This window comes from Trifolium pratense, linkage group LG1 (assembly GCF_020283565.1).
Source record: "Trifolium pratense cultivar HEN17-A07 linkage group LG1, ARS_RC_1.1, whole genome shotgun sequence".
Classification (NCBI taxonomy): Eukaryota; Viridiplantae; Streptophyta; class Magnoliopsida; order Fabales; family Fabaceae; genus Trifolium; species Trifolium pratense.
The window spans coordinates 8,110,311-8,182,399 of record NC_060059.1 but is presented as its reverse complement, the minus strand read 5'-3'; the positions used below and the strand labels follow the sequence as shown (position 1 = coordinate 8,182,399).

Below are 72,089 nucleotides of genomic sequence, written 5' to 3'. Positions count from 1 at the left end.
AGGGAAATATATAGCGTATGTGTGTTTTTGTTTCCCAAATATTTACTCATAGTTGAAGTGTAGAACTATAAATATCATAAATATATTTTAATAGTATTTCTTTCACATGATGATGAATGCTAAAAATTTCAAACTTCTTTTTCCTCAAATTGGAGACCTAGACATTAAATAATCTAACCAAGGTCTAGTCTTAATTAATATAAAAACATTGACACCAAATTAATTAGATTAGAGTTTAGACACAATAATTTGGTCTAATATTGTAACATTATTTTGCTAAGACTAGGTCAAAGTAAAATAACATTATATATGTCATATAACAATGATTAAACCGCTAAAAGAATCATATTATAAACGATAATTTCGGTGGCTCCTGTAATTTAAACTCCTATTCCTATTAGTATGAACATGTGCATACTTCAGCCAACAGCAAAATAAAATTATATTTTGAGAAAAACTAAAATACTATTGATTTTCACTTATAATGGTGTGTTTTGAATAGTTTAATATTTTGATTTTCACTTATAATGGTGTGTTTTGAATAGTTTAATACTTTGATTTTCGTATTAATAATTAAAGACTTTAATATATAAATTTTACTATACCAGTTAATTTCTGATAAAACAAAGTTAATTTCTGCTCTTTATCCAAAACAAAAAAAGAAGAAACTAATTTTTGCTTTTGTTGATGACTAATAAATAATGATTGCCATTTCATTATTGTGGTTAATTATATGATGGTAATTATTCTGTTATTGTAAATAGAATAATTTCTAACCCTTAATTTTCTTAAGAAAGTGCACAATTATAATCATAACTTTATAATAAAATAAATTATCTTTTCAAAATAAAATAAATAAATTATATTAAATTATAAATTATATTAAGGATATAAATCATAACATATGACATAGATATGACATTACACATAGCTGTGATTCCAAATAAATAGAGATTTAGTCTGTCAAAAAAATAAAAATAGAGATTTAATTTGATTCAACCCAAATTTTTAAGATGGTACGAGACTATCTACAATCTATTTCATTGAGCCACTTGCTATTATAAGCCATTACTATTAGTATCGGATCGCACTTCAAATTTTTATCTACGGTGTGAGAAGGTGTACTAAAATTTTCATAGAAGCGGTCATCATCTTACAAATAAACTTTGTAGGAATTAAGTATAACAAATTTTAAAAGTCTCAAACTTGCTCCAAGTACGAGTAATATCTGGGTTGTGGTACTTCCAAAACCTTGTCTTCAGCACTTAACAACAAGATCATGTTAAAACATATTTGGGCTATTACGAGACATGCTAAATCGATTTGGGATAGCTATATATTAACAAGTTTCCATTAGATTGATAAAAAAGATTGTACCAAAAAAAAGAAAAGAAAAGCAAAGAAATTTCCATACACCACTATAAATAAAATAAAAATTAAAAAAACATCACAGTAACCTACCATAATTTTGCAAAAGTACATTTTATACATTCAACAAATGCTAAATTACCATAATTCTACTGTGGCTGACGTCACTAGACACAAGAAATCATTGGTCCATTTATCTTAGTTTTAATTCAAAATAAGTCATTAAATTAACAAATTAAACAAGCTTAAAGCTTCTGGATATATATTTTAATATAAACAAAATATGTATATAGAGTGACGAGCAAAAAAAACAAAGTAGTACATGTAAGCAAGTGTTGGGAACAAAATGACGTCAGCCTCAGTATTAAAAACTACTCCCTCCCGCCTTCATATATATATAAGCAAAAGTAGTTATTTTGGATTTATTGAAAAAATAATGTATTTGATCTATATTTTAGACTAACTACATTCATTTTTCAATGAATCTAAAAAAGCTATTTTTGCTTACATATGAGGTTGGAGGGAGTATATTAGTAAGTGATAAGTTAATTGGTGGTTAAGTATTGTTGTTCTTTTATTTCAAAAAAGAAGAAAGAAAAAAAGGCCTTTGGAAGGTTGTATTCAGTGGCTGTAAAGGGTACTTTCGGAGTAAATAATATTGTTATGGTTATTTATATTTTTATATGTTATATACACACATATATATATATATATATATATAGAGAGAGAGAGAGAGAGAGAGAGTAAGCTTTTTATACAAGTTTTCTGCTTTTGATCACTACTCTTTATTTATTACTGTATAATAGTAAATAAAAGAGATTATATAGATGTATTTTCAGTGTAATTTTTTTTACACCGTCAATTACAACCCATAATTTGCATGACTTTTAAATGGATACATAAATCAATTAATTCTACATAAAAATATGATTTATACATGTAACTAGATTCGTAGTTATTGAATTTCAAGTGTGTGTGATTAAGTCTCACATCGATTATGAGTGGAAAATATGTTAGAATTATAAGAGAAGTGATGTATCTCTCTCGTATGGTCCTCATAATCAACTATAGGATGTGAGAACTCACACTTAGATAAGATTATTGGGTTTCCAACATCGACTACTCAAGGTTTTGGGTTGAGATATAATGTCTCACTCGCTTATGATCCTGGAGTATTTGACCCGATATTTCTCCTAAGTTTCTCCGAACTCCCTCAACAATAGCTCAATAGTAATAAAAAAAAAAAAAGACTTGTAGCTCATTTGCATTAAGTTAATGAACCCCAATCTTAATAAGACAACGAACCTTAAAAAAAATACAATTGTTGGTAATGTAACTTATCTATGCTTTATGTGACGCATATAAAAACAAATTAACTTATATATACCACACACTCACTTCACACAAATCTTAAAATGGCCTTTTTGATCCAAGTATTAATATACTCTATTTTACTATATATTTTGATTACTACTCTTCATAAATAGATAAAATAAGAGTTAGTATATGTAACTAGCTAGATTTGAAGCTAATTTTTGCATTAAGTTAATGAACCCAATCTGAATAAGACAACAAACCATTGAAAAGTTCAATAGTTGGTAATATAACATATCTAGGCTTTTTGTGACATATATAAAAACAAAATTAAAAAAAGAAGTACCAAAACATATGTAATAAACAAATAAAAAAGAAGTTAATTTCTGCTCTTTATCCAAAACAAAAAAAAGAAACTAATTTTTGCTTTTGTTGATGACTAATAAATAATGATTGCCATTTCATTATTGTGGTTAATTATATGATGGTAATTATTCTGTTATTGTAAATAGAATAATTTCTAACCCTTAATTTTCTTAAGAAAGTGCACAATTATAATCATAACTTTATAATAAAATAAATTATCTTTTCAAAATAAAATAAATAAATTATATTAAATTATAAATTATATTAAGGATATAAATCATAACATATGACATAGATATGACATTACACATAGCTGTGATTCCAAATAAATAGAGATTTAGTCTGTCAAAAAAATAAAAATAGAGATTTAATTTGATTCAACCCAAATTTTTAAGATGGTACGAGACTATCTACAATCTATTTCATTGAGCCACTTGCTATTATAAGCCATTACTATTAGTATCGGATCGCACTTCAAATTTTTATCTACGGTGTGAGAAGGTGTACTAAAATTTTCATAGAAGCGGTCATCATCTTACAAATAAACTTTGTAGGAATTAAGTATAACAAATTTTAAAAGTCTCAAACTTGCTCCAAGTACGAGTAATATCTGGGTTGTGGTACTTCCAAAACCTTGTCTTCAGCACTTAACAACAAGATCATGTTAAAACATATTTGGGCTATTACGAGACATGCTAAATCGATTTGGGATAGCTATATATTAACAAGTTTCCATTAGATTGATAAAAAAGATTGTACCAAAAAAAAGAAAAGAAAAGCAAAGAAATTTCCATACACCACTATAAATAAAATAAAAATTAAAAAAACATCACAGTAACCTACCATAATTTTGCAAAAGTACATTTTATACATTCAACAAATGCTAAATTACCATAATTCTACTGTGGCTGACGTCACTAGACACAAGAAATCATTGGTCCATTTATCTTAGTTTTAATTCAAAATAAGTCATTAAATTAACAAATTAAACAAGCTTAAAGCTTCTGGATATATATTTTAATATAAACAAAATATGTATATAGAGTGACGAGCAAAAAAAACAAAGTAGTACATGTAAGCAAGTGTTGGGAACAAAATGACGTCAGCCTCAGTATTAAAAACTACTCCCTCCCGCCTTCATATATATATAAGCAAAAGTAGTTATTTTGGATTTATTGAAAAAATAATGTATTTGATCTATATTTTAGACTAACTACATTCATTTTTCAATGAATCTAAAAAAGCTATTTTTGCTTACATATGAGGTTGGAGGGAGTATATTAGTAAGTGATAAGTTAATTGGTGGTTAAGTATTGTTGTTCTTTTATTTCAAAAAAGAAGAAAGAAAAAAAGGCCTTTGGAAGGTTGTATTCAGTGGCTGTAAAGGGTACTTTCGGAGTAAATAATATTGTTATGGTTATTTATATTTTTATATGTTATATACACACATATATATATATATATATATATAGAGAGAGAGAGAGAGAGAGAGAGTAAGCTTTTTATACAAGTTTTCTGCTTTTGATCACTACTCTTTATTTATTACTGTATAATAGTAAATAAAAGAGATTATATAGATGTATTTTCAGTGTAATTTTTTTTACACCGTCAATTACAACCCATAATTTGCATGACTTTTAAATGGATACATAAATCAATTAATTCTACATAAAAATATGATTTATACATGTAACTAGATTCGTAGTTATTGAATTTCAAGTGTGTGTGATTAAGTCTCACATCGATTATGAGTGGAAAATATGTTAGAATTATAAGAGAAGTGATGTATCTCTCTCGTATGGTCCTCATAATCAACTATAGGATGTGAGAACTCACACTTAGATAAGATTATTGGGTTTCCAACATCGACTACTCAAGGTTTTGGGTTGAGATATAATGTCTCACTCGCTTATGATCCTGGAGTATTTGACCCGATATTTCTCCTAAGTTTCTCCGAACTCCCTCAACAATAGCTCAATAGTAATAAAAAAAAAAAAAGACTTGTAGCTCATTTGCATTAAGTTAATGAACCCCAATCTTAATAAGACAACGAACCTTAAAAAAAATACAATTGTTGGTAATGTAACTTATCTATGCTTTATGTGACGCATATAAAAACAAATTAACTTATATATACCACACACTCACTTCACACAAATCTTAAAATGGCCTTTTTGATCCAAGTATTAATATACTCTATTTTACTATATATTTTGATTACTACTCTTCATAAATAGATAAAATAAGAGTTAGTATATGTAACTAGCTAGATTTGAAGCTAATTTTTGCATTAAGTTAATGAACCCAATCTGAATAAGACAACAAACCATTGAAAAGTTCAATAGTTGGTAATATAACATATCTAGGCTTTTTGTGACATATATAAAAACAAAATTAACTCAATCCTTTATGTATTTATATGACCACTTCACACAAATCCCAAAATGGCCTTTTTGTTCCAACTTCCAAGTATAATATACTATGCCTTTAGTTGTATTTTTTTTTTATAATATAGTACTGTATAATATAAGAAAATGGTGCATTGTTCTCAAAGAAACATGCATCAGTTATACTACTATTACTTTAACAAAGGGATAATATATGAAAATGTGTATTCTTTTTCATTAATCAAGTCATGTAGCTGGAACTTTGTTAACAGAAGCAGTTGGTCTAGTAACTTGAACTGTCCAATTTATAGACAGCAATGAATTCCATGATAGAAATTGAACACATTTATTTATTTTATTATAAGTTAATATATATAGGAGTTTCAACCGATCGTTAGTTGGTTTATTAATGATTGACGCTGGACTTGATATGGATGACTACGGTTCGATCCCCGTAACTGCGATCGGGAGAGGACTGGAACCACTTGATGCCAGAACTGATCTCGAACCAGATTAGGCGATCTATTCTAGTGTGTCGGATACTGTGGTGGAAAAAAAATATAGGAGTTTCAATACTACTTAAGATGCTAATAGTAAATTAATTACTTTATAAGGCTGGCCTGATTAAGGCTAAGTTTTGATAAGAACTGTATCAAAGCCTCACACATGCATTTGAATTTGATGGTTTGAGTCTGAAAGCAACTAATGATAAATTAAAAGATGCATTATAGTGGAGCTCTTGTGGTAGATCATTGCTTAATCACAACCTTAAGATAAATTAAGTATAGTGGTAAGCATATGAAAACAGTACTAATTAATACAAATAAAAATACAAATGATCATCATCATCATATAAACACATTGATGTGGACATAGATTGCCAAATGTAAAATAAGCAATGGTGCCAAATGGGACGGCGCACCAAACAGACAAATTATATTGTCAAATTAACCTCATCAATTCTGTGGTGAAACTGTTCAATACAGAAGAATGAATGTGACATAACATAACATAAAACATAATGCATGTTAGCAACAACCTATCAAGCATGGATACATGTTCACGCATCGGACATTCATTGATATCCGACATCAACACGACACTAACACTTATGATTACATTGAATTATATTATTTTCTCAAATTATCATCGTTATTGAAGTGTCAGTATCAATGTTGTGTTCAGTGTCTGTATCTGTGTCCGTGTTCGATAGTATATAAGCTATTTAGTTCATTAGTTCACATATAGTCTATATATATAGAATGTAATGCAAGTAATTAAAACTATATATTAAGGAAGTTGGTTAAAAATAAAGACAGAATGTACAGTAGTATATAGTAGGAAATTAAAGTGTAGATGTTTAGAGAGAGGGGTGAAAATGTGTGTAAGATGAGAGGGGGGGTGGCGTGAAAGCTTGGTGTCACGCCGTCCAATTTCAAAGAAACAAAAAAAACAACTTTTCATCTATCTATCTGCCACCCCACGCGCAATCATCTTATAACATTCTTTCTACATATTATATAAACCTCTGCTTCTTTTCTCTACTACAACACATTCTCATGCTTATTTGCTAATACACACATTCTTCACTTATATATATAAATATACCTCTCATCATCTTCTCTATATACAAACATTCACCACCTTATTATTATTATTACTCTCATAATCACATCTCTCTGTTCTCTTTCACTGCTTTTGTATTGTAGCAATCTCAAGGAAAGGAAATATGACATCAACTCAAATTTCTGTGAGTATTCATATTCATATTTATTTTTGTAAACATGTACTCCGTCCGTTTCAAAATATAAGCAAAAATTAATCAATAAAAGTTAGTGTATCTGGTGAGTTAGTGTATCTGGTATCATACCAGATACACTAACTTTTGTTGACCACTTTTTGCTTATATTTTGGAACAGAAGGAGATATAATCTTAGTGTAACTATTATTTTTCTTCTTCTCAAGAGAGTTTGTTAAGGGAAGTCTTAGTCTCATTTTATAGACACCAGTACTAAAAACCATTTGATAGATCATTTGGTTGATTTCATCAAGGAACTCAAAAGTTTCTGAAAATGTTATACATATAGCCTTATGACTCTTCACATTTCCTAGTTTTCTAAATAAAAATGGAGTCTGAAAAATGTTTTTGTTTTTGTCAACTGAGATGTAGAATTAGTATATATCATGATTGAAACGAGATCAATTTGAAAATCCATAAATCATCATTGAAATCAATATTTATAATTAGCTAGTGCTTGCTTGTTAATTTTTATAGATAATGGGTTAAAGAAATATATAAGAAACATGAGAGTAGTGATTATTTGTCCTTGAAAAATTAGTGTGAAAACTACATTATGCTTATGAGTGGAACTTTATCTAGCATGCTATGCTATGTTATGCTATGTGTTGTGTGATCAAGATTGTTTTCCACAGGCAAGTCTTTCTCCACCACCAACAATTACTATTAAGTTTGAGAGTGCACTGCACTCAAAGATACATTCTTTGTGACAACAACATGCTTTGTGACAGCAAAGTCAATCTTTTCGGCCAAACTTTTATGTTCAATTTACTTTTTTCATCTCATGCAACTAAAGCCATATATCAAAAACAAATTTTCTTAGGCTTAAATGCTTTAATCAATAATAATAGTCCTATATATGTATATAACTTGTTTGTTAGTACTAATTTGTTATTTTATATTATCATTAATGGTGGGATCCATACATGGTCTGCCAATGTTTGCATTGCACATGCTACACATTTGTTGGGTCCAAATACAAAGTTACATCATCATCATCAATATCATCATCATCATGATTATTATTACACCTATATATCTTATAAGCCCTAGCTATATAGCTAGAGACATTTTTTATAGAGCTATGAGGTAATTGTAATGTACTAAACTATCATTACAATTAACTACCAAAAAAAGTAGTAAAATTTTGGCCTAAGGCCTTGGTTAAAACAGAAATATATGTTTGATATTTTTATGGTTATTGAAACTATATAACCAATACATATATGGTAAGTTAATTGATTTTGGTTAATGTTTTTCAGGAGAGGTCATCAACATCAATGGATATGGAATCATGTGTACCTCCAGGATTTAGATTTCATCCAACAGAAGAGGAACTTGTAGGGTATTACCTTAACAGGAAGATTAACTCACTCAAAATTGATCTAGATGTTATTGTTGAGGTTGATCTCTACAAAATTGAACCATGGGATATACAAGGTAATTCATATTCAATACTTTACTAATTTGGAAATTCATTTGATAAAATTCGTTTGAGGATATCATATCTTATGAAGCGCGGACACTCCTTAGGTTAGGTGTGTCCTGGTATCGGACACGTATCCGTGTCTATGTCTGTGTCTGTGCTTCATAGAATTCGTATCCCTATTGATTAACCAAACCTTATGGAGCATGATGTCATGTCATTATATAGTTAGTTAATTACTAATGATGTATTTGTTGAAAAAAAAATGCAGATAGATGCAAATTAGGATATGAGCAACAGAATGAGTGGTACTTTTTCAGCCACAAAGATAAAAAGTATCCAACAGGAACAAGAACTAACAGAGCCACTGCTGCTGGATTCTGGAAAGCAACTGGAAGAGATAAAGCTGTAACTTCCAAAAACAGAATTATAGGAATGAGGAAGACTCTTGTTTTTTATAAGGGACGTGCCCCTAATGGAAGGAAAACTGATTGGATTATGCATGAATATAGACATCAAACTTCTGAACATGGCCCTCCACAGGCAAGTTAACTATTTTTTTCTTAATTTCTCAATCAACTATTGCCGAATAACTCATGTATTAGGTCCATAATATGAATCAGATACATTAGTTTTAACTATATCCTTAGATATTCATGTTCTTTGCATTGAAAACAAGAATATTTGCAAAATACTTGATGTATAAACTTTAAAGTTAAGAGTCTTTAGCACAAATATACATAAATTAAATAAAAAAATTATGTGTGTAAAAAAAATTTCTTTTTACGAATTGAGACGGCTGAATTTCAGTGGATCATGGCAGTAAGACCTCTCGGCCACTATATGTGCAAAAAGCCAAAAACTACTGTGACGGCAGAGAATCTATATTTTCCTGTACTTCTTCCGGTTCAAAAAAAAAAAAAATCTTTCATTTTACGAATTGAGACGGCTGAATCTCAGTGGATCGTGCCAGTAAAACCTGTCGGCCACTATCTATGAGTGCAAAAACTCTTGACTACAGAGAATCTATTTCCGTACTTCTTCCGGTTCCACAAACTTACTCCATTTTCAAACATGCACACTAACTTTTCCAATTATATATAATTATACTATCCATCAAGTATCAAGCTTCTCTTTCATTCTTTAGTGTAATAATCATAACTTGTTAATTACTGCAGGAAGAAGGATGGGTTGTGTGCAGAGCATTTAAGAAGCCAAGTCCAAGTCATAGGCCAGGTTATGAACCATGGTATAGTAATACTAATCAACAACCACAGTATTTCAGAGATGATCAAAGCTATGCAACTACAAGACCTTTATCAATCACAGATATTTTACACGAAAATCGTTTACTCCTTCAACATAATCCTACAGCTGAAGAAGGTACAAGTTTTAGTCACCACTTTAGTAACAATGATCAACAGTTTCTATCAAACCAAACTACTCTTGTTATGGACAACAAACAACTCATTGAACTTCCACAGTTAGATAGTCCAACAACAAGTTTTGCTATCAAAGAATGTAATCAAAATGGATTCATCACAAATGAAGATCAATGCAGTGATGAAAGGAGTAACAATGGATCACAAGTAATTGATTGGAAAAGTTTGGATAATTTGTTCACTTCACATCAATTTACAGATACAACTAATTACTTTTCAAATCCATTGATGATGATACCTCATAATCAGCATGATCAAGCTAATCATATATTAGGATGCTTTCCTGATTCATAACTTGAGTGACATTGATAATATTCATCATATATTATAGCTAATAAATAAAAGTATCTTAAGTAAGATGATATGGAATCATTATATCTTAGTTTTCCATTTCATCTTACTATAAGCTAATTTAGAAGTTGCTGATATTATATAATTTTTTTGTGATAATGGAGATTCACTTGAAGAGTGATTTAGCTCCTTAATATGTTTAGAGTTCATAATTTTTTTTATTTCTTTTGGGTACCAATTATAAGTTTAACTTTGTATTATGTGTTATGTAACTCCAAAATGTACATTCTCTTTTTTGCATGCATAGTGTGGCTTTATACTTTGCTTTAAGCTATTTTACATCATTATCTTCATTTTGTGAAAGTTGTTATTAATATATTTCTTTTTCCTTTCTTGTTTTTTTTTAGCTTCCTTTCATGTTATTATTAGAGGACAGAAAAATATCTCAAATAAATCATATAAGAATTTGAGATATTTACCCGACAATAAATTTACAAGTGAAGTAAAACTTAGTTTATGAAGATATATATACTTATATGATTTATTTTATTGTTGGGTAAATATCTCAAATTCTTTAAGGAATAATGTATGTCTCAACAACAATTTTTCATCAATAAAAAAAAAGTGCATTTCAATAAAATAATTTGGGGTTAAACTTTACTTAAACTTAGACCAAATATAAATTAATTAAGGTCAATTTCCTCTTAAATAAATATTTTAGGTGGGAAAAATTGTAGGCCATACAAAATACAAATGGTAGTTTCAATTTTGAGGACCACATCCTTCGGCGCACCCAACAGAAAAAATGATTAGTGATATTTTGTGGTGAAAGAAACAAAGAGAAAAGGCTAATTGTGTCATTGGCATTGACTTGAGCATGGTCAACAAGCAGTAATATCAATCACAAATTTTGAAAATGATCAAAATTTGTCTTGTAATAGTAAGTGTGAACTGGGTGATGAACAATCTGGATGCAAGATTTGAAGTGGAACAAAGTGAAGTGGAGTCCAATTATAAATTATTAGGGCCACCAAATGTAAGGATTTGGGATTTTGGGGAATGATAAATTAACAATGTTAGAGAATAATGAACTTTATATTGACGATGAAATATCAACAATTATAAGTAAACCAATGTAATAATACAATTTATGGAAGGAAAAAATACTGAAAAATAAGATAGATCTTAGAACAACCCAATGTACACGTAAGACATTAATGAACAGTTTCAAGATATTAGAATTAGAATAATGGTTATCCGTGAGTTTAGTTCAGTTGGTAAAAACATTACATTATACATATACTAGTATCCGGACCCGTGCCAAACACGGGTAAAAAATATATTTATAAAAGAGTTAAAAAAAAATTTCATCTCTATAAATATTTTAAATTTTATTTTTAGCCCGTGTATTCTTTTTAGCATATTTTAGTCCTTTAAATATTTTTTGTCACAATATTTGATTCTTACTTTTAAGTCAACTCATATGCACTCTTTATATTTCTGAAAGAGTTTTTGTATTCATGTTTATGTTTATATTGTTATAAGAATCTCTCCTATCAGAATTTTGAATTTTTTTCACAGTCATATTTATTAAATATATAGAAATTTATCTTGCAAAATTTTAATTGTTTTTAACATGGGATGAGTTAAATATCAATTTTTAAATTTGTGACGCTTAATTAGTCAAAAAAAAAATTTGGCATTTAAAAATTCATCTTTTGTTAAAAATTTTATCGAAATTCTCCTATTGAAGTTTAGAATTTTTAACAAAAGATGAGTTGACTTAAAAGCAGAGACTAAAAGTCATTACGAAAAATAAGACAGATGAATTAACTTAAAAGCAGAGACTAAAAGTTATTACGAAAAATATTTGAGAACCAAAATTTGTTAAAAAAAAAAATATAAAGAGTAAAAACGAAATTTAAGGTATTTATAAAAATAAAAAATTTATTTAACTCTTTATAAAATTTGCAAATTTTTAATATAAATTATAAAAGATGTCTTTATAGTCGTAAAAAGTCAATAATGAAAAATTGTAGATAAATAGTGGAATTATCATGAACCTTTAAAGTCAAATTTTCATGTTTTTATTTATGACCACTAAGTAAATTTTCATAAACGATCATTTTAACGTTCGTCAAGTGGAATCATTTTCAAGTTTAACACATGCTAGAGTTATTCGCATCATGTGGCAAAGAAGTGAGAACTTACAAACTTAAGATTTTAAGTTTAACACATGCTAGAGTTATTCGCATCATGTGGAATCATTTTCAAGTTTAACACATTGCATTATACATATAGAGGGGTCGAATAATCGTATGCTTCTTTTGGTCATAAAAACTCAACTTAATTAATCCAATTTGACCTATTTTATTTTATGTTATTTTTTTGTTGGATAATCTAATAGTTAGAATTTTGGCCTTAAAAGTGAATAAGTAAAGAAGATTAGTTTAAACCTAAAAATTGTATTACAAGTCATGGCTTAGACTTAGGTCATGAGTTTTTTAAATATAAAAAATACTTTCAGATTAACTAAAACATACGGTGAGATCCACCTTACTTTCATCCTTCACGGACAATGTTTTGTTCACCTAAGAGGAAGGAATTGAACACACTAGCTTCAAAAAAAATTATATCATATTAAATGGGTTTGAATAGACTCAAATACAATTTCAATATTTGGGTATACAACTTCAATATTTTGACAACTTCAATACGTACAAAAAGAAAATACAGCTTGTTCATAAAAATAAAATAGCTTCTATAATTTTACTTTTGAACAACATATTTTAGAGGCCGTTTGTTATAGCTTATTTTAGAAAAAAATTATTTTTTTTATAAAAATAATCACTTTTAATTGTTTTGCATCTGTTTGTTATAGATTTTTAAAATAATCAGAAGCTAAAAATAATCAGAAAACAGCTAAAAATGAGAAGCTACTAAGAGTAGCTTATAAAATAATAGATTTTTTTTAGAGGAGAGAAAAAAGAAATGTTAAAAGAAGAAAGTTATTTATAATTAAAAAAATCACTTTTATAAGTTGTATCCAAACAAACTAAAGATTATTTTATTTAAAAAAAATTGATTTTTATTATAATAAACAAACATAATTAAATTCAACTTTTCTAAAAATCTCTAAAAACTAATCTCTAAATTATTTTGCATCAAAATCACTATTTTTTTAATCTGTAACAATCGGACCCTAAATAAAATTCATTACCTCTCTTCCCCTCCCCTTCCCTCCCCTCTATTAAAAACCCTCCCCTCCCCTCTATTTGAACCAAACAGACACCCTTAGTTCCTCCATAACTTCATAATCCCACACTTGTTTAAGCCAAAGAGTGATGAGAAGATTCAAAGTCCCACATTGCTTATAAGAGAAATAAGATGAATATGATGTTATATAAATTGAAGCTTAGGCTATGAGAATAAGCATCTTTGCGCTTGGGGCAATGACACAGCTAATGAGGTACTAATCGAGGCGCGTCTATTGCTGGTTGAAAACTATTTCCAAACCCTCTGGAAGGACCCCCTTCGAGGTTAAGTCCTACAATTTTAGTTCAATCTTTTTTTTTTATTCTGAAAAATAAATATTGTTAACTTTAACCTTTACAAGCAGTGTATTAATGTAATGGGCTATCAAAAGAGACCGGAATACAGTCAAGATGCCTAACTGGTACTCAACACTGATGATATCTCGAAGTAAATCTATTTATTAAATAACTTTAGTGTATATACATAAATTATTTGGTTACGAGTTTAATTATTGTAAAGTTATTTTACACATGCATCTAATAATGTGAATTTAATTAATTATTTTACACATGCATCCAATAATGCGAGTTTAATTAATTATTTTACACCGTCGGTGTAAAGTTATCTTACACATTGCATCATCCAATAATGTGAGTTTAATTAATTATTTTACACCGTCGGTGTAAAATTATTTTACACATGCATCAATTATTTTACACCGTCGGTGTAAAGTTATTTACACATGCATTAATTATTTTACACCGTCGGTGTAAAGTTATTTTACACATGCATTAATATTTTACACCGTCGGTGTAAAGTTATTTTACACATGCATCATCCAATATTAATTATTTTACACCGTCGGTGTAAAGTTATTTTACACATGCATTTATTATTTTACACCGTCGGTATTAATTATTTTACACCGTCGGTGTAAATTTATTTTACACATGCATTAATTATTTTACACCGTCGGTGTAAAGTTATTTTATACATGCATTAATATTTTACACCGTCGGTGTAAAGTTATTTTACACATGCCAATAATATGAGTTTAATTAATTATTTTACACCGTCGGTGTAAAGTTATTTTACACATGCATTTATTATTTTACACCGTCGGTATTAATTATTTTACACCGTCAGTGTAAATTTATTTTACACATGCATTAATTATTTTACACCGTCGGTGTAAAGTTATTTTACACATGCATTAATTATTTTACACCGTCGGTGTAAAGTTATTTTACACATGCATCATCCAATAATGTGAGTTTAATATTTTACACCGTCGGTGTAAAGTTATTTACACATGCATTAATTATTTTACACCGTCGGTGTAAAGTTATTTTACACATGCATTAATATTTTACACCGTCGGTGTAAAGTTATTTTACACATGCATTTATTATTTTACACCGTCGGTATTAATTATTTTACACCGTCGGTGTAAATTTATTTTACACATGCATTAATTATTTTACACCGTCGGTGTAAAGTTATTTTACACATGCATCATCCAATAATGTGAGTTTAATATTTTACACCGTCGGTGTAAAGTTATTTTACACATGCATTAATTATTTTACACCGTCGGTGTAAAGTTATTACACATGCATCATCCAATAATGTGAGTTTAATTAATTATTTTACACCGTCGGTGTAAAGTTATTTTACACATGCATCATCCAATAATGCGAGTTTAATTATTGTGCACCGTCGATGTAAAGTTATTTTACACATATATCCAATAATGCTAGTTTAATTAATTATTTTACACATGCATCCAATAAGAGAGAAACAAATAAGGGTCTTGTTAACATGTGCCCTTAGGCACATGTTAAGATATCCCAATATAGAAATCAACATTTAATGATACAAAAAAAATTTAATGCTTCAAAAGTTAAAATACACAAGTTAGCATTTAATAATTTCTATTTTTACTTCGTTAACATGCTAATAATTCATCATAAAATGCACTAGCAAAAATAGAGTGTGTTAATAGCAACTCGCAATCTATAGCATCTAAACAGTCTTGAACCAAAAGATAATATTGTGGTGTCTAAATAGTTCATTAGAAAATTTGTCCTTAATTAAAGTAAGTTTATCAAGTATCTCATAAAAAAAATACTTGATTTTTTTTACTGAATAAAAGGTATTCGTTCATTCAAATTGATAAGAGTACATTGATGCAATATAAATTCAAAATCACTAAAAACAAAAAGAATGAATATGCGAACAAATTTACAGCATCCGTGTTAATAGCATAAAACGACATATTGCATAAGCCTACATATTTGACTATCTTGATGTTTCCGGAATATCCATGCCTCCGGATCTGTAGCGTTGATGACACCAAAGTCATTTATTGGATCTGCACTGAATCAACTTTAATCTTTCAACCTGAAACAAATGAACATCGTACCAAGACGGGATGACAATACTCCGCACTAAGACGGGAAAATCAAAACAAAGGAGGATGAAATCACAAAAACAAACAAAATAAATACTAAATATATGTGGAAATCACACTTATTTAATTAAAATAGAAGAAAAAAAACAATTTGGAGGGGTGATTTTAGGTCTAAATTGACTTTAAATCACCCCTTTCTAGTAGATCAAGAAGAAGAGAAAAAATGGTGACGACTAGGGTTAGAGGAGGAGGAGAAAGAGGAAAAAAAATTGAATTGTATGGAGTAAAATTGTATTTATTTTTCTCAATTTAAAATATACTAAAATTTTATACATGTAGAATTTAAAATAGCTAGTTGGACCATATTGATATATGATGTTTACAGAAATGTGTTCATCGTACTTTTTGCAGGACTTGGGCTTAGGGGTGATCGTATCCGAACCAATCCAAAAGTAAAATCATAAATCGAATCGAATCAAATTGAAAATCGCATTTGATTTGGATGTATTTGGATGACTTTCTTACTGAACCGCAAAAACCGTAACCCGCAAAAACCGCGGATACCGCAAAAATTGTATTAAATTACTATTATTTATATATATTCCGATATACATAGCCCAAGTACCAAGTCAGGCGACCAAATTAATTGAACTTCAAGTTGTTTTTATTTTTGTACTGTAATGTTATTTTGGTGTTGTAATGTTATTTTAGATAAACAACTTTTATCGGTACTGTGATGTTATTCTGGAAATTCAAGTTCATTTTTTTGATATTTAAAATTGTAAGATACTATAATGTTATTTTGGAAAAACAATTTTTATTGATACTACAATGTTATTTTGGAACTTCAAGTTTTTTTTTATGTTTAAAATTATTCGGTACTGAAACGTTATGTTGTAAACCGCACCAACCGAACCAATCCAAATCGCATTGGTTTGGTTTGGTTTGGATGATTTTCTAAAAATCAACCGAACCAAAACGAACCGCATGTATTTTTATCTCACGGTTAGAATGACTTTTATGCCCAAAACCAAACCAAACAGCACCATAAATACCCCTCGCTGATCATATGCATGTCATTCATAGGCAAATAAAACACTTAAGAACAATATAATTTGCAAATGGGTGCTGGTAAGTATCTTCCACACTCCTCTGAATATAGAATATACCATAAGTCCATAACTATTCGAATATGAGAAAATAACATCCGAATATACTCTTTCATATTGACATTTTTTTTGTTAGTTTGTAATATATTTATTAAAAGAACAAAACAATTTAGATATTGTTGAATCATGTTGATAAGATACGTTAAAAGGATGTGGGTTTAACTCTCACCGTTGAATAAACCATTGAGATGATAATATTTTCTAAATCTTAAGACGTATTCTGACTCTGATGAAGATTCAAGATTCAATTCATTTAAATTTTTTATCATAAAAAATATATCATTACTGTTATAATATATACACACATGAACATGATGATGAGAAAAAATTTCTCAAAGATTAGACTTTTTATTAAAAAAAGTACTTAATTCATAATTTATTCTCTATAAATTACTTTTGAATTTCTATTTCTTTGTAATATAAAACACATAATTGAACATTTATTTATAGTTTAGTCTTTTTTACTAGTACTATTTATTTATTCCTCCATTAAAAAAATTCTTTAACTCTAGCTGGATTTTTACCATTGTGATCTTTGTGACAAGTCAAAGTTTGAGTGTCAAACTTATTTGGTTAAACATAAATATTTTTTCGTATGGTGGTCTGAAAGTTGAGGGATGTCTTTCTGATTATGAAATTAGGAGGTGGACTTTGATTATGTGGTATTTGTTTAAGTGTTTATTTACGATATTCCGCATATATAGGACACCTCTGTTATGTAAATTTTTTTATTAGTCTCTGTTCGTAATATACAAAGACTTAATTAATAATATATTTATCGTTCAAATAAAATTTTTAATGGATATAAATTATTTATTCAAGATTCACTTCATTAAAGAAAATTGAAAAAATAATATGGAGATCTTAGCATTGATTTTAATATTATGATTAGTCAAAATCAATAGTACATGCTGATAGTTGATAATATGGAGATCAATTATCAAAATCTTCACATTATTTTATCAAGTTTTTTTAAAAATAAAATTAAGAGAACCTATTTCCCAAATTATTAAGTAAAAAAGATATTTTTAATTTATTTTTTTAAAAAATAAAATAAAAAATACATCATCTAGACTCTAGTCAAAAGAAGAAGAAAAAGTCAATAAGTGTAGTTAGCCTAATAAAGATAATAATTTTTTATAAGAAAAATGGATAATAATATATCTATTTCTTTTTTTTAAAAAAAAAAAAATATATATATCTATTTCTATGTAGTAGGTAATACAAAATGCTGTTATAGAAATATCCATAAATATTTTCCATTATTATTCTTTTAAACGTTCTTCAAACATCAAAAGATTTAAGATCCTTTTCACTCTGAATCTCATAATATTTACATTACAGCTACAAATTTCTCAGATTAGGATCATTCACCAAAATCAAATTAAATAACAAATAATCAAAATTAAATATATAATCTCAGCTTAACTCAGCTCAGCTCACAGCTCATTCAAATTTTCGATTCAAAAATCTCACGCCGCATGGGATCCCGGTGATTGGATCAGATCGGATCCACCGTGCCGACGATGGCGGCGGCGAGAAACCTCACGGCGGTAAAAGACGAAGAAAGCGGCATGGAGCTTGAAGACGATTCCCCCACCTCCAAGAAACCTAAATCCGAAAAATTCCCACTCAATTCATGGCAATTCGCCGTCGCCGTCGCCGTTTTCCTCCTCTTCTCCACCGGTCTTTTCTGCATTTACCTCACCATGCCTGCAACAACCTCAGCTAATCTCAAATTGCCTCGCACCCTCTCCGATCTTCGCATACTCAAGTATTTTCCCATTTCCCCCTTTTTCAATTTCATATAAAAAAATCATTCTTTTTAGGTTTTTGTTTCATTGGGATTAAAATTCATTGCTTTATTTTGATTTATGTGAGTATGTGTGGTAACAGTGTTTTTTTTTGTTTGGGGTTTTTGGATTGCAGAGATCAATTTTCGACGTATGCGAATGAGCATCCAGCACAGTTCATTATTGGGTATTGTTCAACGTATATCTTTATGCAGACATTTATGATTCCAGGAACAATTTTCATGTCATTGTTAGCTGGTGCTCTTTTTGGAGTTATTAAAGGAATAATGTTGGTTGTTTTCAATGCTACTGCTGGAGCATCTTCATGCTTCTTTTTGTCTAAGTTAATTGGGAGACCTATTGTTACTTGGTTGTGGCCTGAAAAGTTAAGGTTTTTCCAAGCTGAGGTTTGTGCCTTCTTTTTGTCTATGTAGTAACGAAACTTCGTATTTATGTTTGACACATGTTTGATGTCTGACATAACACTGACACATGTAATTATATTTAATCACATATTATTGACATTTATTTACGTGTCAATGTTGGCGTTGTGTTTGGCGGCATCTATTATGTGTTTCGTAGCTTTTTGTGGCGTTCTTTGACGTTTGTCGTTAAGTTATGGCATTGGCTGTGTTGAGTGCTAACCTTTTTATTTTTTTGGGTTGAATCAGATAGCAAAGCGTAGGGATAAGCTGTTGAATTACATGCTTTTTCTGAGGATAACCCCGACATTGCCGAATCTTTTCATCAATTTGGCATCTCCAATTGTTGATGTACCATTTCACATATTCTTTTTCGCCACATTGATTGGCCTTATTCCAGCATCGTATATTACTGTCAGAGTAAGCTTTTCTTCCTATCTTACTGTTATTTTACAATATTCTCATTCTACTATTTAGAATTTCCTATGAACTTGACATTTATCATTCTGGGTGACTCTGTTGTATGCTTTATTTATTGTGTTTTCACTTCATTTTAATCTGTATCTTATTGCATGCCTTATTTGTGTTATATACGCCTAAATTATTTTTGCATATTTTCCTATACATTTGGAACTTTTTAGATGAGTGTCTTCGTGTTTAGAGAGAAACAATAAAGAAAAGAGGAATGAAAGATCTTTGTGAACATTTATTGACTGATCATCAACTTGTGCAACACTGATCCCTAGTGACCAAGGAATTAATATGGTTCCTAAGCTTTGCAAATGACAACTTAGCACAGGTTATTTCCCCCTAATGTCAGGAACTGAGTTCAATCTATTATTGGAATACAGTTTTTTAAAAGGAAGAGTTCAATGTTATTTTTATTAAAGTAAATTTTGTTCAAGTATGCCAGTATTTGAGAAGACATGGGTGATATGGGGTTGTCCTTCTTGGTTAAGGCCGGCATCAAACAATTTTCATGGGATTACTGAAGTGTTGATCTTGAAGGATATTGAGGATTTGAATGACTATACTGGTAAAGCTTAAACTTAAAAGACACGGGTCAAGTTGTAGGAATATATGCTATAGGAGGCATTGTTTTCGGGATCATGAAGAGTAGTAATAAGTTAGTTGAGGATTTCTCTAGTACCTGTTGCAGAGTTTAGAACTTTACTATGAGAGAACAGCATCTGAGCTTTTTTTACACATCCGCTTAAAATGTCCTTCATGTTGTTCTGATTTAGCCAGTTTGGGTTGCTGATTTTGGCATTGCTCTTGGGATCATGAAGAGTAGAACTAAGTTGGTTGAGGATATCTCTAGTACCTATTCAGAGTTTGGAACTTTACTATGCGAGAACAGCATCTGAGCCTTTTTTTTTACATCTGCTTAAAATGTCCTTCATGTTATTCTTTGCTTCAAGTGATTTAGCCAATTTGGGTTTCTGGTTTGGGATTGTTCTTGGGATCATGAATAGTAGTACTAAGTTGGTTAAGTATTTCTCTAGGTACCTATTGCAGGGCCTAGAACTTTACTATCAGAGAAACAGCATCTAAGCCCCTTTTTTTGCGTCCGCTTAAAATGTCTTATGTTGTTCTTTGCTTTAAGAGATTTGGCCAATTTGGGTAATTAAGTGATAAGAACGGTTCCATTGTTCACTGCTCATATATTTTGTTTATCTGATCATATAAGACTTGCAACGTCGAATAAAACTAAATGCTTGGCAATAAATCCCATTTTAGAAAAACAACGGTGGAGGGTCTTATTTGATGGTTTGGACATGTGTGGATAAGATCCATAAAAAGTGGTAGGGATCAAAATTTATGGACGATTGTTCAAAGGCGAGGAGTGAGGGGGAGACCAAGGAAAATTGTAGTCCAGCGTATTAAAAGAGAGCAAGATTTAAATGGTCTATCATAATATATGGTCCTTGACAATATATCATAACATTGTTTGATTTATGTAGCTCATCTCAGTTGGTGGTTTTATTTGATTGTTATTCATCATGGATTTTCCTTTTTTATAATTTCAAATTCATCATGGATTTTCCTTTTTTATATGTTCTGTTATGGTTTGTCAAACTTGTGGTGCCTATATTTCTTTTTATCATGCTCTTGATGCTTCCATTATTGTTTAACCAGGCTGGACTTGCTCTTGGAGATCTAAAGTCAGTAAAGGATCTATATGATTTTAAGACATTATCAGTGCTTTTCCTTATTGGTTTTGTTTCTATACTTCCGACGATTCTGAAGAGGAAGCGGGTATACGAATGAAGTCGTGCACAGCTGAGCTTGCTTAATCCATTTGTTGAAGGCACGTCACAGTGAATCAGAGGGAATACGAGTTAACAAGATAAAGGAAGTAGTATTATTATTAATTGAAACAGTAGCAAATGCTCCCTTTTATTTTCTATGGCGGAGCCTCTCTTTTTTCTCTTCCTTTTTGATCGCGCGGAGAGAGCTAGGGTAGACTTAGCTAGTGATCATCAATATATACACATACAGCTATGACTCATGAGTCTTTGGTGGAGCACTTAAATTACTCCTAATATGGCTTTGATTGCATGAGGAACAATGTGGGGAATGTTTATTATGTTGTTGGTGTGTATGCCTTGCACCAGATAGGAACATATGTTTATTTTGTACTATTCCTTGTTTACGATTACAAGATATAATAGAAAATTTCAACTTGATGTGTTAGCATCTGCTGAGTGCTTGTTTAGAATCACATTATATTTGATGAAATTATGGTGGCACCGTGATTTGTTAAAGCTCTTCAAATGTAGTAATTTTTAACAAAATCAAGTGGCGCGTTGTGATTCTGTTGGTGAACATTGCATCATGCCTTTAAGTTGGTATCGTTTCATACCAATGGTTGCAAAATACTTTAAAATAGATTTTTACTAGCTTCGATTAGATGAATGGGACCGATTAAAAGGACATACATTTTGAAATTGAATTCGTTCCAACAAATCTTTCTATGCAAAGTAAAGAGAACTGAAAATGTAACAATTCAAAGAAAACAAGCTCTTCATAGTAGGAATTGGAGTGACATTTGGAGACTGGAAAATAGTAATGTATTTAAAATATTACAATATGACATACAGTAGCTACATAAAACATTTGAACAACTCCATTCCTGATAAAAGCAAAACTAACCATGGCAAAATGATTGGTAATAGTTAAAGATGAAAGAAGATACAACACTACATAGTGCACGGAATGTTCATGATGATTCCTGTGATTCCTGTTGCTTCTTTATATCGTCCATAGTAACTTTTGGGTAGTTCTCATAGCCCATAATGCTATTTATCCGTATGCGTGTATTTGGCTGTCAAGTTGAAAACCAAATGAAACATCAGATTCGGATAAATCGTAGAATAAGTTAATCTGCATAACACTAATAATGCACAGTAACATCGTGCACACTCGGTAGAACAGGTAAACCATCCAAGATGTGATTATAGGAACATTAGAAAAAAGGGTGGTGATTGTGACTGCCACGGAATGAGATTTCTGGTTTTCAACCAAAGATTCTCTAATAGGCGAGAAAAAAGAGTGAAGATGACCAAGTTTTCATGCATTACTGCTCATTTTAATAAATAATGACTCTTGTTGGCCACATATAGACATTTTAATCGCAAACGATTATGATAATAATTGAATTGCAAAGTAAAAGGACAACTGCAATACCTGTCTGTGCCCAATCATTCTACGGTAGTGCTTCTTTCGTTTGTATTTGAATACAATTACTTTCTTGTCTAAACCCTGCATTAAAAACAAAATGGTTAAGGTAGAAGAGGTATTTTTCTTTTAGCTTTTCCTCCCAAGAGAACAGAAGCAGAGATAAAAGAAGTGTACCTGCTCTTCCACTGTTGCATATACCACAGCATTTGTTACTATTGGTTGCCCAATGTAGCAGGATGTATCTGTGCCAACCAGTAAAACCTTATGCAGGGCAATCTACAGTTCACAAGAGATAACATCAATGTACGGTGGATACTGGATAAGAAAAAGGTTAGAAAATAACCGCAAATATTCAGAAAATGGATTTGACTCGTCTAAAGCGAAGAATCATTTCAAAGGGAAAAATGAGAAACTATAACCATTGATTAGAAAACTAACAGTTAAGATTGTCAAATGTCAATCAATGTCTTTAACTCCTCACTTTCCAATAAATTGACTCCCTCGGTTTAGAGGAGCTAAATCACCTTAGAGGCATCATCACTACTAACCACTCGCATATAATTTCATTCCCCCAGCTTTAGACCTAGTTTCTTATAATATACTTTTGTACCGAACCCCTTTAAATTAAAGATCCTAACCCATAATTCAGGTCATTGATGATTCTAATTATTGATTCATAACTATGGCTAATAGACTAAAAATGAATAAGAACTGCAACATATGAAATGGCAGAAATTAAGAACAAACAAGATGTTTACCTTGTCGTTAACGTTGGCACCTTTGAGCCTCTGAACAACGAGCCAGCGCCCAGGGTGAACAATATATTGGCGTCCACCAATCTAAACAATGCAACAACAAAAAATGTTAAAAATCATAACCATTTTCTATGACCCCATAACAAAAACAAATACCTATTTACCAACCCAACAAATTGGAAGAGTAAACTCTAACCGAACAACATAAACAACGGTTAAAATCATCAGAATTAACCATTTTCATCAAGGATTGCTGGTTTTTATAGTTTGCTCCTAAAGCGAACAATTCACTATTGAGTGTAAAACAATTCATGAATGTATCGAAATATCAATTGTCGACTATCTTATCGACAGTTGAGATTACTTATTTTACACAGTAAAGCAAATTTTGCAAGTAAAAGTACAATCATACAATACAATCATTAAGAAAACTCATGGAGTGTTGTTCACCATAGAAATAATAATCATAATCAGCAAACAAATTACTCAAAGCTTACTTTGCTTGCTACTTAACAATAGCAAAAACAACAGTTTCATATAATTTGTTAATCATAAAAAACAATTAAACCATGTACATAGAACCAAAAATATGCAAATTCATTTGGGTCCTCCTCACTCATAGAACATTTTAGATTAACAATTATTCTCAAAGCATGCAACTTTTCAACAATTCAACCAAATGGGTCACACAATCCACACTCAACATTCAAAATAAGCTACTCAAAACTACTCACCATTACAACTGCAAAAAGACCCTTTTCCCATGGCCGTGATTCACCAATTTCAGTGGATTCAGACTCAGGCTGAGCAAGAGAAACTTGAGATTCAGACTCAACCTCTGCTACAGCAGATTCAGTGGATTTGGGAATGGGAAAAAGTGGTAAGCGTTGTGAGAAAGTGGATTGGAAAGAGAGGTTGTAAGATTGAGAAGGAAGACGAGAAGAGAAAGGTTGTGAAATTGAGAAATGAGATTTAGTTAAGGTTTGTGAAATTGAACAATGGGTTGAGAATGAAGAACAGAGAGTGGAAAGTGTTGCAGTTGCAGAAGCCATTTTGGAAAATGGAAATAAGAGAGAACTTCCTCTCCCTCGCCTCTATCTTCTTCCTATCCTATCCATATATTTTACTCTTCTATTTTTTGGTACATTATGATTATATGCTACTTTTTAAAAGGCCATAATTTATTTTTACAAATATTTTTTTAATGGTAAAAAGTTTAGATTAAGTTCATATAAGCCCTACTCCTACCTTTACTAAAAAAAATAAAAAATCTTAGTCCTAAACTTTATTGTATAAACTCAAAAAGAGAAGAAAAATATAGATTAAGAAAATTATGGAATTGATCCAAATGTTCAACTATGTGTGACAATTGCAATTGGTTAAATTCGGTGTACATGTAACATTTTTTTTTTTACTAGGTAATAGAAATGAAGTTTTTTCATTGTCGTTGAAATGTAATAAATCTCTGTATTTTTGCGGAATTTTTTCAATATGTGTGAACCATGGATCAACTCTTCATCATTTGCTTAACAGAGGTCCAATTTTTTTTTTTTTTTTATCATTTAGACTAATTTATTGTCGGTTGGGCATGTGACATTTAATCAGAGATTGTTATTTTTTTTTATCTTATATCACAAATTTCAAAATAACATCGAATGAGCCCTAAATTTATCTCGATAAGTTTATCTTTCTTTTTTTTTTCTTTTTCGAAACAATGGAGGGTCGGAGCCCAAAAGAGAGATTACATAACAACTAGCCTGGAAACACCAGTTACAATTACATCAACAATAAATAAATGATGAATCTGAGTCGGACAAGACTCATAAAAAATCATAGTACTACCAACTCCACATTCATACTAGCTAGAGCGTCAACACATAAATTTGCTTTCCGATAAGTATGACGAACACGAACTTCCCAACCAATTGCATTATTATACTATGATGCCTAAAAGTTTCTTCTTTCAACCAAATTTTTTCATGCGTAAGAGCTAAAAATCGAACCCTTCACCACCTGTTTAAGGCTACTTGGACCAATTCATGGTTGGTGCTTTTTATTTATTTAAAGAGACAATATTTGTATGAACTTTATTATCTATGCAAATTCTGTCTAAACATTTCATAACCATCAAAAGTAAAACCAGTATATAGAGACTTGCATGAAGTCAGTGCTGAAAGTGCACTATGCAGTATCCACCTACTCTTGCTTCTTTTAACAACCATAACTATCAAAGCCAACTAAAGTATTTATGTGTAAATATATTTAAAAACAGTGCTCAATAACACAAACAATGTTCCAAAATAAAACATATCATAATCATGTTGCTATGAAAGTTAGACTATTGATATTTCTTCTAACATTCCTTCTTCCTAACTGTACAAAAGATTTCAGTTAGAATATCAAGAAGAGTCTTTCACTCCAAATGCTTCTGCAATATTGAAATTCAAATTTCCTTTCATGGTTCTGGTCCTACCAACCGTATCATCTCTATCACCTTTTTTCATCATCGCCACAAACTCCGCATAATCGATTCTTCCATCCTGAAAAGAAAAAAATATATATTTCACTTTCACCAATCTTAGAGATAATAAAATCAGAGGATATCGCCGACTTGTATATTGGAGAAACAAAAAATTTGAATCAACGGTGAAATAGTTATTGAAATGACATGTATCCAATCAAATCATGACATGTAGACATTTGAGGCTATATTTTAAGAACAAACCTATAAAGTGACACTATGATGTGATTTCATTAGATGCATGTGTAAAAAAGTTTTAGACTGACCGTGCATAGCAATTAATCTCTAAAGAGGGGCAACAAAAACTTACATTATCTTGATCAATCTCTTTGATCATGTCATCTAGATGTACTTCGCCGAGGCCAAAGTCTTTAGAAGCCTGTTGAAGCTCGTCAATGGTAATGTAACCACTTCCATCTTTATCAAAATATGCAAAAGCTGCAACCAAATTCTCTTCTCTTTCCATCTTATTCAAGTGCAGTGTAGCAGCGAGAAATTCACCGTAGTCTATTGTTCCATTATTGTCGATATCAGCCTGCAAAAGTTCACAAGAGAAAAACAAATGATAACTTATTTGAAATAACATAACACATTTTCATCTGTTAGTACATTCTATGATAATCCACCTACCGCATCCATAAGGGATTTAATTTCAGATTCCATGAGATCAGAGCCGACTCTTTTTAGACCATCCTTGAGTTCCTCAAAAGTTATTGTCCCACTGTTGTCTGTGTCGATCATTTTGAATAACTCTTTTAACCCGCCTATTTCTTCCTCCGAAAGTCTTTCTGCTATGACCTGAAAATAAAATGATTTTAAGATGCCAAATATAAGTACACGAGTTAGACTAAAACTATAAATCGATATAGTATACAAATCATTGAAAACCATACGCGTAGTGCCATCTTCTTAAGTTTATTCATCGCCGAGAAATGTTTTAGCCGTGTCAAAACAGCAGAATCTAAAGGCTGGTCAGGTGCAACTGTATCATCGACAATCCAAGGGTGACCTGATTATACATACACCATTGTCGTTAGATATTATACAAAGCTGCCATATTACAAAAATCCAGTTACAATGAGTACCGAAGGAACTCACATAAGACTTCATGAGCAGTGATTCTTTTCTTAGGGTCCCTATCCAACATCTGTTTTACCAAATCTTTAGCACTTTCTGAGATTGTTGGCCAAGGGTCCGACACAAAATCAAGTTCTCCGTTTAAAATCTGTCTAAAAATTCCTGATTCGGTTTCTGAAGGTAATAGAAAAAGTGAGTGTAGCTCAGGCATAAAAACATAAGAACTAGATCACTAAATAATTATGAACAAGAAAATTATAACAGACACACAAATAAAAGAGAATTACAACAGAAATTATGAACGTTACCAGCCCAAAAAGGTGGAACACCGCTCAGTAAGATGTATAGGATAACACCAGCACTCCAAACATCGACTTCTGGTCCATATATTTTACACAATACCTCAGGAGCAACATAGTAGGGACTTCCAACTACGTCATGAAAAGTTTGTCCTGAAAAGAAACAAAGAAAAAGTTGATGATGCATTCATACTAGATAGATACTCACGAGTCATGAACAACTGCGGAATAGAGCTGGCTTTAACTAGGGGATGAAACATTGGTATGCTTCTAGTGTGATATGCAACAAAATTATCTTTCGATCTAAAGGAAAATTTTAATGGACATGATAAAACTTGTAATGTTGCATATGGAACTAAATATATAACAGTGCAGACCAGAACACAACAAAATCAACTCTAAGAAATTTCACGCGTAAAAACGGACGTAGTTTATCCTTTTTAATCAAATTCTTACAGTGTAGAGCATATCCAATTCCATCACCTAGCTAGATTCAGAAAATTCAAGACTAAAAACAAATCCAGATAGAAACTGCACATAGATAAGATACTATGTAGTGCTTTTGACAACTAAAAAAAATATTGAATTGCTTTTGAAAGAAATGCCGACATCGACATAACCTACAAAGATTGTGTTTCGTAAAAGCATTAAAAATGAAACATATGTTGGGGGAGCGATCACACAACATTCTTTCATTCAGAACCACAAAACTGACACAACAAACAGGATTAGGTCTCTAGATATAGTGTTTAAGAGGATTGATTTTGCCATCCAAAAAGGATTAGTGGCGCAGTTTGTTGCTTGTTTGCCTTTCATTCAAGTGTAATTATCTTGCATATATATAAAAAATTACAATGTTGTAACAAGCATCAATGTTGTGAAACCAACAAAAGAATCACCATTTTGAAAACAATGCTAACCATCTCCAACCGCAATTTAAAACCACGACGCTAACACGTAAAATAATTCCATAATTCAAAGCAATGTTAACCAACCAGGACCGCAATTTAAAACCTTGATACGCACTAACATGTAAAATAGTTACAATAATTTCATAATTCATCTCACCAACAATTTCATAATTCAAATCAATAACCTAAACAAATCACAATAATTTCATAATTCATTTCAACAACAAGAAATTAACCTGGTTTGTAGAACACAGAGAGACCAAAATCTGTAGCCTTCATTTGAGCATCTTCACCAGGAGTATCAAACAAGAAATTCTCAGGCTTAAGATCCCTATGCATAACACCAAGAGAATGACAAGCTTCAACAACACCAACAATTGTCTTAATCAACTTTGCAGCTTCTCTTTCACTATAATGACCCTTTTTAATAATCCTATCAAAAAGTTCACCACCAGCACACAATTCCATAACCAAATGCACAAACACAGAATCCTCATAGGTTCCTTGTATCTGAACCACATTTGGATGTTCAGATAAATGATGCATGATCTGAATCTCTCTCCACACATCATCATAATCTTCTTGACATAAAAGCTTCCTCTTTGGAATTGATTTGCATGCATAGAGTTTTCCTGAGGATTTGTGTGTACATAGATATGTTGTACCAAATTGTCCTTGTCCTAGTTTCTTCCCAAGAAGGTAATGATCCCTTAATCTTGGGGTTTGATAGGGTAACACAGCAGTGCATTTTGATGATGCTTTTGATGATCCAAATGTTTGTTTCTGCATCTCAATTCAAATGGGTTTGATCTAAAGATGATAAAGATTGTTTCTTTTCACTTTTTTCTCTCTTTCCTAAGCTATTCCTCTTCAACAAAGATTGTGTTTTTTTTATGTTGTTGGTTTGTTATATGCTATAATAGTGTAGAATTGCCACCAATTAATTTTACTTTTTTGAGTGTTGTGTAACAATTGTCAATAAAACAATGATTCTTGTTTGGATTGGAATTTGAGGCTTAATTCATTGGTGGAGAAGCAACTTCTTTATAGATGGGTGGGGTGATCTAGCAATTTACAATACATTCCTCTATACATTTATTTTTGAAATAATAATATAATATTTAGTCAAAAAAATAAAATTGAAGGATAATATTTAGTCAAATAATTAATAAAAATATATTTTAAATGATAAGATGAAATAAATATGTAGATATTATTTTTGACTTTTGACTAAATGTAGATTATATATTAATATGTATTTTTTATAAATTTATTACTAAAATATATAATTTTTTCTGTGTAAAAATAGATTTTATATAATATTATATACATTAAAAAGGGAATATATATTTGAAGAAGAATGGAATTAATGTGATATAATATTTCTAAACCAAGTTATTATCTTTGGTATTATATAAAAAAAAATTATTATTTTGGTATTAATATTATATTTCTTTTTATAATTTTTTTTTACAAATGGTAGAAGTTCTCTTTTGTTAATGTTTTTTATGCTAGTTTAGTTGTAATTTCACTACATTATGAGATGTATGGTTTATCTAAAAGAAGTAATTAGTTATTTCTAAGCTTTTTTGTTTAAATACAAATAAAAGGAAAGAATTCCAATAATTTATATTACTCCGTTCTAAAAAATTTCATGTATTTTGTTAAAAATTTGGACACATTTTATTTATGAGTCAAGATCGGTTGACACCAACTAGTTTGACACCAAATGACAAATGTTACACCTCTCAGTAACGAAATAAATTTTATAAAATACACCGTTGGATTATATATAAAGGGAATACAAACTTTTGATGTAGCTTTTTTCATTTCAATTTTATCTTCTTCCAATTTTACCCTTCACTTAAAGTTTTATACAAAAAATGGAAATGTTATAAACAACACTGCGTTTGTAGTCCAACGGTTAGGATAATTGCCTTCCAAGCAATAGACCCGGGTTCGACTCCCGGCAAACGCATATTAATTTTTTCTTTTCTTTATATATTAATTAGAATTTTTTATATTTAATAACATAAATTTTTGTTTTTTTATAAATAATTATTTTCAACTAAAATGAGAGAAATAAATCAGTGACCATGTTATTTTTTTGGTTGATAGACGAAATGACAAAGCGATTGAAAACTCACACACACAAAGTGGAGTGACTGGGGTTCGAACCGCGGTCATGACGTCTGACACTAGCAATTTCGACATTTTTTTCAGTTGAGCTAGGATTTATGGACAATTATAGTGACCATGTTCTTGCTCTATAAATAAAATTGCCCAAATGTTCAATTATATTTTGTCGTTCCATTAACTAATAATATAAATTTAATTTATTTGCACTAACAGTGTAAAAGTTTAGTAAATCAAAATTATTCTCAAATAATATTACTAAGTTTTTGACAAATAATAAAGTTACTTCATAATGAGCCATGTAAAAAAGACATTCTTTAATCCAAGCACAAAAAGGGATTTTAAAATGAGGTTTGAGCTCTTATAATTTCTTCAGCTTGTGTATTCATAATAGCAGCAGCACATGATGTTTAAATTTTCTATGTTAGCTGCGGCTTCCAGCACCAAGCAGCACATGATCGTTCACCTTGAACATCATATTAACAAGGTTATTAGAAGTTAAATACAGGCACATATGAATCAATAAGCCAAGTGACTATAATGACTTATTAATGATAAATATTAGATAAAGGCACTTATATATTATATATATAAGTGATAACAAAGAATTTTACTAACAATAAACCAGTAGTAATATTGGTTTTCTCCTTTGACACAACATAATAATCATAAAACTTAGCTAACTCTAGATGACATAAAAATATAACATATAACAATATCCAAACCAATCTTTTGTGTAACTATAAATAAACCATATTTGGTTTATTCTTTACAAATGAATCAATCACTCTCATTCAATACCTCAACCATAATCTTCATAACTCTCACTCTATTTTGCAAAGACAATATATAATTAGCTGTCTCTCTAAAAAGTCCATCTAACCCAATAGATTGATCACTATTTGGTATAAGTCTCTTCAATCTTCTTACACGTCTTTGAATTCCATAGGAACCTCTTCTAGAACCAATCCTTCTCTTCATGAAAATTTTTCTTGACTTCTTCACCCTTTTTTTGGCTTGTTCATCCAAAACTTTGCTCCACAAATATGATGAATTATTGTTGCTTAATTCATCACTTCCTTGAAAAACATCTTTCAAAGTGAGTGCATCAAAAGAAGGTTGTGAAGAAATTCCCATAACTCAAAAAACAAAAAAACACAAATTTTTTCACTCAAAACCAATTAATAAAAATTGAAGCTCTCACTTTTTTCAAATGCAAGGCTATTGCTAAAATGAGGCACCAAGAGAGAGCATTTATAAGGTGAACCTTGTAACATATGTATTTAAGGATAATTCAAAATGAAAGGGATTAAAAGATGGGGACCACAATACCCAATATAAAAGGAATTGGACTATGTGTATAGTTGTGATCAGGTATCTAAATCGTCCGATTAATATCAGACGGATCAAATTTTAAAATTAAATTTTAATTGTTTCTTAACATGAAATTCGAACTGAAAATTTGAATTGTCTGATCTTAATCAAACGGTTCAGATTAATCGATGACAATGTAGTCACTTTTTTCGAGTGCATGCAATTAGTGTTCCAATATAAAAGGAGGCTTCCAAGGGAATGGGAGAGAGACAGGTGTACCTAAGTGTGTTGTTTTGTTACTTTGAGCATGTTCTCCAACTCAATGCACATGCATTCACATGATGAATTCTTCTTATATGCACCAAACCTCTCTTATAACAACAACCTTTCATAAACACACACTCACACCTCATCTAATAAAAACCACACCCTGGATTATTCCTCTATACAACTTTCCAAATTCAATGAATTTAATTTAATTACATATTACAAATCCATCACTCTCCTTACAGCTCAATAAACGTGGCAACGTGGCATAAAAATATATATTTACAAATTAATTTCATTCATTATATTTAGTCCTTGCTACTTAAGAGGAAACCATGTTATAAGACATTAAGAAAAAATAAAGTATCAAAAGATTGTTACTTGTCAATGCTTGTGTTAACAAAAAGTAGACAAATTAGATCACAATGTTGGGATAAGGTAGGTTAATTATCTCTGACATTCATGAACCATAATGAATTCTCTTCTAATTAAAGGTACATCTTCTTATCTAATGTGTCTATATTATTAATATTAATTCCTCTGCATTGCTAATACTATATGACTTTTACATTGAAATTAATATTAATATGTACATAACCAAAACTAATCTATTGTACTTACAGATGATATATGAGATCTGACAAACATTCCTTCATCACTAAATAAAAACAAGGAGAGTGCAAATTTAATTAAGATTATTTTTCTTACATTAAAACATTAATTAGGCTGAGAATACTACCCAAAAAGAACTTGACACCTAATGAGTAATGACACCTCCTACATATATATATGATAATTCCAGTAATCATAAATTCTTTTGACTAACAAAATAGTAAGTCTCTTACTTGTGCAATATGGAAGTTATTAATTTTGCTTGCTAAATTTAACTTTGAACACTTGGATGATTTTATATAAGAGATGTCAAGTGAATGGTGGTATATATAAGAGTTTTTCTGTCTTATAACTTGGTTATTTTGTACTTTAAATAAATTATATTTTGGTGAAAACTATATAGTATTTCGGAGCTTGATGGACCATCATTGGGATCTAAGGCAGATAAATGTGCTCAATACCATTATATGGAACAAATGTAACTATAGAATATCACGTATGATCCAATTTTGGATTTTAATGACGAGGATCTTCCAGTGTGGAAGTTTAGCAAATGTGATACGTATATGATTAATTCAACATACCAATATACGATGGAAACTTGTATTTATTCATCTCATCTAAGGGTGGATGAGGATTGAACCATAAACCTTTTGAGTTTCAAAGTTACAATATATCAGTGTTTTTATGAGACTAAAAATGGGCTGTATTATACCCGCGTGTGAAAGGTTGATATTTTGAGAAGGAAATTTTCTCATCCTACCCACTCACTTTCTCGTCTACTTCCCTAGCGCGCAAAAAAATTCGGAAAATACGTTCCGAACTGTTTTTCTAGTGTAAAATTTACACTATAAAAAATTCGGAAAACGTTTTCCGAATTGCTAGGGGGTAGGGGAGAAAGTGAGTGGGTGGGATGAGAAAATTTCTTTGAGAAGTACATTATTCCAAGGTATACTCTATTCCTCGATAATTTGGAGTATTTGTCTAACAACCAATAAAAATAAGTCATATAAGTAGATTTGCATGTGGTACACACAACTAACTAAATTTTATTAATGCATATAATTTGTTCTTATTGATTGATGAGTAAATACTCCCAAATTATCAAATGGTAAATTAAAAAATAAAAATCGACTTAATGCTAGATATATGTGACAACTATTAGCGTTTCTTTTTTAATGTATACATGCTAGGAGTAATATTTTACTTAAATAACTTTTTTAGAACTGTTTGTTTGTTTTTCCACCCTTTATATTTTTATGACTTAATGCTTGAAATGTGAATAAATGAGTGCATTTGATGCATTTTGAGGTGCCTTCATGACCAAGACATCAATTATGATAGTGGAAACTCTTCCTTAATAAAGAGAAAGTGGAACTTCAATGTATTAAAGTGTAAGTCATAGCCAAAAGCCAACAAAAAAATTGTCACCGAATGTGAAGAAAGTGAAAAGTCAAATTTTGTCATCAACTAAGTCTGCCACGACCGTGTTGATATGGTAACGGCCGTGGCAGACCCATCAGAGATGATTGATAGTTTTTGTCTTTTCATATTTCATGTTTAATAAAACTCCAATGAACATGAGATGAAGAAAAATCACTACTCTTGGGATCTAAATAAGACCTCATTATTCCTTTGTAAAAATCAAGCTCCACTCATGTAAAAAAAATTTCAAGTTTCAATAAAAGTTTCTTAGTTTATTTTCTTGTGTTCTTAGTTTAGTTTACTGTTTTTACTTACGACTGCTCACCATGGTTAGGTTATGTGTGAGTATTTCACTTACATCTTAGGGTTATGGAGAATAGTTCATAACATGCTCTCTTGATCATTTTTCTTGTCCTTTGTTGATTGAGATTACTAACATGTTTCATTAGTAGGACAAGCAGGCGAAGGACAAAACAAAGAAGATGATGTATGTCTAGAGCCTACGTGCTATGGTCGGGGGTATGCGAGGATTTCAATCATGCTTTTGCGGAGCATTCCGTTAGTTGCCACGAGAGGGGACATTTGTCATGTACTTTACTCCGTTATCACTAAACTTGTTTTAAAAAATGTTTTCTTATGACAAGAGAAATTAAATTGGGATATGATTTGTATGCTTGTGATGAAATTTATGATCCTAGGGTGATGTTCCCGAGAAATATATTTACTAGTAACAGTGAAACATTCTATAATCCTTTAAAATGAGGTCAATAATAGTTTGAAACCTTATATCACAAAATTCTCGCATATCTCATGTCTCTATCAAGCCTTAACACATGATAAATTGTCATAAAGCTCGGTAAAAGTATTACCCATAATGCCTAAATACCCATTAAAACCAATGACCCAACTACTTTCTCCTCGTCGGAACACGCCACCAAACCCCCATTTCTATCAAGACACCCAAACATCTCTCATCCACATTCAAAATATAGTCATCTTCACGTGTAGAATATAAGTTATCCATCTAACATGATTATTATCGAGGATTAAGCTAGGAAAACAAGATGTAATAATTGAATGTAGTATTTTTTTTACAAAAAGTAAAATTTTTGACACAAGTTGGTACACTAATTGATTTTGACTCGAAAATTAATTCCAAGTTGAAGTTTGAATATATAAAAAGGCCATGCACCGTAACACTTGGATGTGATTCTCATGTGCTAATGATGATATTGTAAAACTTTTTATGCCATAAAAATTAAACTAAAATAAAAAGAGAAAAAAAAATACATCAAGAGTGTAAACTAATTTTACATTATCAATTAATTTTTTTTGACTAAATTTTTTTTTTGATAATGTAATAATAATTTCACATTATCAATTAATACTAACTCTATTTTTCGCTATGTGACTATACATTTTTTTTGGTAAGGTCACCATACTTTTTTATATGACATGACAAATTGATAATTTTTTATTTAATGATTGTTTACACGGTACATCTCTAATAAACTCATAAAAAGGAATTTAATTTATATACATAAAATTATTTTACACATATATTCAATAATAAATATTGACACATCATGTAATGTATTTTAAAACAGATGACTTGTCACGTTCACTAAAATATTAAACAATGTGACAACATATTATTGAATGCATGTGTAAAATTACTTTACACCGACATTGTATAACAATTAAACTCAATAAAAATGTCACATTAAAAATAGAAATAAATCTGGTAAGAAATACAAATGAAAAACCTTTGGTAAAAAAGATTCTGCTTATAATTCTGCAAAAATGAAAAATAAAAAAGAACGAAAAAAAAGAAAAAAAAAAAAAAGCAAAGAAACTTTAGCAAAAGCAAAATACATTGAAATTAGAAGATTCTCCTTTGAACATTCTTTCTTTCTTCCTCCTTTGGAAGAAAAAGAAAAAAAAATAAAATAATAAACACAGTGTGACTCAGATCTAAAATCAACAAAACCACCACACGTCTCTTCTCTCTCTTCAATTCCGTTCACATTCACCGGCGAAGCAGAAAACAGTTGAAGAAATGTCGAGCGACAGCGACGAAGACGAGCTTCTCCAGATGGCGTTAAAGGAGCAATCACAACGAGATCTAAACTACGGCAAATCCTCCGGTAATCCTCGCAAACCCGTCGCTAACTACGTTCAACCTCCGTCCTCTCAACCTAAGCGTGGAGCGCCTCCCGCCACCGGTAAAAATCCGCAATCTAAAGGTAGAGTGGTTGACGATGACGATGATTCCGAAGTCGAGATGCTTAGCATATCTAGCGGTGATGAGGATAATGTTAAAGATCAGGTTACGTCGTCTAAGAATCGAGGTGGAAGAACACCGGCGAGGGATGATGATCGGACCTGGGATGGAGAGGAGCCTAGTCGTTGGAAGCATGTTGATGAAGCTGAGGTATGCTATCATTGGTACTGATTAGGGTTCATGATCATATACGCTGCACTTTATTCTCTTAATAATTACTTTGTTTGATTGTAGAAATAATTGATGAATTGAATGTTTAATTGATGTAAATAATTTAGTTAGTTTAGGTTTTTCATTTCACTGATATTCCGCTGAATCTGTTAGAATTAGAATATATTAGCTTATGAGCTTATCTATGTAGTATCGTAGAGTATATTGTATTGTAGTTTCCAAATGCTGTTTGTTTCGCCGTCGATAAATTGGATGTTGCTGTGAGTGATTGATTACTTGCATCATTCACTCCGTGCCTCTTTGGCAGTTTTGGCTGTTCATTATTCTGGTTTTCTGGCCGAGTTATCTTTCTTGCAGTGTTCAATTCATGTTTCCAGTGTTCCTAAGCTATTTTTCCAGCTATTTTTTTTGGAGCTGACATTACTCTTTAACAACTGAGCTTAAAGTTTAGGAAACTTTAACTTGATAGGAGATGTTAGAGTATATTCTAATGTTTTAAAATATCCTGTAGAACCAATTAGTCCTTTGGACATGCTTCCCGACTCCATTATGTTTCTACATTTGTTTCTTTATTCGATTAGCATTAGTATTAGTCTTATTGTATTAAGAAGGGAAGACTTGTTGCAGCCATTGGAATTGTTACGATGTGATCTTGGACTACAGGTTTGAACCATGAAATAAGCCTTTTGCAAATGTAAGATAATGTTGCCTACTATGTGGGTCTAACCCTACCATGAACTGTTGAACATAGCCGGGGATTTTTAGCACTATTTTTAATAGGTCACACTGTGACGGCGGGCTTGGGCTTGTACTAGTAGTGCAGTACTTGTAGTACTATACTGGTATGATTGATCTAATTTTCTTTCTCAGTATAAATAGGTGCTAGTTCTTTGCATTTAGGCATACCAAGTTGATCAATAGGATGTAATGTTATGCTCTGGAAGTATTAACCTTCGTATTTCTCTAAATATTATTTTTTTGAAAATTATTCCAAATGCACGAAAGGCTAATCGATCTTCCACCCGTTCGGGTAGTTAATGTAATTCCATTATTAGCAAAACAAATAAAATGCTAATTGATCTTTAGTCTTGGACATTCAGTAACCATAATGTGATAAATTCTAAAACTACATTGAAGAACAGTTATAGTGACGAAGTATTACAGTTTCACGTTCCTTTGATTTTTCTGTGTTTGGCAACATGCATATCCCATTATTGTTCTGTAAGGCAAATAGTAAACTTGAAATTAAGGAACTATTCTTTATTAATTCCACCCTTTCTTGTTCTTTAATGACTATTGTAGTATTGTATTTCTTTGCATTTTGCTATCTTCCATCCATTCAAACAAAAATTCATTGTTTTTAATTTATGTACTGATAACAATTCAGTGGGAAAAAGGAAAACCTTTTGAGTACTATTAATATCCCAATAACCTTAGGCTTACTAATTAGCAGCATCTTAGATCCTGATACTATCCTCACGGTAACTAGAGTGGAATTTTACCTAATAAGTTCTGGAGGGCTGTCTACTTGTTAAGTGGAAAGCAGTTCGATTTATTGGCACCTCATGTTTCTGCACTATATTTGGCTTGTAACTTTTGTTTGTCATTCCGTTTTCTTTTTGTCCTTGTTTGTTCTTTTCCTTTTTTTAATATACTATGAGCACTCTTGGAATCTCGGATGGAAATGGATCTTGAGCATCTGTCTCCCTTTTCATATGCTACATTAGGCACGCTATTAAAATTTGGGTTAGGCCTATCTCAACCCCAAAAGCTAGACCTAGAGGTGAGGATTGTCCAAGCATTTTGAGGATTACTTTGACCATATCTATAGTCAATGTGGGATCTTAACTAACTCCCTTGCGCCAAAGAGGGAACATTTGGAGCATGGACAAAGGTGGGTGGCAATGACAACACCCCTCATGCCTGAGTCTGTGTGGACAAATATAGGCCCAGTAACACATCTAGGTACCATCTTAAAAGTTGGTTTAGTCTAATTAAACCTTAAAAGCTAGCTCGAGATATCTCCAGTCGATGTGGGATGGGATCTCAACTCATGCTATTTATGCTTTACATATTTTGTCCGTAGTTTTTAATAGTTCTTTTGCTCGAAGGGTTGGAAATTTCAGTGCTTTATTCATATTGGTTTTCTTCCGTTAGAATATTAAGCATATTAAATGAAAGTACTTATCAAATTCTGTTTAATTTAATGTAGTTGGGCTTCTTTGACAGCTTGCTCGTAGGGTTCGTGAAATGAGGGAAACAAGGACAGCACCTGTGGCTCAAAAATTTGTGGCTCCAAAATTTGAAAAAAAAAAATCTGCAGTTACTAGAAAGGGGCTTACCTATTTACAGTCATTCCCTCGTGGCATGGAATGTGTTGATCCACTGGGTTTGGGGTAAAGTTCATTTCAATGCTTGTCATGCCATCATTTCCACATTTCTTCAGTTTTCTGAGAAATTAATCCTGGTGGTTTATTGGTATTGATTTTTGACAGGATCATAGACAACAGAACACTAAAGTTGATCACCGAGTCTTCAACAGATAGTTCTCCTAAGACTGACAAGGATCTGGATAGCAGCCTACGTGGTAACTATTTTTTGTTATTAGATATTATGTTGCATATTTGCATTTTTAAAGTCAGTTTCTTTATGGTACTTCTATTTAACAATGCAATAATAATATAATTTTTGCAAATCATGTATTTTGTGACAATATTTGATTAAGAGAAAACAAATGCCTAGGAAGCACTGTTACAATCAACTATGACAGATGAGGTATTGTTCTGCATTTAATATAAATGCAGATTGTTTGTAGCTTAGTATTTGTCAAATTGAGTGAAGGTTCTGTTTTAGGAAGGTAAACTGTACGTGCAGACAGTTATGCTAGAATTGAATTGGAATGTGGAAGAGTTTATTGGTTACTGGCTTAGCTTGTACAAAGTTGAGTCTAAATAGGATGTTTAATTGTTTGAAATCACAGTTCGAAAGATGAAGATAGTGGTGAAAAACCACCATAGGCTTCACACCTAGGGTTCTCAGGCTCAGCCATTATTGCTGAAAGTGGAATAAAAAAATTTGACGACTAGGGTTTCTAACATCTTCTGATTCTTTAATCGTGGATTATGTCACTTAAATAAGAGTATAGGTCTGAACTTGGGGGCTAACGAGTCCACGACTTAGGACCCAATCTAACAATCAGCCTACAGTAAACGTGGGCAAAACCCAACATCTGGGATAAATTAAGGAAATGCTCACAAAATTGAAGGCCATTAATAGATTTCAATAATCTGTTTCCTTAATTGCAATTTGATGGGACAATATTATGTTTACGGTTTCCCTTTGGTCTTCAGTTCATGGCTGCTTCAAGAGAGTTCTATTTCTGCGTGTGGGAATTTGGGTTTATGCAGCAAATAACTATTAGTTATTACTTCCTAAGATTGATTGGAAAACAAGCGTCACCTGTATTATTATTATTATTATTATTATTTATCATTATTATTATTATCATTATTATTATTATTCTGGTTTGCATGTATGTGCTTCTACATAAGTGTTGATCATGAGATGATAGTGTCTTTTATGCAACTATACAGAGAAATTGCTGTATTTTTCGGAGAAGTTTGATGCAAAATTGTTCTTATCACGGATACACCTTAATACAAGTGCTGCCGACCTGGAGGCTGGTGCGCTGGCTTTGAAAACTGATTATAAAAGTCGTACTGAGCAGAGAAAGCAGTTGGTGAAGGACAACTTTGACTGCTTTGTCTCTTGCAAAACCACAATCGACGGTATGGACTTTATTTTTTAATGCATTCAAACCCTAGTTTAACCATATAGAAGTAGTCTTTTATTCTTCGATGACTGTTGTTAAGTGTCACACTCAAGTTCATATTCTTTCTTTCTTTCTCAGTAGTTTTCCCTGCATGTAGGCAAAATATTAAAGATCAACAGCGCCATCGCCTCCTTTATTTTAATGTGAAGCTTGTTTTCCTTAATTTACAGATATTGAGTCAAAGTTAAGACGAATTGAGGATGACCCTGAAGGGTCTGGGACTTCCCATTTGTTTAATATTATTCAAGGAGTTAGTTCGCAGGCTAATCGTGCTTTGAAACCTTTATTCGAGCGCCAGGTGGGTGAATTCTGAAGTCTAAATTTTGTTGTGACTGCTATTCTAGATTTGCCAATATCTTTGTTATTCTCGATTTCTATGAATTGTGTAGGCTCAAGCAGAAAAGATTCGGACTGTCCAAGGAATGCTGCAGAGGTTCCGTACACTTTTCAACCTACCAAGTACTATCCGTGGCAGCATTAGCAAGGGTGAATATGATTTGGCTGTCAGGGAGTACAAGAAGGCCAAGTCAATTGCTCTGCCCTCTCATGTATAAAACTATTGTATTGATTTTGACCTTTCCGTAGGTTTCTGTTGTATCATTGTTAAAACAAATTTCTCTTAGAGGTTTCTTGAAATTCTAGTATACATGCTCATGAGTTTTTGTTCTCAAGATTCACCGATACAAGAATGACTTACATTTAAGCATATATTAGGGTACATTCATATTTTTGGATTTTCTGTGGTTATTGTACCAATTCACTTTGTCATACTCTTTTACTTATTAAAGTTAATTCTTCTTATGGTCTTTCTTTAGATTCAGGTAGGGATCCTGAAACGTGTTCTCGAAGAGGTTGAAAAAGTCATGAATGAGTTCAAGTCTGTGCTTTTCAAGTCTATGGAAGATCCAAATATAGATATAACAAATGTGAGTTATCAATCTCTTCAGTTTGCCAGTCATGTTGGACAAAAATGACTTGAAAAGAAGCTTTGACATGTAAACAAGGGTGCATTTCATTATGTTCTATCTTTGCTTGCTCGGACCAGTGATGCTATGATTGTTTCTCATCTTGCTCTGTAGCTACTATTTACTAATGCATGATAATGTATGAGAACTGTCACTTGAAATGAGGGGGAGAACTGTCACTTGAAATGAGGGGAAGTGATGTGGTAGCAGTTATTTTTTGCTTGAAGCTTTTCCCTTTTATCCCCCTCACTCGGTTTTAGCATGATATTCATACAGTTCATTGAAGTATATGATCTAGACACACCGCTGTTTTATCCTCCTCACTCTGCTTTGAAAGCAGTGGTGTTCTGACAGAAAAACGGACAGATGATATTATTTTATATGTTATTGATATGGTTATCAAGTTAGAGATTGATTGCAGTGATCTTGGTGTTTTTCTGCATGCGGGGTGATTCTAATACTTGTCTGCTCTTCATGTAGCTCGAGAATACAGTGAGGTTATTGTTGGATTTGGAACCGGAGTCAGATCCAGTGTGGCATTATTTGAATATACAGGTTGGAAAATCCCATGCATGTCATGTTTTTAAGTACTTGTAATTTTGTTTTGATATTTTCTGTTAGTTGCGTGACTGTATGGTGTATACCAAAAAGAAAGGAAAAAAATGTCAATTGCTGGGATGTTGCTGTTGGTACTTTATAGACCTGACTAAAAGACTAATAATCATGTTGATCTGTACCCTCTTGCCCATTATTTTTTTTTGGCACAACTCTCCATTAATTGTTTCTTCTTCACTTTTTAGTTTTTTGCCCCTTAAGTTTCAATTTTTTTAGAGTTTGTCATTATTGCATTCCATGGGATGGCCAAATTGTTGAGTCCACCGGTTGTTGTCTCCTTTACAGAATCAGAGAATACGTGGTTTACTTGAGCAGTGTACACTAGACCATGAGGCCAGAGTTGAAAGTTTGCGTAGTGAGTTGCATGAAAAAGCTCTTTCTGATGCCAGATGGAAGCAGATTCAAGAACTAAGCGAATCTGTAGGTGCAAAATGTTATTAAGCTATATTGAAAATGGTTTAACTTTTTATTTTTTTTAGTTTTAATATTCTTTCTATAACTATTGTCAGTCAGATATCAACAACTCTCCTATTCTCGGTAATACCTATGCTACGGTCCAGTCTCATCCAGTAGATCTAAATGGCGAAGAGGTGGATGGTCTAAGAGGAAGGTATATCCGTAGATTAACTGCTGTAATCATCCATCATATACCAGCCTTCTGGAAGGTTGCACTTTCTGTTTTCAGTGGAAAATTTGCCAAGGTAATAGTATTATTATTATGAACCACTTTTAATTTGGTGTATGTATATGCATTAGTCATTTATAACATTTTATTTTGATTCTGATTTATGGCATATTTTCAAGTTTTCAATTTCTCTTCCTCTGCAATCTTGACTCAATTGGATTCTTCTGGAAATGCATTTTTTTGTATTTTACCATTGTATGTTTTTTATCATCTTGAATTTTTCATACATAATTATATCTGCTTTATTATTGTGGAATGCTTTTCTTGTCCAGTCTTCTCAAGTTCCCACAGATTCAAATTCCAATAGTTCTACAAATAAAAATGAAGAAAAAGCTGGAGACGTGAAATACTCAAGTCATTCCCTTGATGAAGTTTCCGCAATGATATGCAGCACAATATCGCTGTATGGAGTCAAGGTAATTGTGTTCACATGCCCCTTTTTTCCACTAAAAATATGTTTTCCCACCTTGCAGTCTCATTATAGTGATCACTGTTTCTCTTTATTTTTCATATTATAGCATTATCTTTTTTCTTTTTATTTTGGGTTAAATATATTTTTAGCCCCCAAAAAATGTCTTTTTTGTATTTATTCCCAATTTAAATTTCTTCAGTTTTAGTTATTAGTAGTACAAAAGCATGCTATTTAAGTTATCGAAAAGAACTAGAAGCGCACTATTTTTGTTAAATGTGAAGACTAAAAATGAATAAAATTTAATTAGTGGCTAAAACAATAAAAAAAACATTATATTTTCAGAGAATATATTTAATCCTTTTGGATATCATGTGATATTGGAGACTATTTTGGGCCAGAAATGTTTGTGGAGTTCCTTTAATTTATTTAAACTTGAGTCTCTGACTATTGAAGCAAGTAATATGCTTGACATTAGAATGGAACAAACAGTGCAAAAGATTGTCCAGAGCCTAACAATTTTTTCGGTTACCCTATCAGTCGTATTAGTATTCTGAATTTAACCTAGATAAGTACTCCCACTCTGTCACTCCTAGTTGTTGTATTTGGAAGCCTATTTTCATAAACATAAGGTCACGCGGATGCCTACATGGCTATATGCCAAATCCTAATCCTGTTATTAAGAGAAGTTTTAATTGCAAAATGGTTGATTTGTCAAATACTCAGGAAAATGGTTTTCTAATTTGTCCTATTGGTTTTGCATACATTTTCTATATGCCAAATCCTAATTCAGTAATTCAGAATAGTATTTTTCATGATTTTGCATACAAATAGAAAGGGGTTCATGGTTTTGCATAGAAATCCTGATAGATAATCTGCCATTGGTGCAGGTCACTAACATTTTTCATGATCTAGAGGAATCAAATGTCCACCGGTCCTACATGAGTGATGCCATTGAAGATATATCTAAAGCATGTGCAGCTTTGGAATTGAAGGAAGCAGCTCCTCCGGTTGCGGGTATCAAATTATCCGAATTTAAAAGTTATTGTGATCTGTTAATATTCTGAGTGCATGTCTTTCTTTTTGTTCCAGTTATTGCTCTGCGAACACTGCAACCAGAGATTATAAGGATTTATGTTCTAAGGCTTTGCTCTTGGATGCGAGCATCAGTTGAAGAGGTGTCAAAGGACGTGTCATGGGTTATTGTTTCAATTCTTGAAAGGAACAAATCCCCATATGCAATCTCTTACCTGCCTTTAACATTCCGTTCAACTGTAGCTTCAGCAATGGATCAGATCAATTTGTAAGTCTAAATATTATCGTATAGGATTTGATATGATTTTTGCTCAATGAAAATTAAATGAATTTTCTTTTTTGATAAAAAAGTTAAATGAACTTTATAATTTTTTTAAAAGATATGTATTCATATTCAAAACTTGGCTCATGTTCATTTCACCTCTTAATTTGTTAATGCTCCATATGTCTGGTCATTAATTAGCTATTACAGTTTGTATTTGGGGAATATGAAAAGCCATAGAGTTCCTCTGACTTTAAATTTTGGATATTCATGATTTTGGGCAGAAGAATCTTAGATTTAGTCATTTAGATTTATAAAAGATCATATTTTCTAAAAACCGAGCCTTTAGGATGTGGGCCAATAATGGTTTTATGCCTCAAACTGTTTCACACAATGACATTTCAGGCTTGAAACATGAAAACTGACATGCTCACTATACTCTGCTTTAACTTGACTAAATTATGAAGAATCCCGGTGGCAAGAATTGAACTCCTAACTACTTTCGGATGGAGATTTCAGCACCATTTTTAGAGACCACCTTGCCCAACAATGATTTTATATCTCTGGCAGCATTCGTGTCAGTTAAGATTTTGTGAAATTATTATAGAATGCAGTTACAGAGGCTCAAACATTTTGCCGGTAGGATTTAGGGTGTGTTTGGTTTTGTTGAAAGTTAGTCCAAGTTCATCCATCGGTTTCCGGAATTTTCTTTCCTTCCACTTTCTTTCCTTCAAACCAAACAAAGCCTTAGGTTTTATTTTGAAGAGTTCTTGACAAACTGCAGTCTGCAGTAGAGTAATGATCAAACTTCAGAATATAATTGTAAGGCTATTTGATAAACCCTGTTCGGAGTAAGGCATTCAGTAACTGTCTTGTAACTGTGAATCTATGGCCACCTCCGTTGCCCAAGATATGATCTATGTTGCAGACACCTGAAACAGAAATATGATGCACTAAACACCTGGCAATCAGACGATGAAGTGGATGATCAATTTCACCTTTCCTTCCATTACACATGCAATGCTATGTTATGACATAACAATTGCATGCATCAAAAGAGAGTGTGTTGTAAGGTGGATTGTCCAACAACTCCCAAGCTTATCTCGATAGATGGATCCATCTACATGAATTGGTGCCTCATGGCAGTGGCACTAGCAAATTTTAAAACTCAAATTTAGCAAAATAATTTTCAGCAAAGTGTTTTTTATTTATTCTAATGTTTTCGCCCCCCCGCCCCCCCCTAATCCTTTTAATAGTATTATTTTGGATTTGCTGAACTTTTTGTAAAGGCATATCTATTGATTTTCTTCTAATATCCCAAATCATCTCAATGCAAGCTTTGTTCGGTAGTCTTCTCACAAATAGTTGCTTTTCAAATGTTCTTCTAGATAGAATTGGCTCCTAATCTATCTTTTCTGTAAGATTGCTGTAAACATGGGGAAAAAACTTCTCAGAAAATTTCTGGCAAAATGATCTTCCAAAGAAATAGCTCGATACTAAAGTTACAATAAATGCTGTTTAGATCAAATCTGTTTAATTTGTAAATCCCTTTCAGCATATATTTGGCAGGATACTTAAAATTTTCTTTGTAGTTTACCTCTTACTGTCTGATATTTATTCTCTTGTATACTATCTTCACGGTGAAGTTTAAAATTCTGTATTAGTCATGATCCTAATGCCTTCAATAGAAGGGGAAAAAAATAGCAAAAATCCCGCCCCCGCTTTACTCATTTCTTGGTATATATTATATCTAAAAATTGGTGAATTGGTGTTAATATTTTAATAATGATTCTTTTAGGATGCTTCGGTCCTTACGGAATGAGGCAACTAAATCAGAGGATACATTTATCCAACTTCAAGAAATTCAAGAATCTGTCAGAATTGCATTTTTAAACTGTTTCCTGGATTTTGCTGGTATGTTGAATTAGTTGGCTCAATCTTTCATTCTATACATTATTTAGAAATAAAGTGGAATAAAAGAAAGATGGTGAAAGAACAAAATAGTGTCGGAGCACTTGAATTTTCAGTTACAAAATTGGCTTATGTGGTTGACTATCAGGTAATTTAGAGCGTATTGGAATTGAACTTGGCGAACATAACTCACACAAAGAAGGCTCCTATTTACCAAATGGATATGCACATGAAGTAGAAGAAAATGCACATTCTGATCTTGGAGGAGGCGTTACTGATCCCCATCAACAGTTATTGATTGTATTAAGCAATATTGGTTATTGCAAAGATGAACTTTCTTATGAGTTGTATGACAAATACAGACATATCTGGCAGCACTCCAGGTACATTGTTATTGGTAATAATGTTGGGATACTTTCCTTTTAAGGGTAAATAGGTGTTGAGATATTTAAGATATTTTGGTGCAAATAATAGGATAGATATAAAGCTTATTTTAATCCAATTTTATCTCTATTCTTAGAATTTGGGTCTAACTCATCCCCTAAAGTTGGCTCATGGGGTGGGGGTTGCCCTTCGTTTATAACCACTTTCCATGCCACATGACTTTCCCATGTGAGACTCTCAACACATGTCCCGCAAGACCATCTTAGAATTTTGGTTTCGACCTAACTCAACTCTAAAAGCTAGCTAATGGGATGAGGTCACCTCACCTCCCACTTATAACCACTATTTCAGGCCATATCACTATTCAATGCGAGATTCTTAGAGTCCCAAGAAACCCCTTTACACGACGTGACTAGGTGTCCCGATAAGGGTGGCTCAATGGATCTAGCATGGGTTGTGATATCATATTAGATTTTGAGTTTGGGCCTAACTCAACCCCAAAAGCTAAGTTCTCATGGCATGAGAGTTACCCCCACTCATAAGTCATAACCAATGTGGGACTCGCAACATCCATCATCCATGGATTTGGTTGTATGTATTTTATTAATAAATAAATACACTGAGACACAATTTCTCAAGTCATCTAGAACCAATTTCAGATCTTCCTAAATTCAAATTGGCACTAGAATTTATTCTAGATCTATTATAGGGCCAAGATATCTATTATTCCACCCACATTTGTTCATACTCTTGATGTCTGGGCCTGAGTCTGAGGGTGTTTGTTGAGATATTTGTTACTCCATTAGCCTTAGTCTATGTTTCAAATGTCTATTCCTGTGTGTTATGGGATGTGTTGAGTGTTCCGCATCTACTAGAGATATGTCCTAGATAGTGCTTATAAGACTTGGGTAGTTCTCACCTCACAAGTTGGTTGAGAGGCTGAGTTATGCCGTAAACCCAAATTTTAAGATGGTATCACAGCTCTAGTTAGTTTTAACCTGATGGGGAGTATTCAGATATATGAAAAATGTTTTAAAGTATCTATATGAATAATTTAGAATATCTTAGAATTGGTTTTCATATTTCTCTATATTTCATAATTTGTTTCTTCATCGAATTAGGATTAGGAGGGGTCTAGTAATTATCACGATCAGTTTCGTTGTGTTAACAGAAATAAGGGTTAGTTTTGAGTCTCTTGTATATTTGGGAATGGTTTGTCTCTATGAAATTGACTGCTGAGAGGGCTTCTCTTGAGCAATCCAAATAATTCAAGTGAATTAATTTTTTAACTAATTAAATTTATCCTCTTCTATTGTTGCCTATGTGACTGACTATTCAAAATATTTTAATCGACAAAGTAGGCTAAAATATTTTAATAAAACATATACATCACACTATATATGTTTTATTAAAATTAAAATACTGTAGCCTACTTTGTATTTACTTACTAGACATTCTGATACATGGTTTCCTTTAATTCAGGGGGAAGGATGAAGGAAACAGTGATGTACACGATCTTATAATTTGTTTTACAGGGCTTGAAGAGAAGGTCCTTGAACAATATACTTTTGCAAAGGTAATGAGAAATTTTTTGTTTCCATCCTTTTTACTGGGAAGGAAGTAGATGTTATAAAAGCTATAAGAGCATCTTATTACTTTTTTGTTTGTGAATACTGAATACCATTGTAATTATTGATTTTCGAAAAAAAAAAACTTTTCAGAATTGTATGGAGTGACTTCTATAGTTAACATTTCCGATGATCGGTTTATGGATAAAGACGATACACTATCAGTTGGAATAATAGGCATTTCCTTTTGCTTCTTAAATATCAAGGTGTTGCATTATTCTACATAAAATAATTGTAAGGTTTTGTGTAGTGATTGATAGTAGTCACAAGCTTCTCTTCCTCCAGGTCTACTAGCTTGTATTCTGCGCAGCCTAAGTACCAGGCATTGATTATCAATATCGTTAATGATATACATGAAGAAATTAATTTAACCACTGCTTAATTTATGCAAATGTCTGAATATCACGTTAGCTAATATCAGATGGTTAGTGATTAGTCTCTTTTAGGTTTTAATATTAGGCCTAACTCATCCTTACGAAACCTGCATATTAGGTGAGGGGTGCCAGCCACTCTTTATAAATTCATTTCAGACCTTATCTCTATTTTTTTTCCATCACACCCCTTCATGTCCAACATTATTGGGCTTGGTGTGTGAATATAAATGGTGGGTGACCTGACCGATAGGCTCTGATACATATATTAGGTTTTTTTTTATTGAGTCTAACTCATCCTTACAAAACCGGCTTGTAAGGTGAGGGGTGCCGCTCTTTATAAACTGATTTCAGGCTTTATCTCTATTCTACTTGGGACTTGAATCTTTCTCAATAGTCTCCAAAAAAAATCTGAATACAGACTAACAGTGGTCCAGAATAAAAAAAAGAATGTTTATTCTGGAGCAGGAAGGTCAATGGTGGTAAAGTAGTAATAAGTATACATTTCTTGTTTAAAAAGGCTGCTCCGTAGCCCCCGCTTTCACTATTCAATACAATGACACTTTCTTGTGTTCTCATCAGGCAACCTTGATCAGATCTGCTGCAACGAGTTATCTGTTAAATTCTGGCATTCAATGGGGTGCAGCACCTGCAGTTAAAGTGAGGACCTAACAACAATAGTGTTTATTGTAAATTTGATTGTTCTTATTGGTTGTTTTTGTTTCCATTCAAAATGATTTTTGCTTTGATTTTGAAAATTATGTTTTAATATGATATTCCATTTTATCCTGGTTTCTTTCAGGGTGTCCGCGATGCATCAGTAGAGTTGCTGCACACATTGGTAGCTGTGCATGCAGAGGTAATTGTTTCATGTTATAAGGTGTTCATTGTTCAAATCCCACGTTTCTTAAGATGCAAAAGATAAGTTTTATTTGAAAGGAGATATATAAAGCATTAGACTTGCTGATAAGATTCATCCTTAGAAATGTAACAAAATCTAGCGAAGGATCTTTTTATATCTGCCAAGAGATTTTTTGTAAGCCATACATCATGTGCAGAACTCCACAAAGCCATGAAACTACTGGCATATCAAAAGTAAGTCTTGTGATCAGATTTTTCTGTTAAAGACCTGAACATTCTTTTCCAACCAAGGACACCGAAAGACTAGCATCAGATAACACTGCCTTATTATCCTTCTTACTGTGGACAAGACCTGTAGATATGCTAAAAAGGAAATGCTCCAATTTGATTACCTGCCTGAGTTTTACTTGATTTACCAAAAAATTCTTCCAGTTACTGCTAGATGCTGCACAGCGTAGAAGTTTTACAAGTGAATAACTTGAGTGTTGTGTTTTGAGTATTTTAAGAAGAACCTTGCTAAACTTAACTCTTTACTTAAGTTTAAAAATATCCGATCAGCACTAATTAAGAAAATAATTTTTTTTATGGCTTCAAAAAAAAGAAAATATTTTTTTTACTATATAGTTGCTCAATAATAGTATGCTGAGGTGAACTGTATTTGTCATAGGTTTTTGCTGGTGCTAAACCTCTCTTGGATAAAACACTTGGCATTCTTGTGGAAGGCTTGATTGACACATTCATCAGCATTTTTCACGAAAATGAAAGTTCAGATCTTAGATCACTTGATACAAATGGATTCTGTCAACTCATGCTTGAGGTATGTTATATTTCTGTGGCATTTTAAGGCTTATGATATAATTGATATGGCATATGAAGCCCTTGCTGAACCTCCTTTTTCAGTCTTCTGCAAAAATTCAAATCTCTAATTTTTTTGATATGTTGCTTTGAATAGGTTCTGTAAAAAAAATAAATACAATCTTGAAATCACATTTTTTTAAGTTTAAGAAAACAAACCGCTGTTGTTTTCTCACTTGGAAAGCTCTCCCCTTTTCTCACTGTTCTTCCCTAGTGATCCAAAGAAAGAATGCAACTTCTATAATGCATTTGTAACTTAACTTTAAAAAATGCTTTGTCTGGGCAATGGATAAATTTTTTTTCACACCTATTTGGGAGGAAATACTATGTAGGAAAGAGAGATGTGATGCATTGTGAAAGGAAGAGATAGAGAAAAGTGAGGTGAAAAAAAGTGAAAGGGGGAGAAAGTGCTCAAGTATATTCTTCTTCTGCAACACTGGTGCTCTCCAGTCACAGTTGGAAGAATTAGAGAACACGCCTATTCTACCCTGGGATTTGGGGGTGACAATCTGTTAAAGAGACGGGTTGAGATGAGTTATGTTTTGGCTTCACCCAACTCTCAAGTTTTGATTGGGCCACACTTTGAACTTGAACTTGGTCCTAAAATTGTACGAGTCTAATTAAGATTGGACATAAGTGCAAATGATTTGTTATCATATAGCTATGTTCAAAAGGAAAAAGTTCTCATAACTTATAAATACATATAAACTAGGATTTCTCTTAATATAGGAGGCATTTTCTACTTTATAGTTCTACGACATTGCTATAATAAGAGAAGAACAATAATATATCACTTTGCATGTTTAGTTTGTTTTCAAATATACAAAAATCTGCAATAATTTAAGCATGGCTACATAAAATGACAATCAAACTTTTAAGTAGTGGATGGAGAAAAAGATAAAAATGCTAACTAGAAGAGTAAAATAAAACCCCATATTAAGATTATATGTATATATAGGATAGGTTGGGTAACCCCGAACTGCTTCACTAGGTAGATACCGGGTCATAAAGTGTTTTCTTCATGACATTATTTTTAATATATGGCAAAAGCTAATATGTGCGCTTGGGGCATTTGTTAGTGTACTATTTGAAGAAATTTTGTATTGAAACTCTTTTACTTTATGATTTTAGAAGTCAAAGATTGATTTTTTCAAGACAAAATTACTATTTAAAGCTAATATGACCCTTAATATATTTATATCAATTATATTTCACGGCCTTTACCTACATTATTTATTTTGAGATGTGATGACTAGGAGCTTAATGTTTAGCACTCTTCTTGATTAACTAACATGTATAATCCTGCAGCTTGAGTACTTCGAGACAGTATTAAACCCATATTTCACATCCGATGCAAGAGATTCCTTGAAGTCTTTACAAGGACTACTTTTGGAGAAAGCCACCGAGAGTGTGACTGATGTTGTCGATAATCCAGGACATAATCGTCGGACAACTCGTGGTAGTGAAGATGCAATTGCAGATGATAAACAAGGAACAACTGTAACACCAGACGAGCTCATTGTAAGCAACTGATTAGTGTAGTATTCATTTCGTGTGTCTGAATCCTGAAAATGCTAATTAAATTTGTGATTATGAAAATCTGCTGCTAAATTTACTGTCTAAAGCTGTATATTGTGCATTTCAGTCTCTTGCACAGCAGTACAGCTCGGAGTTCCTTCAATTAGAACTTGAGCGGACACGCATTAATACGGCATGCTTTGCAGAATCTATTCCTTTGGACTCTGTGCCAGAACCAGCCAAAGCTGCCTATTCTCCCTACAGGAATTCAATGGAGTCTCCTAGCAGATCCTCCAAAGGTACACATAATACAGGATCCTCAGGTTTCTCACGGAATAGATATTGATGAATATAAACTAGCACCCTTATTCTTTTAGTTTGTTTGCCTATTATGTATTTAATGTTGTATATTTTTGATTTTGTAGTTAATGAAAAGTTGTATTCTTTGCATTGTTGTCCTTTCTTCTCTTTGTTTGTAAAGGTGGATGACAATTACCACATTTTAATAAGTTTTGGACTGTATGTCGGCATTTTTGTACGCCACAATAAACCATAAGTGCACTCAGTTGTCATTTAAAGGTGGATGAATTGTTGGCCGAGTTTCTGTAGCCTATTGATGTGTGCACAGTAAACGAGGGACACAGATTCTATATGGAGTGAGATTCTCAAACCTACGCGAACAAAACACCCATGAATGAAAGAAGACAATGCTAGTTATTAGAAGAGAAATAAAGAAAAAAAAAAGAGGGATGAAAGTGCAATATAATAGAAAATATAATTGACAGTGCAGTTGTTCACATGCTCCAACTTCTCTATGGTTGTATTTCATCATGGGACATGATCCCATATTTGCTCTGACCCTGAACCGCACGAGACTATTCAGACATGCAATTTGGCCAATACTAGCTCACTAGTTTGATGTTGACCGAGTCAATGACTAGTTTGAAGTTGATTATAGTGTTAAAATGTATAAAGATGAAGAGCAAAGGTAAATGTGATGTACAAGGTTGTTTCTGGTATGCTTGGTGAAAACTTAATAGTCCATGTCACAGCGCATTTAAATGACCCAGCCGTGCCGTTCGACCATCAACCCGACATTTTTTATTTTTTAACCCTTTATTATAAAACCCAGAAATAAACTGAGCAGCTTATCACCTTCTAAATCTTGAAATCTTCATCTTCATAACTGTAAAACTCAAAAGTTTAAAATTCAAACTCACCACCTTTCTTCTCTTCCCCATTAGTCACCCTTCCTCGTCTCCTGCTCAGCCTGAACTGCACCAACATTCACTTAGAAGAATTATTACGGAAAAAAGTCCAATTCATTACAATTAGGGCTCTCACCCAAAAGTCCAGTTAAATGAATATAGGCTTTGGCTAACATGGAAGACTTCACTAAGTCTTCCATGGTGCACAAGTTTCGAATATTATTATAACGAATACGAATTTTATAAAATCTACCGTTGGATTGAAAGTTTATATCATATAGATCATCCATAAATTTTTTAAAAAAAATTAAAAATTATTTGATATGTTATTGAGACTCATCAAGATTAACGGTATTCAATTAAAATTCATAAACCGTTAATTTTGATGGGTCACAATAACATATCAAATAATTTTCGATTTTTTTAAAAAAAATTATGGACGATCTATATGATATAAACTTTCAATCCAACGATGAATTTTGTAAAATTCGTATTCGTTATAATAATACGAGCAACTTGTGCATGGTGCACAATTTGTGCTACTTGTGCACATTAGAAGTAGCCATATAAAGCAACACATTGATCCTTCTTCTAACAAGTATCCATTACAAGTAACCTATAAATCAAAATCAAACATATCAGAATTTAAATTCGCAATATCGAAAATAAAAATTCTTTACCACATTAAAAGCTGGTTTTTGTGGCCTTTTATTTACCCCTTCAGGTACTTTCTTTAGTGATAGCCAGCCTCTAAACTTTCAGGTTGTGATTGCGAGTTTGAAGGAAGGGAAGGGGAAGGGCTGATTACGAATTTTCACGATAGGTTTGACAAACTTACCATACAAGGGTAATATAGGAAAGCAGAAATTGAGTGGAAATTTAAATCAGTTTATTTCTTGCGTTTCGTCAATTTGTTATTATTTTTTTATGAACTCACCGCCATTCCCAACTTCTATCTTGCTTATGTGTTTTATAATCGCAACTTTTTATATTTGATGAAAATCATAAATGTTTAAGTTCTCCTTTTATTTTTTATTTTTTTGAAGTACAAGGTCCCTTAATTTTAAAAAGTGTAACAATGAATTTGATATTTGATATTTAACATTGTCTAACTCTCATCAAAGTGGTTAAAACAAGTTCTACTCGACAGTTTTTTTGTCAAACACAGAAAAAATTTATTTTTCTAAAAATCAAAGAGTTAAACACAGAAAAAACTTAATTATAATATAACCATAATAATAGCAGTAAAAAAAACCATAATAATCATTTTCGATAAATGCATATAAACTATCTCAACATAATGTGATAATTGATGCGACTTTCATAGATTTAAATGTTTATAAAATTCTTTATCATTATCAAATTTTGAATCAGTAATTGTACATAAACAAAAAATGCAAGGCGAATGACAAATATTGTTAAAGTGGTGGAACAGAAGCGGAAAACGAAAATGGTGAACTGAGTTTTTTACAATTGAGATAAAATTCAAACGATGAAAAACTTGAAAACCTAAAATTGATGATTTAGTGGCCTAGTAAGAAAGCTTCTTGGAGGACCCTTCTTTCCCTTGCATGTTATTCTTTTTTGCCACGTTTTTTTTTTCTGCGTTTATCTGTGCACGTTTAACCAATGCAGAAACTTCCCCAATTAATTTCAATTTGTCAACGATCCCATTAATTTCCCTCCATTTACCTTGCCCGTTAATTTCCCCCCATTGTTTGTTTACGTATAAAAACATAATTTGATAATTGATGTGACTTTCATAGAATCAAATGTTTATATAATTCTTCATCATTCTCAAATTTTGAATCAGTAATTGTACGTAAACAAAAAATGCAAGGCGAATCATAAATATTGTTAAAGGTGGAACAGAAGATGAAATATGAAAATGGTGAACTGAATATACTTTTTCCTTTTTTTTACAATTGAACTGAAATTCCAAACAATGAAAAATGTGAAAACCAAAAATTGATGATGAAGTGGCCTAGTGAGAAAGCTTCTTGGAGGGCTATTCTTTCTCCTGCATCTCTTTCCTAATGCTATTATTTTTTTTGTTACACTTTTTGCTACGTTTATATCTGCAACTTCTTTAACAATTGCAGAAATGTTCATCATTATTTTAGATGTTAGAATACGAATATCTCTCATCATAATTATGTAAATAAATGTAAAGGATTGTTACAGTATGCACATAGCTGTCCTACCTTAATTGTAGACAATAATCTCTCATGTATTGTTGTATATATGTTGATCAAAGTAATGAGAAAGGCAACACAGTATTACACCTAATATGGTATCAGAGTCTGGTTTGCATGAAGTCATGCCTGCTCGTTTGATTATCTCTGAAACATATTTTCTTTGGCTAAGAAATAGGCCACCTACATGACGTGTAACTGCAAGACCCATAAAATAGCTCGAAGTGCCAAAATCTTTCATAGCAAATTCAGAGGCAAAAAGTGACATAATAGGCTGACGAAGATCATCAGATGATGCAGTAAGAATGATGTCGTCAACATAAAGCAGAAAGTATGCCATATCATTTCCTTTTCGATAAATAAATAGAGAGTGGTCAGATTTGATGTGAGAGAAACCAAGAGTGAAGATAAAATCGGCAAACTTTTGGTACCATGCACGAGGGGCCTGTTTGAGGCCATAAAGAGATTTTTTTGGATAACTATATAAGAGTAATACAATCCCTAACTCCAATAAATTGCTATCCGATGCTTCTTGAGCGAGACGTTCAAAAACCTTATTGACAAATTGAGATACTATAAGTGATCAAATACGAGTGTAACACTAGTTTAGGGTTCTAGAGGAGTTTTTAAGGTGGATTCATCACACAAACTTGAGAAATCAAGAGATGATCTTCATTTTCTTCACTCTTCAATCTTGTAAGTTGATCAAAACTATGTGTAGCTAAATTTCTCCTTGTTGGGATTAGATGTAGTTGTTTTATGATCATGTACTCATCTTTACTATGATATATATGTTTTATTCATCAATCAATATTAGTGTTATCTTGTTTTGCTTGTTTATATAAAAAGATTTGAATGATATAGACATATGTTGTTTGAATCAAAGATTAAGATAAACACTTGTTAAACCTCAAAATCTAGACATAGGTCTTGATGTTTAATAATCACTTAGAAATATCAGTGCTTAAAGCTATTGTGCCGATTAATGATTCGAGACATCGAAGGTTAATCGATACAATAGATCTCACGGCGTAATCTGGACACGGATACGTTCGACGAGAGATATGTGATAATAATGTTTGGTGAATGAAATATATATGTCGATAGTTGAATGGTACATGTGAATGAAATAATAAAGTCTAATCCCGACAATTTCTCTTCTCTGCATTTCTAAATATTTTCATATCACACTTTTTATGTTCCGAAACAAAAATCATATAAAACCCTCACGTAAAATCATGGAAATCGTGAATGAACAATTGATATCACACTAGTCTATGTGGATACGATATATTGAAAATACTTGCTTTTGTACTTTCATCAAATTTGCAGTTTGTTTTGATCCCAACTCAGTGCGGATCAACTTTGCAGATCTAGATACATGATTATCCCGGACATTTAAATTTTGTCATTTCAATTGTAGACTTTGTCTTAGACATTAGACTGTTTTATGTTATTAACTCGGATGCTGTAAGCCTGTTTGCAGATTTCGATAGATGTATTCCCTATAAATTTGAATGAATTAATTAATTAATACGTTGTTATCGAGTAAAAAAGAAAACGTTTTCAATTTTGTTGTGTAGATTGAAGTTGTTGGGTCAGAGACTCAGAGTCATGCATGAGTTTAGTGTGTTTGTTTTTATTTTTCATGTGTACCCCAAGTTTTTTTTTTTATTTTTTATATGAGACATATGTAACTTGTTGTGTAGGAATTTTTTTTAATCATATTGTGAAGGTAAAAATTAATACTGATTAAACTATTTCCATAAAATTAATTTTGATTCAAAATGAATTAAATAGGAAACTATTTATATTTTAATATATTCACTTAAAAGTGGATTAAAAAGAGTATATTTTGATGCTACAAACCAATTCTAGAGGAAATCAAGACTCCAACTTTAAACGAGTGGAGATGGGTAGCTCAACTGGTGGTTAAGCTAGTTGAGCTAAGGGTTAATACTAACAACTAACATTGCTTTTAATAGTAATTTGAGAAAAAACCATTTACCTATGTCAAAATCAATTATAGATTTTCAGACACAATTTTATGCCTTCCAAACAAGCAAAGGAAAAGTTTTATCTTGCTTCCTTTTTACAGGGAAAATAAACACTATGTTCAATGAACTCAACATGAACAAAGCTTAGGTGTCCCATAGGCAGAGTGTACCATTCCACTGTTCACCATACTTATCCCATCAGACACTTGCTATGTCTTCAATTTCACAAACACTGCATTCTCACTAAATGCACTTTTGTTTTTCTTTCTTTAATACTTTCTTTTGGTTTTCTTTTTTGCTTTGGCTTTTTATTTATTCATTGTACTATATTTTTTTCTCAATCGCCACCGATCTTTTATTTAATTTTGAACATTTCTTTATTTGATTAGCACCGAGGTTCCCTTTATTTATATATATTTTTTCTCATTTTTATTTTACAATAGATAACAATGAAAGTAAAACATTGGAATTATATTTAAAAATGTTATTTATGTTTTTTTATAAACAACCTAAGCAAATGTGTATGAAAAAACAAAAGTGTTGAGATAAATAAACCTTTTAGAGTATATAATAATTAATTTAACAAGGTTCTTTTGGAAAGCTGTCGTGTGTATGGATGCCAAGTTGTAGAGCTAGTGAAAGTGATAAATTTTTAAGTGCTAATAACTGGTAAAAAGATGATGCCGATTCATTACCAAAACTGTTACTGAGAATAAAAGAACTCATGTATAATTTTTTTTTAAGTGGTTTAGTGGCTAAAATTTTACAATTTAAGGTCAATAAATGAAATTATCAGAGTTCGAATTTCAGTCTCTACATATTACATGCAATTGTCCCTACCAACTGAATTGTGCTCACGAGGGCGATCCATATATAACTATTTTAAGGTTAATTTTGTTTTTATTCTGTATGGATTAGCGTATCACTTGTGTTTAATTTATGTTTTACCCTTCATCGGCTTATGATCAATTTATCATATGCACATTTGAACTTCCGGGGCTTATTCATACTCAAATTTTAATATTTTAAACTAATAATAGTTTCAACTTCATACCCCATTTTCTTTATAAAAGCATTAGTGCTCGACTATATATGCCTCATTATCTATATTATTTCCTTTTATAGTAATGAAAAAAGTATTACGTTTATCACACGAGCAAAGTTAAAATTCTTTTAGAAAAATGAAAGGAAACTACTACACAAAGAAATTTGTCAAAATGGATGGTGTTCAATGTTCATGTACCTAACAATTTGAAAAAAACATAAAATGATTGGACGCATAAAGCGTTGAATTTTATTGTTGGTTATGTGGTCCAATAATAAGCTCACAACGTATCACAAAACAAAACCAAGTGGGGTAAACAGATTTTATGATGTGCAATGTGCATCAATCCCAAACATAATAGAGAAAAAGAAAAAGACACAAAAAAAGTTTCACAAAAAATCAAAATCTAAGTGGATAGCACGTGCCAAAGTTGTGTTTTTCTTTAACCCTTCAATTTTTAAAAAGTTAACTCTATTAATCTACAGTTTGGTCGAAATATAAATAAAGTTTAATAAAAATTGATAAAGAGAAGGTTTCATATAACATAACACTATATATATTACACTTAACTCGAGTTCAAATACTTTAAAGTTTAAACATAATCAGGGCTGATCCAAGGTCTAATAACTCAAATTAAAGTTTTAGGCTCAAAATTTTAACTAATAAAAAGAGTAAAAAATTATGTAACATAGCAAATTATGTAAGTTCTTTTTTTTGCGCCCACTAAGTCTTTCATGCGCCCCATGACATTCTAATTTTACCCTCTCGCAACATATGATGTAAGTGTGGAAATAGAAAAAATTGAGAAAACAACAATTTGCATCCTAAAATGCGAACTATATTTTTTAGATTTTGCGTCCCTGAATTCGCTACTTAAGTAGTGAAAAAATATTTTTGAAATTTTGGAGAACATGCGAGAACATTTAGGAAGCGCAAAAAGAAAAACTCAATTATGTACATATGTTTGCACATGTCAATTGATAATATAACACTATTAGACTTGGTTAATGTAAGTCTTTTTCATACCTACGAACGATTACTATGATTTTAATTTTACTATGTTTGTGTCTCTATCGATTCTGACTCACTAAATTAAACTTTGAATGTCGCAGCCCAATCCAATTGAAGTAAAAGGTAGCTGCAAAATGGATGGTGGCGTGTCAATGAATTGAAGGTCACACTAGCAACGTTTATATATATATATATATATATATATATATATATATATATATATATATATATATTTGTATGTTGTGCTGTGGGGGGAAAAAAAGCAGAAAAGGATGCACACTTTTAAAAAAAAAAAAAAGTGATTTGAAATTAGATTGGAAAATTATCCGTATTTAACTTTTAATAAAGTAATAATATATTTCTTACTTTTTTTCTTCTGACGAATACATTTTTTACTTAAATATATCCCACTAACTTTTATTTATATTCACTTATTATAGATATATTGCGATAAGTTATTTTCGAATTAATGTTAACGTGTTATCATGTTACCAATAATAAATTGGTTTAAATGACAAATAGTTCGTATGTAGTTTTTAACGATATCATATATGTTAATGTCTTACACAAATTATGGAAGATTGATGTCTCCTCAAAAGTGGGAGTTTTTGGTTGGTGTTTGCTTCTTGAGAAGCTCTCTACTCGTGCCGCTTTAGCATCTAAAGGTATCGTATCCAATCCTCATGACTTGCCTTGCGCTTTCTATTTTCAAGTTGCGGAAGATTGCAACCATTTGTTCTTTAGTTGCTCTAAGACCCAAGAAGTTTGGAAGCATGTCTTTTTGTGGCTGGCTTTTGATTTCAACCATTAGGAAGGGGGCTGGAAACACTTTTTGAATTTTGGCTCTTTAGTCAAAGCTAAGGGCATGAAAGTTAGACACTTAATTTGGCTGACCCCAATTTGGGTATATGGCTCATGAGGCATAACATTTTGTTTAGAGGAGAGATGACGGATTACTCAGCTTTGGTTGATTCCATTAAGTTCATTTCTTGGCTTTTGTTTAGTGGTAGAGCAGGTTGCAAAGCAGGTTATTTGTTTTATAACTAGTGTAATAATCCTCTTTATTGTCTTCACAGCATATGAGGATCTTACTATCTTTTGATATTGTAAGGGTTCGAATAAACCTGATACTCATTATTAATACAATTTTTGCTTATAAAAAAAGACATCATATGTTATTATGTACTTCCCTAAAAAAATTATACATATTTTAATTTTTGTTTTGTTTAAAGCCTATATCCTTCAATTGTTAAACTTTTTTGACCAATTTTCCCTTATATTTTGGGACGGAGTAAGTTATAAGCTCATAAACTAATTGAAATAGCGTTTGACAAATAAGCTATGATCTCATGAAGAAAATACTATTATCAAACAGATCTTTTGGCTTATAAGCCAAGCCATAAACCATAAACTAACTTATTCTGTTTGCCAATCAGAATCTTCCTCTTATGTGTGTTTCATCTCCCAACCTTCTGATCTATTTCTAAGTTCGATTTTAATTTTTTTTAGCCACTTTTGTTATTATACATGTACACTTTGACATGAAATATATATTACATTAAAATAAAATTTTGGCATATAAATATTAATATAATAATAATATATAAATTAAAAAATGATTTTACGGTCAAAAATTAATATAATAATAATTTTTTCGCCAAGACTTTGATTATATACCATCTTGTATTAAAACTATTTTGATTAATGAAATGAGTTAAGATTGTTACGGTAAAAAAATAAAAATAAAAAATGATTTCAGGAGAAGAGAATGAAATATGGTATGGACACTTTATTATAATCTATGATAGACCTTTATAATCTAAATGTAAAAATTTCCCACCATGGGAGACCTACCTGACTTTCTCATGCTAGCATAAGCCTTATGCTAAACAAACAAATACTCCCTCCGAACACAAATATAAACAAAAAATCACTTCAAATTTTGGTCACTATTATAAAAAAAAAAGTTAACTATTTTTAAACCAATTAATACTACTATTCCAAATATACTCTTATTTAATTCTATTTTATTTTAGGCTTATTTCAATTTTACACTTTTTAAAATGGGTAATATAGTAAACTTAACTCATTTTTGCATTAAATCAAGAAAATTAACTACACTTAACTAAATTTCTTAAACACCTCGTAAACAATTTTCTTTGCTTATATTTGTGTCCGGAGAGAATAATGTTGTTTATATTTTATATTTAATTGAGTACATGGTCTTAATTATTAATCTACGATAAAGGAGTTCAAGTGGATCATATCAAAATAAATTGCTCAAAGTTCATTGGACTGAAAGCTTTTGACACGTAACTTTTTTTCTTTTTTTTTTCTTTCTGTTTCTTTGCTTTAATTTAAATGGGTAAGTACCACTTTGTATTAACTCTCATTATATAGATTCTGTACTATTTATATTTTCTTCCATTATAATTAATATGTATTTTGCTTAAATTAGATTTTGAGTATTTTGCTTAAATTAGATTTTGAGAGAAATTTAAATTTTGCAATTTTGTTATATGTATTTTCTATTTATATTTATTTATATAGTGGAGCAGGCAAGAATGGAGAAAGGAAATGATGATAGGTTAAAATTAATGATGATAGGCAAGAATGGAGTGTAAATTAATTATAGTCATACAAATATCTTCTTTTATAAAAATAAATAAATAAATGGATCTGGTTGACGAAGAGTTTTAAATAAATTCAGATGTAGAACTGTTATCTAACAGGTGAGATATATAATATTCTATCACAACAAAATTTAATGTAACAAATAAATTGTTGTCATGTTTATCCTGAACTTACGTGATGTATGTCACTGGAACATTTGCATATTGCTCTCATTTTTATACATCACCAGCAGCAGTACACTGTATTTGATTCGGTGGGAATATTTTGATTGCATTTTTACACATGTAAAACAAATGTAATGATTTTATTATAACTAAGAAAAAATATTGTCAAACAATTAATAATTTAGATTTAATAGCTAATTTTAATATACATATTCTTAATTTTATAAATAATTTTGCAGTTGATTGTAACTTGTAAACAAACAAGTACAATTACTACAATTAAAAATATTTTGTAATTTAAATACCAATATAGGTCCTTTTTTCTTTAAGAAGAATATAGGTCATTTTTAAACATAATATTTTCTCATTTAACTTAAGAGAAAAAAAAAACGCACTGACAGTGTAAAATAATTTTATATTATCAACCAATATCAACCATGTTTTTCGTCACATCATCCCACTAAACCTCACTTTCTTAATATGATGTGGAAGAATGCTTCATTCTTATTGGTTGTCAGTGTAAAATTAATTTACACCGACGGTACGTAGTCTTTAAACTCTTAACTTAAACTCGTGAGAATCAACAACTTTACAATATTATTATGACCAAATTGTGATAACATTTAAATTACGTAACTAGAAAGTTGATATTATAGTTTGAAGCTTTATTTTGATGTTATTAATTAGAATATATCTCGTTTGAATAGAGGATGAATTTTTTTGCACATTTTTCTTATTATGGATCCATTTTAATATTCGAACAGAGCATCCAATAAGTCGGGGATGATCCTTATGTAGGCCCAGTTTTGACCCAGGGCAACCAGGCCTCAATTTTTTTAAGCCCATTATTTAAAATATTCCTTTAAGTATTTGTTTGGACACCAAATAACATGATTTGGCGAGTGTTCTAGTGGTCAACAACTTCGTCCAAATGTTTACAATTGTGAGTTCAAATCTCACCTATGACATTTCTTTATTTTATTTTATTTTAAGAGATCAATTCATAATTAATATAATGAGTATTTTTTTTTTAAATGGAAAATTGTTAGTTGTTAGTATATTATAATCATTTGAACCCTAAACTCAACTAGATTAATTAGTTGAGCTACTCATCCCTTCCTATAATGAATATATTTTTTTTTGTTATTTACAATTAAAATATATGATGTTCCTTTTATTAAAAAATTCTTTTTTTTATTTGAGATCCATTTTTATTATTAGTCGGGGGCCTCCAAATTGTCGGAGACGGCCCTGCCCTGATGATAGATATTTACGGTTAGATAAGACGTACATATCTGACCTAGCCCATAAGGCAATTTTATATAGTATAAGAATTATTAGGGTTCATACTTTGTAGTGACTTAGAAGATTCTTCTGCACACCAGTGATCCAGTGATCGAGACATGTGTTCTCCAAATATGGCAGGACAACGTGATCAGATGCGTTCGAGATTTTTGATGTGTTCTCCAAATATGTGAGAACCCCCCCCCCCCCCCCCCCCCCCCCCCCCGATAAGCTAGTTTTGGTCAAAATATATTTAACAGTTCCTATGACTTTGGTTTATTTCACTTATTCATATTAAGAGTGAGATTTTATAGCCACTAAGAGCATCTTCAATGATGTACTATTTTGGGTATCATATATTACTAACAAATTGTCATTACAATGTCATGTAATATTTATGCAACTCATACATATTTTGCTCTAATGGTGTACATTACTAACAAGTAGTCTCTTCTATAATTATTATTTTAACTTTATTTAAATAAAAAATAATATTAAATTGATGATACATTAAATACCTTCTATACCACGTTTTAAAACTCCAATAACAAAAAAAAAAAAAGGCACAAATGATTAGCCTATGAAACTCTCTTTAATACTATAAGTTACTTAAAAAAAAAAAGTTCTCATCTTAATTTCTCATTTTCCCTATCACCCTTTCTCTCATTTTACGATCTTAACCAAACATGATAGTAGCATACATATACTATAGACGTATTAGTATTACCCTTTCCCTATCACCGTTTCCAACCTCACTGGCCACCGCCTTCAAGAGAAGTTAGAAAGAAAGAGAAAGAAAAATCATGCCAAATGAAGATTTTGACATGATCACGTATGCATGGATTTTGACCTTTTTTTTTGTATTTATTTATCCTCTAACACTGATTTCAAAGTTTTGCACAGACAAAAATAAAAGTAGAATGAAAAATAAAAGCTTTAACTATGCACACCATTTATGACCCAAATCATATATTTTATGAGTCCAACAAAAGATTTTTTTTTTAATAAGTTGAGAAAATTTCCAGAATTTGAGTTAAATAAGAAAATTTTGTGTTTAGAAATGAGCATATGTTTGTATTTGAATATAAAATGTTGCTTGTTTACATTTTTCTAGTAGTAATTTTACTTTTTTTTTTTACAATCCCCACAAAATTACATTTTTTATAGTACACAAAGTTACCTATAAAATTAAAAACGTGTCTATTAAATCTATTTATTTATTAAATCTAAGTTCGTTTTTTTTAACAAAAAAATATTTTTGATGCACATATATGAAAATAGCGGTATCAAAAGATAGCATGACTATGCTCGATTTACTATTGTTAAGAGTCCTATATCGGTTGAGAGATGACATGACTAAGTGTTTATATACTAGAGTCAATCATCACCTTACAAGCCAGTTTTGTAAGGGTGAGTTAGACCAAATACTTATTTATGAGATGATATCAGAGCCTCTCCACGATCCATTGGGCCACCTGTTATCAGGTTCCCGCTATCGGGCCACCTACCGTTTATATCCACGCACCAAGCCCAATAGTGCTGGGCGTGAGGGGGTGTGTTAAGAGTCTCACATCGGTTGAGAGATGACTTGACTAAGTGTTTATATACTAGAGACAATTCTCATCTTACAAGCAAGGTTTTATAAGGATGAGTTAGGCCCAATACTCATTTGTAAGAACCGTCTTCTATTTTTTGTTTATTTATAAAAGAGATAAACACAATTAAAATTTGAAAGAGTATTGAGACCCAAACTCACATAAAGGATCCACGATGTTAACTCTAATCATCAAGCTAGTAATTTTTTTTTATATATCTAATCATCTAATTTGAGTTTAAGCCATATGAGTTTCATATATAAATGGAGACCTTAATCTATCATTAATTTATCATGAGGCATGGTCAGTACACAGAGTTAATTGTTTTGATAATAATAAGTTTTGAATTCATGTAAACAAACAGAGCTAGCGTTGATAACAAGGTCATCTATGAAGTCATACTCCAACAAGAGAATGGGTTGACATTTGTTCACTGTTCAAAGGTCACTGTCAGTACTAAATAAATTTGAAGTGGATATATAAGATACAGAGTATATTTATTTGGATTACATTTTATTTTTTTTTACAAAAAATAATTGGATTACATTGATTAATATATTCTATATAGACAATTAAATTTTAGTTTAAGATGACAAAATAGATTGAGATTCTTACCAAGAATTTTTTTTTTTTATAATCTCTTAACATGTATTTTAAGGGTACATGTTATCTTTAGGGATGAAATTTTTAATGATACTAGTTCAAGTATTGACTCAATTTTTTTTTGACGGTGGTTCAAGTAGGAACCAAGAGTTTGTCTAATATGAACCCCTTATAAAAAGAGTTCAAAGATATATATTATTATTTATAATAACTGGGCCTCAGCACAAGACGAATGAGACAACTGGTTTTCCGGTTTGGACTAGGATAATATTCTTTTGATCACAATATTTTCTTTTTTTACTCTGTACACCGTGCCCACTTCACAAAAACCATGCCCTATTGCTTCAAATCTACAACAGCAGTAGCTTTCTCAGTAGCTTCAAATCCACACTATTTCTCTTCTTGGGCTTGTGCCATAAAACTCAAATTTGTTGATATGCAATAAATTAAACTTCTCTATCATTATGGATTTTTTGATTTATCCATCATTATTAACTAACTACGTAGATCATAATTTGTTTATTGTTAGAATATGTTTGGATAGATGTCTCAGTTAAATTGTTATAAAATAGCAAAGAGTTTATTTCATTCTTTCACGAAAGTGTTTATTGCTACATAAATATTTATAAATAATATATATAAGTTATATTTTCCATAAACTTGCATAAGTTTTTTTTTTTTTTTTTTTTACTAAATATGATTATTAATTATTTCAAATATTGATACAATTACTCATATCATATTCATATTATAAGTATAAATATAATGTAACAAACTTGCATATCACAATCAAGCAATATCACAATTTTTTTTTACAATAAGTTGAGGATCGAACCAATGATCCAAAACATATTACTTAAATCTCTCACCACTAAACTAAATTTAATAACTTAAGCAATAGCACATTTTGGTTTAGTAGCAATGACTTCATATTTTTGTTTTAGCAATAAAGAAAAAAAATTCAACTTCAAATTTTCACCGCCTTTTCATTTTGAGACGCACGTTTGACAACAAAACACAAACCAAACACATGCTTCATATTTTTTTCTTCACCAATAAAGAAAAAGAATCCAACTTCAAATTTTCACCATTTTTCATTTCCATTTCTTATTTTCAAAAAGAAAAACGGAAAGAAAAAAAAAAGTAGACATAAATAAAGAAATTAAAAAGCAAAGAAAGTGGATACTTTCCATTCCATGAACCAATTTAACTAAGCGGCTAGATACACATATATGATTGCCACGTAGCAACCCTTAAAATGAAAGTTCCACATTGACGTGTGGCAGTGTCATGGGTCATGATCCCTCCATAAATACCCCATTCTATTCCTATCCCTTGTTCCTCTCACTTCACTTCCCCTCTTCTTTTCTCTCTTTCCCATACCCTTCAATTCCCTCATCATCATTTTTCCTACCCTTTGATTCCTTATATATCTCTTCTCTTTTTGTCCCCTAACTTGAGAGATATATATATTTATTTTTCCTTAAAAACCAAATACAACATAACAAAATTAAGTAATAATGCCAACATCAACAACAACGTTTGGTGGTGTAGAAACTTCAAATGCAGACTCATCATCCAAACACACCCCCCAAGAATCTCGTGACCCTCCTCCTTTACTCTCTTCTTCTTACCCAATCACTCTTAAGGTACAAACTAAAATATTTAATATCACAACTATATAGTATTAAAACAACAATTATGCTAAAACAAATTAATCTTTAATTTATTTCATTGAGTCATGAATTTGACTTAGTTGACACCTCTACTTACTTACCATATTTGTCTTTTAGATTTTTGTTTAAAAATTGTTTAAAAATCAATAATTAAAATGGAAATGAAATTATATTAATTTATATGCTCATGCAACGCAGTTTATGGACGTGGGATACCGATTGAAGATAGAGAACAAAAAAGGAAACGGAGGGTGCATCAAGAATTTCTTTACACCATCATCATCATCACCGTCTGATCAAAGATCAACGCAAGAGCGAATCATACTTAACGGAGTAACGGGAATAGCTTACCCAGGAGAGATCCTAGCCATTCTAGGTCCATCAGGAAGCGGAAAATCAACGCTCCTAAACTCACTAGCAGGAAGACTTCATGGAAACGGACTCACCGGAACAATTCTCGCTAACTCATCAAAACTTAACAGAACGGTTCTCCGTCGAACCGGATTCGTTACACAAGATGATATTCTCTACCCTCATTTAACCGTCCGCGAGACGCTGATTTTCTGCTCCATGCTTCGTCTCCCGAGAAAACTTTCTCGGGAAACGAAAGTATCAGCGGCAGAATCAGCTATCGCGGAACTTGGTTTAACAAAGTGTGAGAACACTATAATTGGCAACAGTTTCATTCGCGGTGTTTCTGGTGGAGAGAGGAAGAGAGTGAGTATAGCTCATGAGATGTTAGTAGACCCGGCGTTATTGATCTTAGATGAGCCTACATCTGGATTGGATTCAACGGCGGCGCATCGGCTTGTTTCGACGCTGGGATCGTTGGCGAGGAAAGGGAAGACGGTGGTTACGTCGGTGCATCAGCCATCGAGTCGTGTATACCAAATGTTTGATAAAGTGATTGTGTTATCAGAAGGTCAGTGTATGTACTACGGGAAAGGAACCGACGCTATGAGATATTTTGAGTCGGTTGGATTCGCGCCATCATTTCCGGTAAATCCGGCGGATTTTCTGCTTGATCTTGCTAACGGTACGTCAAATTCATTGTTTCTGGTTTTTTTGCACTTTAAATGCATAATTTTATTTTTTATATAAAATAAATTTGTGTTATAAACTTATAATATATCTATATCATCAATATAATGGATGGATATAGGACCCATAAAAATATTGTAAAATCATATTTTTTTTTTTTGAAGACGTAAAATCATATTTCACTGTAGGTGTTTGTTGATATTTTTCTAGAAATTAATATAATAAAATGTTCAACAGTGATTAATGACGTATGATTTGGACGAGTGTATATTCATTAATTGAACTTGAAGATAATAATAAAAAAAAAAGAAAAATAAAAATAAAGATATCACGGGTTAAATAGTTTTAAAAATTGTCTAAAAACACCAAATCTCTATAACGTTCGCTGTTTAAGTTGTGAAAATTTAAAAAGAGAAAGACGTAGAGTGCGCAACAAAAGTAAAAGTTGTTGGAGATAGTGCTTGCTATTTAGCATACTAGAAAAAAATTGTGATATTTTTCAACATAATCTTACAAGTATGTTAATAGATAAATTCAAATAAAATAATTTAAATAAATCATAATAAACTAAGGTGATGTACAAATTAATGATGTTGATGGTTGCATATCCTTTTAAAAAACTTTGAGTGCGATTGCTTCCATAATCCATATTATTTTTAGAATATGGATGTGGTGGCGGTAAATTTTGTATGTGAAGAACTCCATTAAAAATGAAATATAAGAAAAAACAAACATAAAAAATTGATATATTTATTTTTATTTATAAATTAGATACATTAATTTTTCTAATATATTTTTACTTATATTTTATTTAGTAGGAAAAGGGAGTAGAATGTCATTAAAGATATTAAGTTAGACAACATATTGTGGCAGCATTATTTAATGTAATTCTAAGTTGCTATAATTGCCACTCATGGATACGACACCCCATGATATAGGAGTACTCTTACATATGTCCACTATAATCTTTGTGCTTTCTTATACTTGATAGTATATATCCTTGGTAAATACTTGTATACTTATTTAGGAGCGCTTAGATGAAATATCACGAATTTCTTTTAATTTATTCAAGATCTTGATATCTTTATAGTTCGATTTTTGAACTTAAGCACAAAGTATATAATATATATAATAGTATATTGTTAGAGGAGAACCATAGAAAAAACCAAATTATTACATAGATTAGTTCTTCATTAGAGCGGTCCATTACCCCATTATACCAGGAAATAAATATCCCAATTCCCTAATGATATTCATATGATGAATGATTATAAAAATGACCTTAATGTAGAAATGCAAGGTCAAAAAGTTTAGATGAACCATAATTTAGGATGAACATGTTCCATAATCAATTAATTAATGTTCTGTTTTCTGTTCTGCTTCCCTGGGTCCCTTGATAGAGATTTATTAAGTTTATTATTTGAATCACCCCTAAGTTAAGTTTAGTACGGTCTAATAAAAAATAATCATATATATGTTCATGTTTTAGTGCTTTCTGGAAATGGTTGCCCATTCTTATATTGAATACTATTTAATTTAGGTATGAGGGAGTGAGGGCTAAAGATTTCTAGCATTGAGTGGAACATGTCTATTAAAAATGTAATAGATTGTCAGTAAGATCTAAGTTAACTGCCAAATATTAATGTTTCTGTTAAGCTGAATACCTTCGTCTAAATTTTGAACAATATGTGAGAGTTTTTGGTGGTGATCGTCGCTTCGTTTAAAAAAACATAAAAACAGAATGAGTTTTAGTTTTTTTTTTTTTTTTTTTTAACTTCTTATTAGCCACATTATATTTTTTCCTAAAGATTAATAGTGAAAATGATGTAAACAAAAAAGAAAACAATCTTTTTCTCCCACCAAATAAAGTTTTCAATTTTCCAATCAAATCGGACTTGGTGCTAAATATTATGTGGGTCCAGAAATATATTCCAAAACTAGAAGAAAAATAATTGAAAGGCATATGGTGCACTTGTATAGGCATGGCCCCTTGTTACTAGAACCATCAACTGTGTCCTTTTCTACTGGAATAGTTTGATCTTACATCCAGAATCAAAATCACTTTTGTTGCTACGTCCAAAATAGTATTTAGATTGACCTATTTTGTAGCAGGGGAATTGGATAGATAAGCCAAGACAAATCATTTAAGATCACACACCAAGACAACATAAATTATTACAAAGAAACTTGGTATGGTACATATTTTAGTGCACATTGTTATCACAATTCATACATAAACCGTAGTACTTTGTTTACAAACTTAGTACTTTTGTATTTACTTTTCTTTTAGACCAAGAAAATAATGGACCAGGATTGTCTGTTGTAGCTTCTTCATGCATTTACACGCAGTAAATAATATTGGCCGTCCAAAAATAATCAGATGGTCCAGATTATAATCGATGTAGATTGAACATAATTTTAATCTTAACCTTTTTTTTTTTACCAGACAGTTAAAAATGATTACTGCATTAACACGGTTACAACATATAATCCTTTTCCCCTACACGTTTTTCTTTCTCAGTTTCACTGTTTATCATGGAATGTTCAAAATGATATACTCCATGACATGCATGTTCCAACATATTAAGTCAATAATGATATACTCCATGTGATGTTAGCTAATTAGTAGAAACCCTTTAGTGTTTGTGGAAGGAGAGTGATGTAATGAGATATTAGACTAGTGTGGACCAAAGATAAATATTTTATGGTCAAAGTAGAACGTGCATATTGTTTAAAGTTGTTAATGCTTGAGTAGTGGATTAGACTTTAGTTGTAGTTAACTGGTCTCTCAACTATATGTGCTATGATTTTACTTCTTTTGGTATAGATTGGTTAATATATCACTAAAAAATGTTTAGCTTGGACCAGAATTAATTAATAAATAATAAACAATCCTTGATATTTAACTGTGTGGTAAGTGCTCTTTGACAAGGTATTTTTATCTTATATATGGAGTTCAACATCTTTGGCACTGAAAGATTTCTCTTAACTTTTTTTCATTGATTCTTTGGGTCCATTTGAATATTATGTTGGTGGTGAATGGAGATGATGACGACATTGATAGCGTGAGAAACCATAAAATTTGCTGTAAAACAAAATAAAAGAGGAAAGAGCACCTAATAAAAGTGGGGATGGATATTTTTATATTAGATTTTGGCATATGCTTTATTTTTTGTTTAATTGATAATTTTTTTATTAATTTCATCTATTAGAAAAGAAAGATGCAAATAAAACTTTATATGATAGTAAAATTATATTAAAACTTAACATATTTTGCTTTTGGTGGGAGAGTGACACACATGACACACACAATGGGGACTATTGTTATTTTTGTAAGTTTTAGTTTCTAAGGGGCAGATTAAGCTTTTAGGTGTATTATAGATTATAGATTATAGAAGTATCAAA

The 72,089-nt window shown here is 31.3% G+C and overlaps 6 protein-coding genes and 2 non-coding genes across 10 annotated transcripts in view; 6 read left to right on the top strand and 2 right to left on the bottom strand.

The window, feature by feature from the left end:
- Positions 1–6,947: 6,947 nt before the first annotated feature.
- Positions 6,948–10,784, top strand: LOC123918701 (NAC domain-containing protein 30). Of its 2 annotated transcripts, none has more exons than XM_045970826.1 (4): positions 6,948–7,185; positions 8,496–8,673; positions 8,931–9,202; positions 9,838–10,784. In XM_045970826.1, exons 1-4 carry the CDS (start codon positions 7,165–7,167, stop codon positions 10,393–10,395), a joined length of 1,029 nt encoding a protein of 342 aa, XP_045826782.1. In that variant the 5' UTR covers positions 6,948–7,164; the 3' UTR covers positions 10,396–10,784. The 2 variants fall into 2 exon arrangements, with proteins under 2 accessions (XP_045826782.1, XP_045826789.1); XM_045970833.1 differs by lacking the exon at positions 6,948–7,185 and adding an exon at positions 8,284–8,322 and having other exon boundaries at positions 9,838–10,722.
- A 3,042-nt stretch (positions 10,785–13,826) lies between these two features.
- Positions 13,827–13,980, top strand: LOC123903328. Its single transcript, XR_006807911.1, has one exon. It is a non-coding gene; the product is annotated as a U4 spliceosomal RNA (small nuclear RNA).
- A 4,458-nt stretch (positions 13,981–18,438) lies between these two features.
- LOC123918686 (uncharacterized membrane protein At4g09580) lies at positions 18,439–22,141 on the top strand. The gene is made up of 4 exons (XM_045970808.1): positions 18,439–19,003; positions 19,159–19,429; positions 19,694–19,864; positions 21,584–22,141. The coding sequence occupies exons 1-4, from the start codon at positions 18,756–18,758 to the stop codon at positions 21,713–21,715; spliced, it is 822 nt and encodes a 273-aa protein (XP_045826764.1). The 5' UTR covers positions 18,439–18,755; the 3' UTR covers positions 21,716–22,141.
- A 312-nt stretch (positions 22,142–22,453) lies between these two features.
- LOC123918694 (50S ribosomal protein L21, chloroplastic) lies at positions 22,454–25,026 on the bottom strand. Its single transcript, XM_045970817.1, has 5 exons — positions 24,618–25,026; positions 23,887–23,967; positions 23,303–23,404; positions 23,135–23,209; positions 22,454–22,772 (listed from the first exon to the last, which is right to left on the bottom strand). Exons 1-5 carry the CDS (start codon positions 24,933–24,935, stop codon positions 22,668–22,670), a joined length of 681 nt encoding a protein of 226 aa, XP_045826773.1. The 5' UTR covers positions 24,936–25,026; the 3' UTR covers positions 22,454–22,667.
- Positions 25,027–25,899: 873 nt separating this feature from the next.
- On the bottom strand, positions 25,900–29,728 carry LOC123918676 (calcium-dependent protein kinase 4-like). Its single transcript, XM_045970796.1, has 7 exons — positions 28,928–29,728; positions 27,790–27,933; positions 27,503–27,655; positions 27,298–27,413; positions 27,035–27,202; positions 26,715–26,939; positions 25,900–26,423 (listed from the first exon to the last, which is right to left on the bottom strand). Exons 1-7 carry the CDS (start codon positions 29,478–29,480, stop codon positions 26,283–26,285), a joined length of 1,500 nt encoding a protein of 499 aa, XP_045826752.1. The 5' UTR covers positions 29,481–29,728; the 3' UTR covers positions 25,900–26,282.
- Positions 29,729–30,597: 869 nt separating this feature from the next.
- TRNAG-UCC lies at positions 30,598–30,669 on the top strand. The gene has a single exon. It is a non-coding gene; the product is annotated as a tRNA-Gly (tRNA).
- Positions 30,670–36,268: 5,599 nt separating this feature from the next.
- Positions 36,269–52,831, top strand: LOC123918665 (exocyst complex component SEC5A-like). Of its 2 annotated transcripts, none has more exons than XM_045970776.1 (21): positions 36,269–36,879; positions 39,130–39,296; positions 39,396–39,487; positions 40,494–40,688; positions 40,903–41,030; positions 41,122–41,280; positions 41,548–41,658; positions 42,178–42,252; positions 42,598–42,732; positions 42,822–43,013; positions 43,270–43,413; positions 44,297–44,423; positions 44,499–44,709; positions 46,502–46,617; positions 46,763–46,997; positions 48,481–48,574; positions 49,580–49,657; positions 49,800–49,856; positions 50,526–50,675; positions 52,022–52,234; positions 52,359–52,831. In XM_045970776.1, the coding sequence occupies exons 1-21, from the start codon at positions 36,505–36,507 to the stop codon at positions 52,575–52,577; spliced, it is 3,273 nt and encodes a 1,090-aa protein (XP_045826732.1). In that variant the 5' UTR covers positions 36,269–36,504; the 3' UTR covers positions 52,578–52,831. The 2 variants fall into 2 exon arrangements, with proteins under 2 accessions (XP_045826732.1, XP_045826741.1); XM_045970785.1 differs by having other exon boundaries at positions 36,745–36,879; positions 39,113–39,296.
- A 14,471-nt stretch (positions 52,832–67,302) lies between these two features.
- The window catches only part of LOC123918664 (ABC transporter G family member 25), a 7,696-nt gene continuing 2,909 nt past the window's right edge, over positions 67,303–72,089 (top strand). The window contains exons 1-2 of the mRNA XM_045970760.1: positions 67,303–67,616; positions 67,842–68,679. Of these exons, the coding sequence (XP_045826716.1) occupies positions 67,488–67,616; positions 67,842–68,679 (967 nt within the window). The 5' untranslated portion in view covers positions 67,303–67,487. The remainder of the gene's footprint in view (positions 67,617–67,841; positions 68,680–72,089) is intronic.

Bases quoted from the DNA above. Each gene is read 5' to 3' on its own strand.
- LOC123918701 (XM_045970826.1), top strand. From the start codon at position 7,165: ATGACATCAACTCAAATTTCT. The intron at 7,186-8,495 runs GTGAGTATTCAT...AATGTTTTTCAG, and splicing joins TGACATCAACTCAAATTTCT to GAGAGGTCATCAACATCAAT. The intron at 8,674-8,930 runs GTAATTCATATT...AAAAAAATGCAG, and splicing joins TGAACCATGGGATATACAAG to ATAGATGCAAATTAGGATAT.
- LOC123918686 (XM_045970808.1), top strand. From the start codon at position 18,756: ATGGCGGCGGCGAGAAACCTCACGGCGGTAAAAGACGAAGAAAGCGGC. The intron at 19,004-19,158 runs GTATTTTCCCAT...TTTGGATTGCAG, and splicing joins TCCGATCTTCGCATACTCAA to AGATCAATTTTCGACGTATG. The intron at 19,430-19,693 runs GTTTGTGCCTTC...GGGTTGAATCAG, and splicing joins TAAGGTTTTTCCAAGCTGAG to ATAGCAAAGCGTAGGGATAA.
- LOC123918694 (XM_045970817.1), bottom strand. From the start codon at position 24,935: ATGGCTTCTGCAACTGCAACACTTTCCACTCTCTGTTCTTCATTCTCA. The intron at 23,405-23,886 runs GTAAACATCTTG...TGTGAACTGTAG, and splicing joins GTGCCAACGTTAACGACAAG to ATTGCCCTGCATAAGGTTTT. The intron at 23,210-23,302 runs GTACACTTCTTT...TTTTTAATGCAG, and splicing joins ATGCAACAGTGGAAGAGCAG to GGTTTAGACAAGAAAGTAAT.
- LOC123918676 (XM_045970796.1), bottom strand. From the start codon at position 29,480: ATGCAGAAACAAACATTTGGATCATCAAAAGCATCATCAAAATGCACT. The intron at 27,934-28,927 runs GTTAATTTCTTG...GTTTCTTTTCAG, and splicing joins CTCTGTGTTCTACAAACCAG to GACAAACTTTTCATGACGTA. The intron at 26,424-26,714 runs GTAAGTTTTTGT...TTTTCTTTTCAG, and splicing joins AAGAGATTGATCAAGATAAT to GATGGAAGAATCGATTATGC.
- LOC123918665 (XM_045970776.1), top strand. From the start codon at position 36,505: ATGTCGAGCGACAGCGACGAAGACGAGCTTCTCCAGATGGCGTTAAAG. The intron at 46,618-46,762 runs GTATGTTGAATT...GTTGACTATCAG, and splicing joins CTGTTTCCTGGATTTTGCTG to GTAATTTAGAGCGTATTGGA. The intron at 48,575-49,579 runs GTAATGAGAAAT...TGTTCTCATCAG, and splicing joins AACAATATACTTTTGCAAAG to GCAACCTTGATCAGATCTGC.